The sequence below is a fragment of the Esox lucius genome, chromosome 5 (genome assembly GCF_011004845.1).
Source record: "Esox lucius isolate fEsoLuc1 chromosome 5, fEsoLuc1.pri, whole genome shotgun sequence".
NCBI classification, from domain to species: domain Eukaryota; kingdom Metazoa; phylum Chordata; class Actinopteri; order Esociformes; family Esocidae; genus Esox; species Esox lucius.
This window is the reverse complement of record NC_047573.1, coordinates 5,591,815-5,652,762: the sequence shown is the minus strand read 5'-3', so window position 1 is coordinate 5,652,762 and position 60,948 is coordinate 5,591,815. Positions and strand designations below refer to the sequence as shown.

At 40.5% G+C, this 60,948-nt stretch overlaps 2 protein-coding genes and 1 long non-coding RNA gene across 4 annotated transcripts; 2 read left to right on the top strand and 1 right to left on the bottom strand.

Moving 5' to 3' along the window:
* Positions 1–5,340: 5,340 nt before the first annotated feature.
* LOC105030740 (butyrophilin subfamily 2 member A2-like) lies at positions 5,341–30,410 on the top strand. Of its 2 annotated transcripts, XM_020046433.2 has the most exons (11): positions 5,341–5,434; positions 5,728–5,820; positions 10,846–10,950; positions 14,129–14,479; positions 14,589–14,870; positions 19,795–19,911; positions 20,057–20,089; positions 27,400–27,432; positions 27,558–27,575; positions 28,655–28,681; positions 29,460–30,410. In XM_020046433.2, the coding sequence occupies exons 2-11, from the start codon at positions 5,751–5,753 to the stop codon at positions 30,002–30,004; spliced, it is 1,581 nt and encodes a 526-aa protein (XP_019901992.2). In that variant the 5' UTR covers positions 5,341–5,434; positions 5,728–5,750; the 3' UTR covers positions 30,005–30,410. The 2 variants fall into 2 exon arrangements, with proteins under 2 accessions (XP_019901992.2, XP_010903100.2); XM_010904798.3 differs by lacking the exons at positions 5,341–5,434; positions 5,728–5,820 and adding an exon at positions 10,227–10,557.
* Positions 23,818–27,388, bottom strand: LOC117594540. Its single transcript, XR_004575790.1, has 3 exons — positions 24,989–27,388; positions 24,469–24,474; positions 23,818–23,827 (listed from the first exon to the last, which is right to left on the bottom strand). It is a non-coding gene; the product is annotated as an uncharacterized LOC117594540 (long non-coding RNA).
* Positions 30,411–44,505: 14,095 nt separating the features above from the next.
* LOC117594539 (butyrophilin subfamily 2 member A1-like) lies at positions 44,506–48,547 on the top strand. The gene is made up of 5 exons (XM_034292518.1): positions 44,506–44,931; positions 45,710–45,738; positions 45,834–45,926; positions 47,774–48,124; positions 48,255–48,547. Exons 3-5 carry the CDS (start codon positions 45,857–45,859, stop codon positions 48,542–48,544), a joined length of 711 nt encoding a protein of 236 aa, XP_034148409.1. The 5' UTR covers positions 44,506–44,931; positions 45,710–45,738; positions 45,834–45,856; the 3' UTR covers positions 48,545–48,547.
* The last annotated feature ends 12,401 nt before the right edge of the window (positions 48,548–60,948 follow it).

The following is a 60,948-nucleotide window of genomic DNA, read 5'->3' as shown; positions in this document are numbered from 1 at the left end:
CAGACCCTCAGACAGCAGCACAGCAAGGATACAATCTTGCCCATGCAAGAACAAGGGCCTGAATTGAGATGGCATTTGGCCTTCTCAAGTCACGATTTCAGTGTCTCCACCACCTGAGGGTCCCCCCAGACAGGGCCTGTGACATTACTGTAGCCTGCACGGTCCAACACAATATTGCCTGTCTGAGAAAGGAAAGGGATCCAGCAGTGACACCGGAGATTGAGTGGGACAATGCAGCTATATTCCCAGATGACATTAATGGCAGGCTGGTCAGAGACCAATACATTATTTCAGATGAGTGATTTCATTGTCTTGTCCTTCTCCAATAAAGGATTGTTTGTGTTACTCCTTAATTAGGCCTAATGTTTTATTTGATATTATAGTAGCTTACTTTGGTTTCATAACCTCAATTATCATCTCACCTCACTGAACTAATAACTTTGCATAGTGTAGTGTACATTCATCACACAGGGAACACCACAATGCTTTCAGTTTGGAGCTTGGGAGAGAGAAAGAAAAACACGATTAATACATTGTTTTAAAGATGAGCTTACAGTGTGGATTGAAGTCACTTATTTTTCTAATTTCTGGATTTTCCTGTGTTCTATTCTTGATTTCTATACCAGGTCCAGATCCTGGAGAGTCCTTTTACTTAAAGCAATCTGTGCATCTGCCAGCTCTATTTGCTTGTTCAGATGTCATGTATACAGAATTCTGTAAACCACCCATTGATTAGCACAGCAGGAATTGTGCATAATTCAGATTTCCATTAGCCCATACTTACTATGTTGCCAGGCTGGCTGTCATACTGTACTGTGTCTGGATCCTGTTATATACAGACCCTTCCATCACAGGCCTTCCTTGGTTCAAATCAAGGGCCATTCCACCCCCCCCCCCCCCCCACACACACACAACGAGATACAGCACTGAAACCGACACATAAAACAAGCATATTAAAAGCAATTAAAACAGTGTACAACTTTTCTAGAAAGTAGATATTTTTAAATCCTTACGCATTCAGTCGGTCCACTATTGTCTGCCAGGCTTTTTCTCTCTGTTTAATAACAGCCGCCGTATTTCCTTTTCTGCGTATTATATGCTTTACCTCCTCATAACTTTCCATAATTAGTTGCTGCTCCTCGGGTGAAAAATATGCCGCACGCGTCTTCTCCATCTCTGAATAAGTGAATCTGTGATCAATACCGTGGTCTATTTAAGAACGCCGTGGACGTGCACTTATCCCGACTATCTACACCTGGCTTGACATAACTTCACCTTCTCATCCTGGCTCGGCAAACGTGCAACCGAATAAGCCGCGATGAGCAGATCACGCTAAGTCAAGCTGCGCTTTTTCAGTTATCCTGGATTTCTTCATTCTACTTTTGTGCAACAGGCCCCTGGTGTGAACGATGATTGACGACATGTGACACAACAAGTCCGGGATGCGTTTGTGTGGTGATGGAAACTGAGAATGTACGGAACGGTTGCGCTGCTGCTCACCGTACCATGACAGTACCCCCCCCCCCCCCAAAGGCCCGGCCACCGGACCAACCCCTGCACAAGGGAAGGGGGGCGGGGCAGCACAGAACCCCCACGGGTATAAACCGCTGAGGGGGCAGAACAGCCGAGACTAATCAGGGTGGCTGAGCTGACGGGACAGGCCGGGGAGGGTCGATAGCCAGCGGGTGGTCAGGAGCCAGGAGAGCCGGCGGAGGCATGTAGAAGGCGCTGGCTGCTGCTTCTGGCAGGTAGGAGGAGCTGGCTGCCGCTTCTGGCAGCTCCTTGGTCCTGGTAATCACTCTTTACATGCCTCCACGAGTACATGCTCGATGCGCTCCCCGGTAAAGGGAGCTTCCCGCTCCAGGTGTCGGTAGTGTACCGTGCCAAGCATGCACTCGAGGAGGTGGCGATTCCACAGGTTGTCCTCCTCCTTTGTAGCCTGCTGGTTCCAGTTTTGGTGGATCATTCTGTAATGAGTGGTGGTGTTGCAGGAGCAAGGAACCAGGTTGCAGGCAGAGGTAGTCGGTATAGTTCTTTTTAATAACAAGAAACAAACACAGAGCACAACAAAACACACGAAAGCAAATGGCTGTCTAAATGGCGCTGCTGCTCACCGTACCATGACAGATTATATCTTTTCATGTGACACCACTGAGGAAATTACACTTAATTAAAATGTAAAGTAGAGAGTGTACAGCTTGTATAACAGTGTATATTTGCTGTTCCCCTAAAAATAACTCAACACACAGCCATTAATGTCTCAACCACTGGCAACAAAAGTGAGTACACCCATTAGTGAAAATGTCACACTCAAGCCAAGGCATTAAAAACTCCAAGAATCTATCCATCTGACATTGTCGCTGTCATAAGTGCCATGGTTGTCCTTTTCTTGTAAATACACTAATTTGTAAATGCAGCACTTTAGTTTTTTTCCCCATTTATCATGAGCTGAACTCAAATATCTAAGACTTTCTCTTGTACAAAAAAGGAGTTGCCTTTTATTGTGGCCAGCCTAAGGCACGCCTGTGCAATAATCATGCTGTCTAATCAGCATCTTGATATGGCACACCTGTGAGGTGGTTGGATTATCTCAGTGCTCACTGACACCGATTTAGACAGATCTTTGAACAATATTTGAGAGAAATAGACCTTTTGTGTACGTAGAGAAAGTCTTAGATCTTTGAGTTCAGCTCATGATAAATGGGGGCAAAAACAAAAGTCCTGCATTTATAATTTTGTTCAGTGTAATTCAGTTTCACACGGTTTCTTAATTGCACCCTACGAGTCTTGGTGATTTTATCCAGCAGGGAGAACATCCTTGGCTCGCTCGCTCCGCCGTAAAACACAAGGAGCTAAAGCCTCTCTAGGGGGCGGAGCTCCACGACATTTAACGATAGTTGCCGGGAATGTAACTTCAGTTATATGAGTGGAGCGGAGCCCCCCAGACCTGTTGCCCTGCCTTCCCCCGGGTTATGCAGAATAAACTCGGTGCGCGTTCTCTGGGCTCACGGGTCCTATATAGGGGCAGGCGTGCCCTGATTGGCTGTTAACTCATCATGCAAGATTTTTCAGTACGGCTGCTGACATGGCTAGGTTAAACCACTAGGAGCTAAAACTCATATAACCGGAGTTACTTTCCTGGTGACTACCATTTTTTGGACATCCTCAGAAAAGTAAAGTAAATTGAGAGCAGTGAGAAAATGAGTAACGGCCTCTAGGGTGACCAATCAGATTTCAGGGGTGGCATTTGCCACCCTCTGGACACGCCCCTGCAGTAGAACAACTGAGTGAGGAGGCAGTCAGGATGATCTGTGGGCTGGCTGAGCTGTCCTTCATGGAGGCTAAAGACTTAATGTTCCCTGTCACTCCAGCAGCTGGTTCTGGAACACTGCTAGTGTGTCACACACACACACTGATGGATGGACACTCACTGACCAACACTCACATAGATAGAGCTGTACAAGATTAAAGATTGAACATGAATGAATGAGCCCATGTGTTGATAATCAGGAATGGGTTGAAAAGGTTTTCAGGAATCTGCTGTTAGTCTTCTGTTCTGTTTGGACAGTAAAGTAGATGTTGTGTAATACACTGGCTGAGGTCTAAACAAAGAGTGAACCACATTCATCTTCCTAATTCCCCAGATATCTCAAATCAATATGCTGTTTTTAATTTATTACAAAGTTTTCAATTTTATCTTGAAAATGTATTTATTTTTACAGGAAATTATATTTAAGAGTATTTTTTCTTTGTATTTCCATAAGATGTCCATCATAACAATAAGTGGCTGACCCACCTGACTCTAATAATGAACTAATCAAACCTACCTGACCCACCTGACTCTAATAATGAACTAATCAATCCTACCTGACCCACCTGACTCTAATAATGAACTAATCAAACCTAGCGGACCCACCTGACTCTAATAATGAACTCATCAAACCGAACTGACCCACCTGACTCTAATAATGAACTATTCAAATCTAACTTACCCACCTGACTCTAATAATAAACTAATCAAACCTAGCTGACCTACCTGCTTCTAATAATGAACTAATCAAACCTAGCTGACCCACCTGACTCTAATAATGAACTAATCAAACCTAGCTGAACTGCCTGACTTTAATAATGAACTAATCAAACCAAGCGGACCCACCTGACTCTAATAATGAACTAATCAAACCTAATTGACCCACCTGACTCTAATAATGAACTAATCAAACCTAACTGACCCACCTGACTCTAATAATAAACTAATCAAACCTAGCTGACCCACCTGACTCTAATAATGAACTTTTCAAACCTAGCTGAACCACCTGACTCTAATAATGAACTAATCGTGGTCTCCAGTTTAGAATACAGCTAGTTTATTAAGTGTGAAAGCTGGGGCTGTTTGGGTTATATATAAAACAATCCAGACTCCAAAGATGTAGAAGACCATCCCAGGTGTTGAGTGGAGAAGAGAAGATAGAAGCTGGATGAGAAGTGGACAGTGAGTAGAGATGTGTAGTAGCCAGCTGCCTCATCTCTGACCCTGGAGGAGGGGGTCTTGGTGGGGGGACGTTCCATCCTGAGAGTTGGGGCTGAGTCCACTGCTGCTCCAGGTTGGGACAAAGGCTGTGGTGTGGGTTGTTCTGTCATGTTGTGAGTTGCACTTTACAATAAAGACTTTACAGTGACTTATTTCATCCATGTGCCCTATGATCTGATCTTATCGTAGGTTTAGCAGGCAATCGTTTGTTCTAATAGTAATCACCATTGGTGACCATGGCATGATAGCACAGATTTGTTAGAACTTAGTACAGTAGTTAAAAATAAGCTGAACTTTGGCCAGACAATACCCCAATAAAATAGATATATAAAACAATACAGGTTTACTGAGTGACGGATTCATAATATAATTACACTCACCAGCCACTTTATTACATTCACCTGCTTGTTAACGCAAATAGCCAAACAGCAAATGTGTCTGAAACTTAATGTAGAAAGCACACAGACATGGTCTTTTAAAGAATATTAAATATTCAACATATAGTGTATAAATACCACAATTCCTAGTAGCCTAACTAATAAAAAAATTAATCTATTTTAAGATATCTTTGGGTGCTATAACATTAGGTTTAAGGGATTTGGGAGTATATCATATTAATACATCTCCTAAAACACCCTCATATATTCTTTATGTGAAACTTTTTCAGGTGTTTAACTTTTAAACTATTAATGCTGTTTGAGGATTAAGGAAATCTATAGAGTTGTAAGACTGTGACCTTAGGACTCTGGGAATGTACTCTGTAGGCTGAGGTGTCATCTGTTAATTTCATTTTCATTCACAACATCTTTGTTAACCTTTATTTACCAACCGAAAGTCGGTCTGGATAAGAATGTCTGCTAAATGACTAAAATGTCAAATCCTCTCTGTCATGCTGTAAACTGGGTAAGAATATCTGAAGAAATCGATGTCTAAGTCATGTTGGCTGTTATTAAACTAAAGCCTGGATTCACAGAGCAGAGCTTGTTAATAGCATAGTTATGCCAATCATGAAGGGTTTGACATTCTGTGAAATGGTAAATGATATTTTGACAAGTGATCTCATAACTCTAAATTACTAGTTATACAATTTACTGCTTAAACGAAACAGAACAATTTTAAAAACTGCTGTTAGGAGGTTGTAGTCAGTTCTGTTTGTTGAGTGTTTTTGATCTCTATGATTTCTGTTTCTTTGTTAGACCAACTGTCTCCTTCAGGAATAATGGTGACTGGACCAGACAGTTTGTATGTGACTCTGCTGATTCTCCTCTACAGTTTAACATCTATGTCTGGTAACTACAGTCATTACTTCTGTGGGTGTATATTTTTTTTTCCAATAGTGGTCAAGTCAGAAAAAAGGTAAATAATTGGGACATTCGAAAAAATCTATTTTGTGGCTTAAGTTTTTGGTTTAAGTTTAGGCACAGCAAAATCAACATTTGAATTTAGGCTGGTGTAATTAATATCACCAAACTGTGAAAAATATACACTTACCTAAAGGATTATTAGGAACACCATACTAATACTGTTTTTGACCCCCTTTCGCCTTCAGAACTGCCTTAATTCTATGTGGCATTGATTCAACAAGGTGCTGAAAGAATTGTTTAGAAATGTTGGCCCATATTGATAGGATAGGATCTTGCAGTTGATGGAGATTTGTGGGATGCACATCCAGGGCACGAAGCTCCCGTTCCACCACATCCCAAAGATGCTCTACTGGGTTGAGATCTGGTGACTGTGGGGGCCATTTCAGTACAGTGAACTCATTGTCATGTTCAAGACACCAATTTGAAATGATTCAAGTGTGAAATGATCACCATGACATTATGATGAAGACCCTTGTTATGGAGACAGTATCATTAAAGAAAGAATCACCATGACATTATGATGAAGACCCTGGTTATGGAGACAGTATCATTAAAGGAAGAATCACCATGACATTATGATGAAGACCCTGGTTATGGAGACAGTATCATTAAAGGAAGAATCACAGTGACATTATGATGAAGACCCTGGTTATGGAGACAGTATCATTAAAGGAAGAATCACCATGACATTAATAATAATAATAATAATAATACATGGGATTTATATAGCGCTTTTCAATGACCCAAAGACGCTTTACAAAAACAAGCAAAACAAAGAACACTGAGAAATAAAATATACAACAACAAAGGGGCTATGGGAAGGCTTGTTTAAACAGAAATGGCTTAAGGCGGAGGCGGAAGGTGTTAAGAGAGTCAGAGTCAAGGATGGATTGTGGCAGTGAGTTCCAGAGCCGGGGAGCAACCCTGGAGAATGCCCTGTCACCAAAGCTCCGTAGCTTGGATCTGGGGATGATGAGGTGGCCTGCTGTACAAGAGCGGAGTGAGCGTGAAGGTTGATAGTGTTGAAGAAGGTCCGAGAGGTAGGGGGGAGCAAGTTTGTGGAGGGCTTTGTAAGTCAGGAGGAGTATTTTGTATTCAATGCGCTGTTTGACAGGGAGCCAGTGAAGCTCACAGAGGATGGGGGTGATGTGCTGCCAGGACATTGAATGAGTAAGAAGCCTCGCAGCAGAGTTTTGAACCATTTGGAGCTTATGGAGGTATGAGGAGTTGATGCCGGACAAGAGGGAGTTACAATAGTCAAGACGGGAGGAGATGAATGCATGAATCAGAGTTTCAGCTGCAGGTGGGGGGAGGGAGGATTCGAGTTTTGCAATGTTACGAAGATGAAAGAAAGATGATTTGGCAGTCTGTTTAATGTGTTGCTCGAAACAGAGGGTGGAGTCAAGGATGACCCCAAGGTTGCGAGCACAGGGGGAAGGAGAAACTACAGTGTTGTCAATGGTGAGAGAGAATGTGCCAGTTTTACTAAGGGTGGATTTGGTGCCAATGAGAAGAAGTTCTGTTTTTTCACTGTTGAGTTTGAGGAAGTTGTGATGCATCCATATTTTTATTTCAGAGAGACATGATTCAATATGGGCCAGAGGTGGGTTGGTGAGAGATTTGGTGCTGAGATAAATCTGTGTGTCATCAGCGTAGCAGTGGAAATTAAGGTTGAAGTGGCGGAGGATCTGACCAAGGGGGAGGATGTAAATAATGAAGAGTAAGGGACCCAGAACAGAGCCCTGGGGGACCCCCTGCGTGACTGTAGATATTTCAGATTTTTGGTGACTGAGGGAGATGTAATGGGTTCGTTTTGTGAGGTAGGTTTGCAGCCAGGAGAGTGCGGTTCCCTCAACACCCAGACCCCTGAGCCTGGTGAGGAGGATCTGGTGGCTCACGGTGTCAAATGCGGCACTCAGATCCAGGAGAATCAGGATGTTGAGGGAACCAGCATCAGCAGAGATGAGGAGGTCATTGACAACTTTGAGTAGTGCAGTCTCTGTGCTGTGGAGTGGGCGGAAACCAGACTGGAGGGGTTCAAACAGGTCATTGTGAAGCAGGTGTTGTTGAAGTTGAGAGGCAACCGTCCTTTCCAGGGTTTTGGCAAGGAAGGGGAGGTTGGATATCGGGCGGAAATTGTTCAGGATGAAGACCCTGGTTATGGAGACAGTATCATTAAGTTAGAAGTAAAGCTATGCCTTGCTAGGTAAGTTAGCTATTATCTAACTAGTTACCGTTAGCTAACTTCTTATCTAACGTTTTAAAGATTGTCAGCTAAGTAACGTTAGCCTGACTGTTAGTGACACACACACACACACACACAAAACGGGCACAAGCCAACGGATGCGTGTAAGTGCGTGGGATGATAGCTTTTGTTATAAAGTTGGGAGTTCCATCTAAGTCAAAAATATGTTGTCGTTTGCTGTGCAGTGCTGTTGACTGTACCTGGAGTAGCATACTTCACGAAGGAGCACAAGAATCATGGAAGAGTTGCAGTGAAGATTAATGTCAGGTTGGCTGACTGTATTTAATGCATGTTTAATTCCCGCTACAAAAAAATATATAATATATATCTGTTCAGAGGCTGTCATCTTCAACCTTATGCAAATACTCCTTTTTTTACCATACTGTTTATACTCCCCATCCTACTCTTTGAAAAATGTATGCTAGTTTACATTATGTACTGTATTTTATTGCCATACTTGCCGTATCTATAATACTACTACCAATGCTAGTTTACAGTACTTGTTCTAAACTGTTGCTATGTATAGTGTTATGTATAATATTGCTTTATTTTTGCTGTGTACACATTTTTCTCCTTAAATTCTCACTACGTACAGTGGGGAGAACAAGTATTTGATACATTGCTGATTTTGCAGGTTTTCCTACTTACAAAGCATGTAGAAGTCTGTCATTTTTATCAGAGGTACTCTTCAACTGTGAGTGACGGAATCTAAAACAAAAATCCAGAAAATCACATTGTATGATTTTTAAATAATTAATTTGCATTTTATTGCATGACATAAGTATTTGATCACCTACCAACCAGTAAGAATTCTGGCTCTCACAGACCTGTTAGTTTTTCTTTAAGAAGCACTCCTGTTCTCCACTCATTACGTTTATTAACTGCACCTGTTTGAACTCATTACCTGTATAAAAGACACCTGTCCACACACTCAATCAAACAGACTCCAACCTCTCCAAAATGGCCAAGACCAGAGAGCTGTGTAAGGACATCAGGCATAAAATTGTAGACCTGCACAAGGCTGGGAAGGGCTACAGAACAGTAAGCAAGCAGCTTGGTGAGAAGGCAACAACTGTTGGCCCAATTATTAGAAAATGGATGACCATCAAGATGACGGTCAATCTCCCTCGGTCTGGGGCTCCATGCAAGAGCTCACCTCGTGGGGCATCAATGATCATGAGGAAGGTGAGGGATCAGCCCAGAACTATACGGCAGGACCTGGTCAATGACCTGAAGAGAGCTGGGACCACAGTTTCAAAGAAAACCATTAGTAATACACTACGCCGTCATGGATTAAAATCCTGCAGCGCACGCAAGGTCTCCCTGCTCAAGCCAGCGCATGTCCAGGCCCGTCTGAAGTTTGCCAATGACCATCTGGATGATCAAGAGGAGGAATGGGAGAAGGTCATGTGGTCTGATGAATCATGACAAACTTGAATTCAGAGAATCTGTCTACTTCAACTCCATCAATGTGTATGGGGGCCTGACTCCACCCCGCCGCTTCCTGAAGTCCATGATCATCTTTTTAGTCTTGCAGATGTTGTGAGAGAGGTTGTTGTCCCGGCACCATGTAGCCAGGTTCCTAACCTCCTGTCTGTAAGCGGGCTCATCGTTGTTGTGTCCCCATTTCAATTCATTGTATCGTATTACAACATCTTAGGGATTAATGTAGTATCAAAATTATGTGTCTCTGTCTCATTCTGAGAAAGCTATTGAAATTTGGAATTTTCAAATACTTCCCTAAAATTGTGTTGGTGCTTAACCAAAGGCTGTGCAATGTGAGCCATCCCTCTGAACATTATTAGAGTGATTTGAAGTATCTAGGTCATGTGATCAAGGAGCTATTACAATTCTAAACTGTTTTAATACGTTCATAGCAAATATATCCATATCTATATCATCCATAAAGAAAGTTTCAATATATAAAGAGCAGCCCAATTTCCCTTTCTTCCTGAATAGTTTAACATTGGTTTGAGGTTTATAGGCGATGTAGTCAAATAGTTTTGATATTTGAAAATGTTGACGATGCAATTTGTTGACGTTCCCTTGCGACGTTCGTTGGTTATATGCAGACGGACTACAATATTACCATGAAGGTCTCCTGCTGTTTGGAAACTCCTATCTGAATCGAGAAAACGAGACCTGTGCAGTGTTGTCCAACCTTTTTCTTTCATAACGAGACTAACCCGAGATCTGTAGCTTCAACAGGTTGAGAGCTAGTGAGCTTTGAATGTCTGAATATCTGTCAAACATCGAACGTCAAACTATATTTACCACGGTTCGCTAGAGGGTCTGAATACTCGCTAAATATAGCGACAAGTCGATCGTTAACATGGCAACACTGTAAATCCCCTCTCACCGGCCGAATCAAAAGCAGTTTGCCAGGGGGAATAGATCCAAAAGGATCTATTTGTTGTGTAAGTATATAAAGACGATAACGTCCTGCCACTTTATGGTACGACAATCATTTTATATGAATCAAATACATTATGGCACTGAGGGGGTAAAATTGGCATGTCTCTAATACTGTTCTAATACAATGTAACAATATTTTTGTGCTGTAAAAAATAAACAAATTTGAATTTACATGTAATAAATGTGCCTAATGTCAGAGCAGAGTTCGATAATAGCATTAGGGCTATCATTATATATCATAAAAAGGTGAATACTCTCTGATTTGAATTACTGTACTTTTTGTATTTCAGTTTCTTTGTTAGGCAAACTGTCTCCTTCAGGAATAATGGTGACTGGACCAGATCATCTGTATGTGACTCTGCTGATTCTCCTCCACGGTTTAACCTCTGAGTCTGGTAACTACAGCCATTACTTTTCTGTGTATGAGAGGGTGTCCACATTTTCAAACTCCCAAACCGGGACCTTTGTGTAACTGCACATTTATCCACGTGCATATGTCTGGGCTTATGCACGCATGTTGGTCATCATGCGTGCTCGTGGTTGGTGGACCGGGGGCGCTTTGAGCTTTGTTGTACAGCATCCATATTAGGAACATTATCATTCCTCCCCAGAAACTCTGTTCTTCCTCCTACTCAGTCATCAGCCCTCCCCCGGTCAAACGTCACCCCTCCCTTGGTCAAGTATCCGCTCCCCCCTTGTCAAGCATCACCCCGTTTAAGCTTCAGTCCTCTCCTTGTCAATTGTCAGTCCTCTCCTTGTCAATTGTCAGTCCTCTCCTTGTCAATTGTCAGTCCTCTCCTTGTCAATTGTCAGCCCTCCCCTGGTCAATCGTCAGCCCTCCCCTTGTCAATCGTCAGTCATCCCCTTGACGTTTGACTTGGGGAGGGCTGATGACCGAGGAGGAGGAAGAACAGTTTCTGGGGAGGATTGATGATGTTCCTAATATGAAAGCTGTATTACAAAAAATTGCTGCTTTGCCACACAGTTCTATGGAGTTGTTTGTTCGGCTCTGACTCGTTTGTGGAAACATTACAGTAATATTATTTGCCTATTATTTTTTATTTTATTATTAACCCGGGACGTCTGGTCACTTTACTATAAGAGCGTGTGTTTGTACTCATAACATTTTGATGGATGCTACTTCCAACATTCCGACGTATTCATTTTCAGGCATAGTAAAGGTTAGGTAAAGGGACTCAAATGTGTTCATCTAAAGGGGGAGGGCAGGGTGCCCGTGTAGATGAAAGGTCTACCAACTTTATTTCAGCTGAAACGTCTATTCCTAGACCTGTACACCAATATCTAATCACATTTCCCAGCAAGCTGTTCCCCTGAACAAGCACCGGAACCGGTGTTCTAAATAGGAGTAAAAGGTTGTATCCTAGGACCACTAGATGGCTTCCTAAGGAACATAATGTCGCTCTATAACTAAAAACATAACAACATGGCACTCTACTTCATGACAGTTTTTCTCAGTTGCTTTGGTACATTTCTCAGATCACAAATGAAATTCTCAAAACTGCTTGTTCAACCTCCACATCATCTAATCACTTGGGCACATCATAAAAGCAAATTCTCAATTTTTTAACTAATTGCCAATGCTTTGATATATTCCTGCAATTGATTATGTACAATTGTCTGCTGTTTCCTACATTATCAATTGCTTATGTTTAAATGCAAAATGGTTATACCAGTGGTCATAATCTGTCAAGCATATTTTCTCTACATTTCCATTAGACATTTTTGTGTGTCCTGAATTGATGAATTTCTCTCAGGTGAATATTGACTTTCACTAATGAAGGGGAATGTGTGAAGCATTAGATCAACCAATGATCTACCAGTTCTCTAAAACAGCTCAGAGGTAAAGCATCTCATAAACCTTCAACTGGGAAGCATAGACAGAGCACCACACAGTGCTACAACTTCTGGCAATGAAAGAACCAGAAGGAAAGGAACAGGGTCACTAGCAGGAAAAAAGAAGAGGAACCAGGATGCGTGGTGGAACGGTAGGGAGGCAAAACAGACAAAGTGGTAGAAGAGGCCGAGGACAAAGGCAGGTTTAAGGTAAAATAAGGACCATTATTGTGGACCGTGTTTTCAATCCTGACCTTACAAAAAATTAAGAGACCACTGCACCTTTTTCTTTCCTTTCCAAAAAAGTTGAAAAGGAAAGATTTGTGTGACGAACAGAAGTTTGCAGTGGTCGCTTAATTCATTTTTAACCCTTCTGTTCCTCACTCAAAACTTTCCTTTTCGACTTTTTTGGAAAGGAAAGAAAAAGGTGCAGTGGTCACAGTGACATATTTTTTTTATAAAATCTTCCTCCATCTTGTGTTTTGCATTCGTGTATTTGTTTCAAGATGATTTGCCAAAGTTCAGGTAATTTGGGGTAATGTGAGTTTCCATCGCTCAAACACCATTAGGCAATGGTTTGTGACACACTATGGGGTGCTGATGGAATTCCCCCTCCCCATTCCTCAACCCAACTGAGTTCTACTCAGCATGGAGGTGAAAGGTCAATGATCGTCCGACACATAGTCCGATGACCCTGCTTGTTGCCTTGGATGCAGCATGTGAGGACATCACAGCAGACGCATGCAGACGCATGCAGACGCTGCATAAGACTTTCCAAAAGATTCTTTCTTGCTGCATTACAAAGGAGGATATCTGTTGTGATGTGGAAGGGTAAATGTGAATCCTGCCCAATCTCTTGCAATCAATACAGTAATCTGTAACTTTGTGCTGTTGATGTTGATATGTCATACATAAAACATGCAGCCTTGTGCATTTTCAATGATTGTACTCTGTGACCATAGTTTACATCAGAAAATACTTGGAGAGGACACTGTTATATTGACAACATGGCTAAGCATTTTGACTATTTTATTTGTGAACAATGACATACGGACTTGTCATTCTCATGGCACTGATTTGTTCAATGACATAAATATTTACATTTGAGAGATGAACTAAGGATTTTGAGCAAATTACAAGCTTTTGTAGGTAATCCATTGTGTGTTGCTGTTTGTACAAATTGTTTCGAGAAAAGCACTTACTGGTTTGCAAATGCTGAGGAAGATTCGAGAAATATACCAAAGCGACTTAAAAAAACTGTAATATATAAAATATTTTAATATCATTTTAATAGGCACTTAAAAGCTTCGGGTTAGGGTTAAAAAACAAAAAAGGTTAGGCCAGGTGTTATGTTGTTGATTAATCACTGTGTTCGACAAGAGCTGCCAAAAAGGGTTTCCTGGCAAATTGAAATATGTAAGAAAAAAATGATAATCATTTTCCAGAAGTAAATTCTAAAACCAATGAAAATTCATTACCTCAAAGTAGTGTTTGTGTTTCCAGTAGTTCCTCCAGTCCTTGGTGAGGTGTTACTACAGACTGTGTAACCTTTCAGAACATAGAATATCTGTTTCAATACCCTGATAAAGGTTTTTGTCTTGTTTTTGTTTTGTCTTTTGGCTTGGCGTTCCAAGCTCATAACTTTAGAAATTACTTTTGACTTGTCTGTCTTTAGTTGCTAATACAAATAACAACTTCATGTCTGTATTTTCTCTTCAGTGAAGTTTGAGGTTCTGGGTCCACTTGAACCCATTTTTGCGGTGGCTGGTGATAACATCATTCTGCCCTGTTACCTCAAACCCAACATAAGTGTTGAGGACATGACAGTGGACTGGCTGAACCTGGACTTCATAGATGATCGTGTCTATCGTTACCAAAATGGAAAAATCATACAAGAGGATCAGATTCCCTCCTACAGAGGAAGAACATCACTGTTTAAAGAGGAACTGTGGAGGGGAAACACTTCTTTAAAACTGACCAGGGTACAAGGCACTGATGAGGGACGTTACAAATGCTTTATTAAGTCAAAGGACTGGTATGATGATGTTAGTCTTCGAGTCCTGGTTAAAGGTGAGGTTCACTTGTACTAAATTACAGTGACTGTCACCTCTTGTATATTACTGCGTACAGTCTTAATCTGTCTCATCAGTTAACATCCCGTCTATCTGTGTGTCTGTAGCTGTAGGATCCAGGCCAGTGGTGTCCATTGAAGGACACAGAGAGGGAGGGATGGGTCTGGTGTGTCAATCTGAAGGCTGGCACCCTGAACCTGATCTGGTGTGGCTGGACATTAAAGGAGTCAGTCTCTCTGCTGGACCTCCTGAGACACACAGAGACTTAAAGGGATTCTACACAGTCAAACAACATGTCATTGTCCAGGAGACTGACACCAACCTCTTTACCTGCAGAGTCCAACAGAGACGAATCAATGAGGAGTTGGAGACAGAGGTTCACATCCCTAGTGAGTAATACAATATAATCAATGAGGAGGTGGAGACAGAGGTTCACATCCCTAGTGAGTAATACAATATAATCAATGAGGAGGTGGAGACAGAGGTTCACATCCCTAGTGAGTAACAATATAATCAATGAGGAGGTGGAGACAGAGGTTCACATCCCTAGTGAGTAATACAATATAATCAATGAGGAGGTGGAGACAGAGGTTCACATCCCTAGTGAGTAACACAATATAATCAATGAGGAGGTGGAGACAGAGGTTCACATCCCTAGTGATTCATACAATATAATCAATGAGGAGGTGGAGACAGAGGTTCACATCCCTAGTGAGTAATACAATATAATCAATGAGGAGGTGGAGACAGAGGTTCACATCCCTAGTGAGTAATACAATATTGTCAATGAGGAGGTGGAGACAGAGGTTCACATCCCTAGTGAGTAATACAATAGAATCAATGAGGAGGTGGAGACAGAGGTTCACATCCCTAGTGAGTAATACAATAGAATCAATGAGGAGGTGGAGACAGAGGTTCACATCCCTAGTGAGTAACACAATATAATCAATGAAATGATGGAGACAGATGTTCACATCCCTAGTGAGTAATACAATATAATCAATGAGGAGGTGGAGACAGAGGTTCACATCCCTAGTGAGTAATACAATAGAATCAATGAGGAGGTGGAGACAGAGGTTCACATCCCTAGTGAGTAACACAATATTGTCAATGAGGAGGTGGAGACAGAGGTTCACATCCCTAGTGAGTAATACAATAGAACCAATGAGGAGGTGGAGACAGAGGTTCACATCCCTAGTGAGTAACACAATATAATCAATGAAATGATGGAGACAGATGTTCACATCCCTAGTGAGTAATACAATATAATCAATGAGGAGGTGGAGACAGAGGTTCACATCCCTAGTGAGTAACACAATATTGTCAATGAGGAGGTGGAGACAGAGGTTCACATCCCTAGTGATTCATACAATATAATCAATGAGGAGGTGGAGACAGAGGTTCACATCCCTAGTGAGTAACTCAATATAATCAATGAAATGATGGAGACAGATGTTCACATCCCTAGTGAGTAATACAATATAATCAATGAGGAGGTGGAGACAGAGGTTCACATCCCTAGTGAGTAACACAATATAATCAATGAGGAGGTGGAGACAGAGGTTCACATCCCTAGTGATTCATACAATATAATCAATGAGGAGGTGGAGACAGAGGTTCACATCCCTAGTGAGTAATACAATATAATCAATGAGGAGGTGGAGACAGAGGTTCACATCCCTAGTGAGTAATACAATAGAATCAATGAGGAGGTGGAGACAGAGGTTCACATCCCTAGTGAGTAACACAATATAATCAATGAAATGATGGAGACAGATGTTCACATCCCTAGTGAGTAATACAATATAATCAATGAGGAGGTGGAGACAGAGGTTCACATCCCTAGTGAGTAACACAATATTGTCAATGAGGAGGTGGAGACAGAGGTTCACATCCCTAGTGATTCATACAATATAATCAATGAGGAGGTGGAGACAGAGGTTCACATCCCTAGTGAGTAACTCAATATAATCAATGAAATGATGGAGACAGATGTTCACATCCCTAGTGAGTAATACAATATAATCAATGAGGAGGTGGAGACAGAGGTTCACATCCCTAGTGAGTAACACAATATAATCAATGAGGAGGTGGAGACAGAGGTTCACATCCCTAGTGAGTAATACAATATAATCAATGAGGAGGTGGAGACAGAGGTTCACATCCCTAGTGAGTAACACAATATTGTCAATGAGGAGGTGGAGACAGAGGTTCACATCCCTAGTGAGTAATACAATAGAATCAATGAGGAGGTGGAGACAGAGGTTCACATCCCTAGTGAGTAATACAATAGAATCAATGAGGAGGTGGAGACAGAGGTTCACATCCCTAGTGAGTAACACAATATAATCAATGAAATGATGGAGGCAGATGTCCACATCCCTAGTGAGTAATACAATATAATCAATGAGGAGGTGGAGACAGAGGTTCACATCCCTAGTGAGTAATACAATATAATCAATGAGGAGGTGGAGACAGAGGTTCACATCCCTAGTGAGTAACACAATATTGTCAATGAGGAGGTGGAGACAGAGGTTCACATCCCCAGTGAGTAATACAATAGAATCAATGAGGAGGTGGAGACAGAGGTTCACATCCCTAGTGAGTAATACAATAGAATCAATGAGGAGGTGGAGACAGAGGTTCACATCCCTAGTGAGTAATACAATATAATCAGTGAGGAGGTGGAGACAGAGGTTCACATCCCTAGTGAGTAATACAATATAGTAATATAACAGTTTTTCTCAATTGCTTTGGCTCATTTTTTAAAACAGTCTTAACTTTCTCTAAACTGTAAGTACAATCATCACAACTGTTTCATGGAACATCACAACTCTATGGCATGTCTGCAAAATGTAGTAACTTACCCAAAACATATAATTCATGCTTCAAAACCTAGTTTTTTGGTCAGTAAGTTGGCCAATGCCAGCAAAATTAAGAGTTATTTTGTCATCGTGTGAGCCGTACTGGTCAAAAGGTTTAGATGTTTCTTCTCCATGGCAATCCACCCTGGAAATATATTTTATCCAAATATGGCTTTTTGTTCTACTTTTCTCTTTAGTACTCCTTGCTGTATTGTACAAGAATGTCAGTTTTCTCTACCTAAATGCTGTTGTGTATCACACTTTTTATATGACAATTTCATCAGTATGTAAAAGTCGACTGGGAAAAGTTGATACTGTACAATGCTGTAGTACACAGACAAAGGGTATAAACATTTGTATGTATTGAATACATTTATTTTTGTAACAATTTAACAATTTTGTAACAATTCACATTTGTGTGTCCATTTTTACATTTTTCTTACATGTGAAGTCATAGATAGTGAGTTGAAAATTCTTCATCCAATGACATCCATGAAAACAAAAAAAACTGCAACCCCAATGAAGAAACCTGTAGTTCTGTAAAAAAAACTATGAAAAATCCTGTAGTCATGTAAAAAAAACAATGAAAAAACCTGTAGTTCTTTAAAAAAACTATGAATTGCACCTCCTCACGGTAGGTAACACTACAAGTTCCCATCTTCTTGGTGGACTTCCTGTCTCTTGTTGGTCTGGGAAGAGATTTTCATCAACATCACATCTACACTAAAGGATTATTAGGAACACCTGTTCAATTTCTCATTAATGCAATTATCAAATCAACCAATCACATGGCAGTTTCTTCAATGCATTCAGGGGTGGGGTCCTGGTCAAGACAATCTCCTGAACTCCAAACTGAATGTCAGAATGGGAAAGCAATTTTGAGCGTGGCATGGTTGTTGGTGCCAGACGGGCCGGTCTGAGTATTTCACAATCTGCTCAGTTACTGGGATTTTCACACACAACCATTTCTAGGGTTTACAAAGAATAGTGTGAAAAGGGAAAAACATCCAGTATGCGGCAGTCCTGTGGGCGAAAATGCCTTGTTGATGCTAGAGGTCGAAAGAGAATGGGCCGACTGATTCAAGCTGATAGAAGAGCAACTTTGACTGAAATAACCACTCGTTACAACCGAGGTATGCAGCAAAGCATTTGTGAAGCCACAACACGCACAACCTTGAGGCGGGTGGGCTACAAAAGCAGAAGACCCCACCGGGTACCACTCATCTCTACTACAAATAGGAAAAAGAGGCTACAATTTGCACGAGCTCACCAAAATTGGACAGTTGAAGACTGGAAGAATGTTGCCTGGTCTGATGAGTCTCGATTTCTGTTGAGACATTCAGATGGTAGAGTCAGAATTTGGTGTAAACAGAATGAGAACATGGATCCATCATGCCTTGTTACCACTGTGCAGGCTGCTGGTGGTGGTGTAATGGTGTGGGGGATGTTTTCTTGGCACACTTTAGGCCCCTTAGTGCCAATTGGGCATCGTTTAAATGTCCATCCCTTTATGACCACCATGTACCCATCCTCTGATGGCTACTTCCAGCAGGATAATGCACCATGTCACATAGCTCGAATCATTTCAAATTGGTTTCTTGAACATGACAATGAGTTCACTGTACTGAAATGGCCCCCACAGTCACCAAATCTCAACCCAATAGAGCATCCTTCGTACCCTGGATGTGCATCCCACAAATCTCCATCAACTGCAAGATGCTATCCTATCAATATGGGCCAACATTTCTAAAGAATACTTTCAGCACCTTGTTGAATCAATGCCAAGTAGAATTAAGGCAGTTCTGAAGGCGAAAGGGGGTCAAGCACAGTATTAGTATGGTGTTCCTAATAATCCTTTAGGTGAGTGTATATCTATAATGTTTCCCTTTGTGATGCACCGAGGGAAAAATCTCTGGGAGATTCCTATTTAATTTCTGTGTCACCTGGCAGGTAATTTGCCAATTTAGCAGATATCAAACATTCCACGTCATTAATATTTATAGAATATATATGTATGTCTAAGAGATTTTGAAAATTGAATGGATCATTTTGCATGTGATGGCTCACATGATGTAAAAAATGTTAGAAGTTGTGAAGAGTATGACAATTTCACTGAGAATCAATTCATCAGTTTAATCAGCAAGCCATGTACATGTAGGTATTGTGCCTATTGTAGACAATTGTACTTACTCTTTTGCACATGTGCCAAAACACATGCAATTTGCTTGAATGAATAAGAAATTATAATCTGGTATGAGCAAGAAACTAATTGTTCAGAGATTTTAACTTATTGTTTTGAAAAAAATTGACGAATTGAGCCATAACTATTTGAGAAAAACTGTAAGGTGACATGAAACACTGGATGTATTTTGATGTCAGACACACTTCCACCGTTGTGTGTTATTAGTGTACATTTTGTTGTTTGATGTCTAATGATTTGTGTGTTTAGGTGAGTTGTTTGATCACACAACATCATGGGTAAGGTCCTTCATTGTGTCATTGTCTATCGGAGTCATCATTGTGATTGTGTTAGCTCTGGCTGTCTGCTGCATACATAAAAAGAAAGGTATGTTTAATTTATATAAATCAGTGTATGCAATGTCCCATTTCATAGGGTTTTTATTCTTTAGACACAGGAAGGTATATTACATCTGCAGCACATGTGATTAATGTGTTTACACTAATTGCAAATACATCTTTTTAATCTGCAGGCATGAAAATACATAATCTCGAACAACAGCTGGGTAAGTCTTTTTATTGTTCTTAACCCAGATTATACGCTACACTCTTAGAAATAAAGGGGCTAAGTAAAACCATCGTGTTCTTCAGCTTGTCCCCATAGGCGAACCCTTTTTGGTTCCTGTTAGAACCTTTTATAAAGTTATTCAGAGGGTTCTTCCAAGACCTCAACGTAAAAGGTTATACCTAGAACTGTCTGGGAAAGGTTCTACCTGGAACCCCTATGAGAGGTTTTACAGAGTTCCCTTCTATGGTGTGATGGTTTCACCTGGAACCCTCTCTGGGGGTTCTATCCAGAACCTTTTACCGTCTAAGACCACACATTTTAAGGTTGTGTGTCTCTGTAAAGCACTTTGTGACAACTGCTGTTGTAAAAAGGGCTTTATAAATACATTTGATTGATTGAGGGTGCTTACAAGAACCCACCCAATGGGTTATACCAAGAACCATTTTATTGTCCAAGGATTTCTTCTAGAACCCACCCAGGGTGTTCCACTGAGAACCCTTTTATATTCCCAGGATTTCATTGAGAACCTACTCTGGGGCTTTAAAAAATAAAACATTTTTAGGGTTTGTGACGGCCATTCCATCGATCAGAACTCTTTAATGAGGAAGTACAGAGACGAAATTCTCTTGGCACAATTTAACAGTTTTATTAATTATTTGCAAATAAGAGAGATGCGTCAAACACTTACAAACATAATTGTCCGAGGAGTCTCTGACTTAACACATGAACAGTTCGTATTTATCAGAGGAAAAGGGGTGTCGTAAGTTGCTGTCCTAACTCAACAGAGCACATTCCCTTTGTTCTATTACTACCTAGGCTTCACACAAGGGGTAAGCTATCCTCCCCCACATGGGTAACCTCTTCAACTCTAGGAGAAGGCTCACAGCATTTGGACAAACAACAGATAGAGACTGATGGGTTATATTGATTTACTGATTTTCGAGTAACCCTATAATCTGCTGATACCAGTCAATAATGACTAAACACCAGATCCCCCTCTCCTACATTCCTTTCCTTATCCAAACATGGGTACTCAGTACTTTAACTAGTAACTCATTCATACATGCATAGAACCAAGTATACATCAGTTCAATAATTTCCACAACAGGTTTCACCTGTAACCCTCTTGTCTTCTGAAGGCTGTACAAAGAACCATATTGTACGTCACAGATTAGGCAAAATTATTAGTAATGATAATGGTTTTATTTGCTAATCTTGGAACAATGGTGGATAAGGAAGGGACACTCTAAAATAAGCCAACAGAACATGAGAGGCTGTGTAGGTCCCAGGGGGTGCAGGTCAGAAGTGAGCATAGGACCAGTAAAATCAGCAACATGACAGGACACAAGCACATCTATTTAAATAATGTTTTCAGTAAAAAGAAACCCCTGTTTTATTACAGGTACAAAAAAAAAACTTTGCTTACTGTAACTTTAATCCATAACACATGAAATACACCACTTGAGGTAATGTGTGACCACTCTGAAAATTGAGAATAAAGGGAAACCACTCTTAATGTTTGTTTTCACTTCTGCTAGTTTCTCTGACAGAGAAGTTGTCTCTATGTGGGGCTCCTCTTCACAATCAACGTCTTTATTTCTCTGACCTTCAGTGTTTTCCTATTGTTTTGTGGTGCTGTGCTTCCAGGCTACATGTTTTGATGATATTTTTGTATATTCATTGGGGCATTAATTTTCACCTCATTCTAAGAAAACATTTCTCACTTTGTTGATAAAATTCAAGATGCTTTAGATATTTCTTCTGTGTTCTGGTTTTAATAGGACAACATGGACATTGATAATGCATTACACTATCTCTCCAGAAAATACTTTTGTGTAATCACCTATATACTTTTGTGTAATCAACCCACTTGAAATAAGATATAAGATTTACCTGGATTCTCTGAAGTTTCGCTGTCACTTGAATCCAGCGTGTAGTATTAATTCATACACAGATAGACAGGTGATCACACACTGGGCCCGTTGGAGAAATAAGCTTAAAGTAGACACGAGGTGTAGACACGAGGCGTAGACATGAGGCGTAGACACGAGGCGTAGACACGAGGCGTAGACACGAGGCGTAGACACGAGGCAGCTAGTGAAGTCGGAGGAGGTCCTTACCCTCTCACAGCAAATCGGATGACTTTGGCGATGAAGGACTAGGATGAACTAGGATTGGCGATGAAGTGGATGTTTTCCTACAGAAAGTGGAGCATGATCATCATGGTCCAAGGAGGTATTCTGCTATTCATTAGATTTGACAACAATTTTGACATATTTCACTAGGTTATATTTCACTAGACATATATTCAATGATATTCCACTAGGTTAGTAATACACCCAAAACAGTAAACATGCCTTATTCAATGGTCTCATGGCTCTTGTCATGAAGTTGCAAAGGTCATGCATTCACAAGTTGGACAATTTGTATCCCCATAATTCAACATATTTTGTAAGTCGGTAACCAATGTTGATCAACATCTAAAAATCTGATCCACTCGAACACGCGGTAGTAGTTTCAAATCCTCTATGTGCTAAGTAGTGTTAGCCAATAGAGGCCTTTTTGAGGCTTTCCAGCTCATTGCTTCGCTAAAAGGCTAATTTCTCTATGCCTCGTCTAGACAGCGCTCACTGAGGGCACCTACTGGTTGAAATCATTAATAGCAGGTCAAATATTGATTACCATGATGACGTTACATTGACTCAACAGAAGCTTCAGTCATCCACTTCAAGAACTCATGTCAGTCACATCACTCGCAATGCAAAGTCAATATAGTTCATATAAATATAACATATAACAAAAAATTCTTACAAAAGCTTGTTCACACTTAATTTGTGTGTTCTTATTTTTTCTTAAACTTTTGTTTTTATTTGCGTAAGTAGTAGGTAAATACTGAATGTAAATGTGCACGGTTAATCACTGAGTAAAGAAATAGAGATGATATATGTGTGTGCTTTTACATGTGTTTTGAACTGGAAACTGAGGGAAGAACAGTGCTTTTGTAACAGGGAATTATCTTATGGAGTTTTATTGAGGAACACACACATTTCTTCTCCAAACCCACTTGAGGGGCATGGTCCGGACTTAACACTGTAGTGGTGTTGGCAGACAGCCCGAGACACCTCCCCTGATACTTTGGCAACCAGACCAGCAATCCCCTCTCTGAGCAGAAAATCATGGGGTTATGTAGGCTCAACCAGGGGAGACCTAGCACGACGGGGTGCGTGGGGATGTCCAATAACAGAAGTAACCTGTTCTAAATGAGCGTTGTGGGTAAGCAGAGAGACGGGAACCATGGTGAACTGTATGAGCCCTGTCCCTATCGAGCGATTATCCAGGGCTCAGACTGGAATGGGGCCTTTGGTGAAATCAGCGGAATGCTGTAGCCAGTGTGCTGTTCAGAAAATTCCCTGCAGTCAATCAGAGCCAACGGGAGTGCGGGGCTAGGAGACAGGAAAAAACACTGGTTGAAGTGACAGAGAAGGAGCAGTGGTAGTGCTTTCTACCTGGGGTGGGGTAAGAGGAGCTCCAGGTTTGTCACCTCCCCTTCTGAACGTGAAATGGGGACAGGTTGGGGAGAAATGACCCCTCTCTCCACAATAGAGACAGAGACCCAGGCTCCTTTGTCTCGGGCACCCGTGTCACACCCACCTCCATAGGCTCTGACCATGGAGCAGGCCCTTCTTTTTCCATTCGCCCTGGCATGCTGTCAAATAACTTCTGGCCCACATTCTGACTGATGGCAGGCCATTCTTGCATAATCAGTGCTTGGAGTTTATCAGAATTTGTGGGTTTTTGTTTGTCCACCCGCCTCTTGAGGATTGACCAGGTCGGATTAAGGTCTGGGGAGTTTCCTGGCCATGGACCCAAATGTCAATATTTTGTTCCCGAGCCACTTAGTTATCACTTTTGCCTTAAGGCAAGGTGCTCCATCATGCTGGAAAAGGCATTGTTCGTCACCAAACTGTTCTATGATGGTTGGCAGAAGTCGCTCTCGGAGGATGTGTTGGTACCATTCTTTATTCATTGCTTTGTTCTTAGGCACAATTATGAGTGAGCCCACTCCCTTGGCTGAGAAGAAACCCCACACATGAATGGTGTCAGGATGCTTTACTGTTAACATGAAACAGGACTGATGGTAGCGCTCACCTTGTCTTCTCCAGACAAGCTTTTTTCCGCATGCCCCAAACAATCGAAAAGGGGATTCATCAGGAAAAATGACTTTACCCCAGTCCTCAGTAGTCCATTCCCAATACCTTTTGCAGAATATCAGTCTGTCGCTGATGTTTTTCCTTGAGAGAAGTTGCTTCTTTGCTGCCCTTCTTGACACCAGGCCATCCTCCAAAAGTCTTCGCCTCACTGTGTTTGCAGATGCACTCACACCTGCCTGCTGCCATTCCTGAGCTCTGCACTGGTGGTGCCCCAATCCTGCAGATGAATCTACTTTAGGAGACGATCCTGGCGCTTGCTGGACTTTCTTGGGTGCCCTGAAACCATCTTCACAACAATTGAACCTCACTCCTTGAAGTTCTTGATGATCCAATAAATGGTTAATTTAGGTGCAATCTTACTAGCAGCAATATCCTTGCCTGTGAAGCCCTTTTTTGTGCAAAGCAATGATGACGGCACGTGTTTCCTTGCAGGAAACCATGGTTAACAGAGGAAGTACAATGATTCTGAGCACCACCCTCCTTTTAAAGCTTCCTGTCTGTTATTCTACCTTAATCAGCATGACAGTGATCTCCAGCCTTGTCCTCATCAACACTCTCACCTGTGTTAACGAGAGAATCACAGACATGATGTCAGATGGTCCTCTTGTGGCAGGGCAGAAATGCAGTGGAAATGTTGTTTTGGGATTGAGTTCATTTCCATGGCAAAGAGGGAATTTGCAATTAACTGCAATTCATCTGATCACATTCTGATCACACTGCAATTCATCTTCATAACATTTCGGAGTTTATGCAAATTGCAGCAGACTTTGTGAAAATTAATATTTGTGTCATTCTCAAAACATTTGACCACGACCGTACATACTGATCAAGTCTCGGAAAGCCATAATTCCCAAATCTTATCAGGAAGTCTGGAGAATATTGTATTTCAAACCATTGAGTCCTTGCTCCTAGAGATAACATTTCTATAAGATGTTACATTTCAAGAGACCTCTCCCCACGCACATGTTGATGGCGTGGTAAATGTGGTGCAAGACTTGTGATAGCAACACTGGTGAAATCTTATAACTTCCCACGCATGGCTGACAGTCTGAAATGTTCAAAGTAAACAAGAAGAAATCAATGGGAAGTTGTTGCTATTGAGGATCAGGTTTGTGTTTATTGTTATCAAATGGAGAAGTTCCACGCACAACTGGGCTGTTTTGGGGGCAGAATTGGGCTTGGGCCAGTCGATTTACAGATAGGGTTGTGTAGAGGAAATAGCATTTGGGTGTTTTTGTGGAGTGCGCAGGATTTCAGCTGTGATTGTGATGTACAGTGTCAAAACAATCAGTCAGCCCTGTTCATGTTACAAACTCTCTCAGTTGCATACAGTACATATTTCCTTAGGTACTCACCACTTTTTAGGTACTCAGCCACGTTAAGTTCTGTGAGCATCTCATTGGAAAGGCAGTTGGCAAATCGTCGTGGTTAAATGGTGAGTTTATCTTTTTGGCTAGATTTGTCTAAGAGGCTATTACATCTACATCTATTGCTACTGTGACATACTTCCCCTTAGTACTGTGGATTTATGCGGGTGCCATGTTATCATGCGGGTGCCATGTTATCATGCGGGTGCCATGTTACCATGCGGGTGCCATGTTATCATACGGGTGCCATGTTATCATGCGGGTGCCATGTTATCATACGGGTGCCATGTTACCATGCGGGTGCCATGTTACCATGCGGGTGCCATGTTATCATGCGGGTGCCATGTTATCATCCGGGTGCCATGTTATCATACGGGTGCCATGTTATCATACGGGTGCCATGTTATCATACGGGTGCCATGTTACCATGCGGGTGCCATGTTATCATGCGGGTGCCATGTTATCATACGGGTGCCATGTTATCATGCGGGTGCCATGTTATCATACGGGTGCCATGTTACCATGCGGGTGCCATGTTATCATGCGGGTGCCATGTTATCATACGGGTGCCATGTTATCATACGGGTGCCATGTTATCATGCGGGTGCCATGTTATCATGCGGGTGCCATGTTACCATGCGGGTGCCATGTTATCATGCGGGTGCCATGTTATCATGCGGGTGCCATGTTACCATGTGGGTGCCATGTTATCATACGGGTGCCATGTTATCATGCGGGTGCCATGTTATCATGCGGGTGCCATGTTACCATGCGGATGCCATGTTACCATGCGGGTGCCATGTTAGCTATTGTTGCCACACTGACATTCCCGCAAATATCTTTGCATAGCCTACTCAATATAAGCAACTTGCATTTGACAAGCCCAGTATACAACACCAGTGCTCTAGTTATTCAAACAGGCGTGTCTTTATGCATTCAAGGCACATGTAGTCATTTATTTCAGCGTTCAAACACTGAAACGAACACAACTTTCTTTTACTAAATCCTGGGCATGACTGCTACAGTACCACTGGTGATGTGGGATGCACATCTGTACTCTTTACCTGACCTCAGAGCTTTGATCTTCAGCACCAACAAGTCGTCATCACAGAGATCAAAGTTAGCTAATGGGAAAATCAATCATATGAAAGTTGGATGGGTGGGCGATATATATAACTTGGAAATATTTGCTGGTGTTGTCAGCTACAATAGTTAGCTAATTAGCTTAGCTATCAGGTGGAAAGTCTGAGTAAACACACCGTTCACATATAAACGGCATGCCGCTGTTAAAATTGGAAGCGCTCCATTGCTCGCCATTAAAAAATACCCAACTGCAAAGCGTTTAGCTGGTCTGAACTGCTGTCTCCTTACCGATGAAGCTCACATCAGGGATTAGCATGTCTGCCCCCAGTCAAGCCAAAGGTACCAGCTAAACCACTCTGCAAATACTATGCTAGCTGTAATGTGATTGACCAAGACATCGAGATAAATAATCATGATAATATAACATGCATTTTTATGCTTACAGTGCGATTGTCATGTAGTTTATTTGCCAAAATCCCAATATGTTTTTGCAAGTAGGCCTAATGTTCTTATTTCGCTCACAGAAAATAAGTATTTCCCCAGCTTTGTTGCTGTATCCTATTACCTACAGTATCCATAAAAATAATTACATCTGTAAGTGACTTATGTGTATACTCTAATATTTTTTTATTTATTTAAATCTTCAGATGTTATAATAGGTGAACTCCAACAACAGCAGGGTAAGTAGTGGTTTAGTGTCTCTAAACCCAGATTAAACACTAATGATTTACTAAACAGACTACATCCACTAGTCTTCATGTTCATGTTGATCTCACTGTGTTCAATCTATTAAACATATTTACAGGTTACCTCATGAAGAAGGGTAAGTAGTATTATACACAGTTCATACATAAAGACACAAATACAAAGACCGTAAATGCAATTTTAATCCATCAGAACAGATGGACATAAAACAAACCAACAGAGGATAGTCCTCTTTGTGTGTTTTTTTTATTCAAAACCCAAATATCATAAACTGAGCATTGTCAAAATGAGGTTTGTAAATAACATAGCAGCAAAAGAAACTAAATGTGAAATGTCCCATACGTAATGCACGAATATTGTCCCCTGTTGACTTTAACCGTATGAAAATAACAGGTAGAAATGTCCTGAACTATGGGTGACTGAAACTGAAATATCCAAAAGAGGAGCTCAAAATGTAGACAGTGGGTTGCAGAAAACAGACGTCCATAAGTAGGTGGAAAACACATTTCCCGTCAACAAGGGCATGTATATAAACTCTGTGGACTCTACCTGATATTATTTTCTCACTATAAATGTTTTTACTAGCTACTACAATTAAGAAAACAGTTTTTTGGTTAAGTTTCATGATGTCATTTCATTACGTTTACTAACTGTACATTTTTAGGGGTTTCTGCTAAATTACTTAAATGTAAAAATGTCCCTCTTTAACAGATTGTACATTACCATAAATAACTGAATTGTGTCAAATAAGAATAGTTAAGTTGGTCTGGATTACAGATGTACACAGTAGTTTATATTATCATTAATCAGTATGAACTCAGTAGTTAAATAATATAATTAATTAGTGTGAACACAGTAGTTTATATTAGCCTATCATTAATCTGTATTAACACAGTAATTTATAACATCATTAATTAGTATGACTATGAACACAGCAGCTTATAATATAACTAATTAGTATGAACACAGTCATTTATAACATCAATAATTAGTATAACTATCAACAGTATGACCATGAACACAGTTGTTTATAATATCATTCATTAGTATGACTATGAAAATAGTAGTTTATAACATCTTTGATCTGTATGAACACAGTAGTTTATAAGAGCATTAATCAGTATGTTAAACAGTAGTTTATAATATTATTTATCAATATGATGCTCATAATAAAATGTTTATGCACTTCTATTTCAGATTTTGATGACATCAGAAGACATGCAGGTCTGTGTGTTTCTGGTCAGAAAACAGTGTGTTTCTGGTCAGAAAACAGTGTGTTTCTGGTCAGAAAACAGTGTGTTTCTGGTCAGAAAACAGTGTGTTTCTGTTCAGAAAACAGTGTGTTTCTGGTCAAAACTCATAAATATTGTACAAGACAGTATTAACCTGTCTTAACTTTCATTTATTTACCTAAATGTTGTACTTTGATCATATGTGTCTTTGACAGCTGTCAGCATCTATGTCAAATGTTAAGTAAATATAAATAATATATTAACATAAGAGGTGACCTGGATGTTCTGTTATCTCTACCTAAACCACTCATGAACCACTAATACTGGATGTTCTGTTATCTCTACCTAAACCACACATGAACCACTAATACTGGATGTTCTGTTATCTCTACCTAAACCACACATGAACCACTAATACTGGATGTTCTGTTATCTCTACCTCAACCACACATGAACCACTAATACTGGATGTTCTGTTATCTCTACCTAAACCACACATGAACCACTAATACTGGATGTTCTGTTATCTCTACCTAAACCACACATGAACCACTAATACCGGATGTTTCTGTTATCTCTACCTAAACCACACATGAACCACTAATACTGGATGTTCTGTTATCTCTACTTAAACCACACATGAACCACTAATACTGGAAGACTCATGTGTCAGAGTTCAACACAGTAAAATGTTGTCCTCCACTTGTATTTTCTCCACTGATGTTGATGTCATGATGTCATTGTATTTATCATAGTGTTTCTCTCCACAGTGGATGTGACTCTAGACCCTGATACTGCACATCCCTACCTGATCCTGACTGAGGACTGTACACATGTCTGCCATGGAGACACAAAACTGAACTTCCCTGACAACCCAGAGAGGTTTGATTCTTCTGGCTGTGTCCTGGGTAAGGAGGGCTTCTCCTCAGGGAGATTCTACTATGAGGTTCAAGTGAAGGAGAAGAATTGGTGGACTTTAGGAGTTGCCAGAGAGTCAGTCAACAGGAAGGGGGCGATTAAAGTGAGACCTGAGTATGGGTACTGGACAATGAGGCTGAGAGATGGAGTGTATGAGGCTCTCACTGACCCCTCTATCACCCTCTCCCTGAGAGAGAAGCCCCAGAAGGTGGGGGTGTTTGTGAATTATGAGAAGGGACAGGTCTCCTTCTTCAATGTGGAGGCCAGGTGTCATATCTACTCTTTCATTGGCTGTACCTTCAACAAGAAACTGTATCCTTTCTTCTGCCCTGGACTTAATTATGGTGTTAAAAACGCCACCCCACTGGCAATTTGTCCTGTAGATGTCAATGACTAGCCGTTGTAAATGCCACCTTCAGAAGTAGCATGCGCCACATTTACCACATTTGCAAGTGTTAAGACAATCATGTCGGAACAGGATCGAGTTCCTGTGTGGTGCGCACCCGTATCACTCCATTTTCCAGTGATGACCGATATAAGCCTGCGTGGTGCCTCGAAACTGCCAGTGTATATTCAAACACTTTTGAAATGATTATGCAAATTAAGATAAGTCTACTGTATCTTATGTTAGCCATATAATATGAGAGGGGCACAACTATCAAAGGGCTTCCCTGCGACAGCACCCTACCCTGGGCGAGATGGGGAGAGGATTTAAGGGGGAGCAGGTGTTGGGGAAGTTTCTGAAGCCTGATGCATTCTTACTGATTAAAGGACTTGAGTCCCATTGTTTAGATAGGTAGAGGAATGTGGGGGATCTGGTATTTGCATAGGGGGTATCATTGACTGGTATCAGCTGATGACATGGTTACTCTTTATCTCCTCATCTGTATAACTCATCAGGGCATCTATTGTCTGTTCGGGTTCGGTTGGAACTCTTAGAATTGAAGAAGTTATTTATGGGAGGAAGGAGAGCTGTCCTTTGTGTGAAGTTTAGGTTATAATGGTACAAAGGGAATGTGTCCTGTTGAGCTGGATTGTGCAGGATTTTGACACACCCCTCTTCTGTCCCATATATACTGTTGAAGGGCATGTATCGCGTCAGAGACTCCTCTGAGATTATGTATGTAAGCGTTCGACACGTCTCTCATATTTGCAAATATTAATAAAACTGTTATTAATAAAACTGTTAATTGTGCCCAGAGCATTTCATCTCTGTACTTTCTAAAAGAGTTCTGATCGATAGAATTACCGTCACACAGGGAAGACAGCAAGGCTCTTCAAGGAGGATGAATGCATGCCGGTGCTGACCATGTAGAGTAGAATATATTGTACTGTTTTTCTCTGAGGTGAGCTATTTGTTTATGTTCTTATGTGAACCAGGTCAAAGTCTCTGGTAGGAAATAAAGCACATATGTTCAGTGCCTTTTTTTTTACCTCAGTCGTTGTCCGTTCTCATCTTTTACTTCAGCTGTCCTGCTAATAGTGAGACCTGAAGTTAAAAGGCTAAGACTAGCTTTTTATTCTCTCTTGCAATTTAAACAAGCCTGTAAGTGTGTGTTAAATTACGTACAGATCTAAGAAGAGTAATTACGTTTATTCCATTTAAGCAATATATCACAATTGATAACAGTTACAGTGCATCAATTGTCCAATATATCCTCAATACTCTAAAACACAAATGTTATGTAGGGGTATCCATTAGTGATACATTCACAAATTAAGTTAAAGTGGTTCTCAGTTATACTAAAAACATTTTCATCTGAAGAACCCTTTTGGGAGGACAATGGGTTTTTGCTGAGACCAACGTAGGAATTTCACGACGGCCGTCGTTGCCCTTCTCTCTTGCCGTGTTGCTCCGAACGTACGCCCAACGGCCACCATGGCTTTGCTGACTCTTGAAAATACTCAAACTAGCCACTCTGGAAAATTGTGTGCGCGGCTATACCACAACAATTTGTGAAAGCGCTCTGAAAAGCAGTCTGCGTCTCAGGACATGCGTGTCTCGACTATCGGAAACATTTTTATTATTTCAAGATGCATTAATGCAATAAATATTTCTGACGATATGATGTAGTAAGAATGTGTTTTAGTGTTCATTCATCTGATCCGGACCTCTTTTGAGAAGAAATATGAATTTCCTATTGATGATTCTATTGCATTACTTTTATTTGATTCTAAACCACAGAATATAATTTAAGTATTAGTCAATAATGTCCCTTAATTTGTGTTCAGTGAGATTTCCTCTATATACACAACACATGCAAAGACTTAACAGCGTATGATTTTGGAAAAATTAATATTTAAATATATACTTAATTTATAGTAAATCTACTTAGCAGGCAGAATTGCCATACTTAGTTGACAAGTCTACTAAGTTTGAGTGAAGGCAGGTCCCCTCTATATGTGCACAACATAAAGATAATTTCTGCTGTAGCATTTTGGAAAAATGTAAAGGTATATTGCATCTCTATAGAGACGTTGGTGCTGTCACACGTAAAGCTACATTACAGCGTCAGTTCCCATAATTAGATAACAATTCCACTTAATTTGAGTGAAGGCAGGTCCCCTCTATGTGTTCACCACATATAGAGTAATGTTCCCGTTGCTTTTTGGAGAAATTCACATTGAAACGTATGATGCATCTCTATGGAGCTGGAATTCTGCTACACTTAAAGCCAGATTACCGGCTCAATTCCCATAAATAGTTCATGATTCTACTTGATTTGAGTTAAGTTACGTCCCCTCAATGTGTACACCACATTTTATGAGAAATTCCCATTTTACGCATGTCTATGCATCTCTATGGCAACTTGAATGCTGCTACATTTAAAGCTACAGTATACGCTCAAATCCCATAATTACTTAATCATTCCACTTGATTTCTGTTAAAGGTTTCCTTTATATGTACACAACATATTAAGCAATTGTACTGTAGCATTTTTGTGAAATTCACATTGAAATGTATAATGTGTCTCTATGGAGACGTGATTGCTGCTATATTTAAAGCCACAGTATACTCTCTAATCCCATAATTAGTTAATGAATACTGTACATATGTTTTAGGGTAAGGAAGGTTATATGTGCACCACATATAGAGCACTTTTACTGTAGAGGTTGGGAGATTCTTGCTTTTAAAGGTAAAGGGCATGACTGTGGAGACATGGAAAGGAGACCTTCCTTAACAGATATCAAATGGATTCAGATCTCAATAGAGATTCAGTATATCTTTGAATGTAAATTTCTCCAAAATGCTACAGTAAAATTGCTCAATATGTGATGTACGTGTATAGGAGTCCCTCAACAGTTAGACCGAGTATTTTTAAGTGTTGGCTAGGTTGACCGCAGTTGCAAAAATATGCCAATCTTATAGCCTATTCATATTGGACCTAGTCTTTTTCTAATAACTTCTCTCAGTTTTACTTATTAATGTAAACTAAAGTATTTCAGTTCTTATATTTCAATAATCTAGTTTGTATTTCAGTAAACCTTATATTTCGATAGCTTATCCATTTCAACTATAGACAATCCTCATGTCAGTCATCTAGGAGACTAGATCTATGCATTGGCGTTAAAATCAACTGGATCGCCCCAGTAGATCCCCCGGGAGCGACCTGCAAAGAAGCGCCGTTCTCAAAGCTTATTCATTTTGGAAATGTTTCTAATTACTCCTCTCGGTTTTTCGATAAATTATTCATGCCAACTATAGACAAGTCATCTCACCTATAGATTGGATGTATAATTTTCATTTTGTACATTTGTAGGGCATAATAAACAAATGAAAATACTATAGCCTGTGTTCTTAGAAATAATTGTTCTATGTAGCCTATTGTTCAATACAAACACAAAGATCATGACCTACTCTGAGACACTTTGCCAATATGGACAGATGGAAATGATGGGTCAGAAGAGCCAACACATTTCATTATTATAACGCTTGTGTGGAGAGGGGCAGAGTCAAAAGGTACCAGAGTGGAAAGTAGAGATTGGGAACGCCACCAATCATGTCACTGACTGACTGTTTTAAATTAAAAAAAACAACCCACTGGTCATCTGTCCTTTTAATTCCAAGGTATAAACAGTTGGCTAAACAATGACATATGAGAGAACATTCATATGAGATTTTAGATTTACAAAACACCTCATACTACATATTTCAAATTGTTTCTGTTGGCAGAATAATGTGTTATACATTTTAGTTCACAGTGATTTATAACAGTGTTTGTTGTGCATGTGTTCTGTTGTGTTTCTAACAGCAGCACAATACATTTTGTTTGTTGGTTTATAAATAATAATTTGTTTACAACTTTTCTTAAATAAACTATTTCTAAAATATTTTGTAAACTGTCAGACTTATTCTACTACTGTACAACACTGCTGTTCAATGTACAGTCTTTACAAAATCTTAATATATTTAGCTTTTCACTGAGTCAGAGCCAAAACATTATGACCACTCACAGGTGGAACGAATAACGTTTATCATCTAACAAGGGCACATGTCAAGGTCTGTGTGGATTACATGGTAAGTGAACAATGACTTCTCGTTGTCAACATGTTGGATGCAGGAGAAATGGGGGTAATGAAAGGAGCAACTTTGACAAGGGCCAAATTGTAATGGCAAGGAGACTGGGTCAGGTGCCAGATGCCACAGGACACCTTGAGGGGTCTTATAGAGTCCATGTTTTGATTCCAAAGTTTTGGCTCATCAGTGTATATAAATGTGTAATTATATAACTTCTCACAAGTAAATGTCCATCAGTCAGATAATCACTAATGAAGCTGTCTTTGTATCTAGCTGGAGAAACTGATCTGGGGTCTGTTTTGAAATGTTCTTACTAAATGGTAAATATGGGGGATCTGTAATTAGGGAAAACCTCATCCTCTGTACAATTATGAATGAAGGCATTGAGAACAGGTGAAATTAACTAATAAACATAAACCTCAAACACACAAAACATAAATAATATATAAAACAAATAATCAACAAACATGGTCACATGATCCGCTTTACCCACAAGCATTACCATGACATTATGATGAAGACCCTGGTTATGGAGACAGTATCATTAAAGAAAGAATCACCATGACATTATGATGAAGACCCTGGTTATGGAGACAGTATAATTAAAGAAAGAATCACCATGACATTATGATGAAGACCCTGGTTATGGAGACAGTATAATTAAAGAAAGAATCACCATGACATTATGATGAAGACCCTGGTTATGGAGACAGTATCATTAAAGGAAGAATCACAGTGACATTAGGATGAAGACCCTGGTTATGGAGACAGTATCATTAAGTTAGAAGTAAAGCTATGCCTTGCTATGTAAGTTAACTATTATCTAACTAATTACCGTTAGCTATCTTATCTAACGTTATAACGGTTATCAGCTAAGTAACGTTCGCCTGACTGTTAGTGACACACACACACACAAAACGGGCACAAGCCAACGGATGCGTGTAAGTGCGTGGGATGATAGCTTTTGTTATAAAGTTGAGGGTTCCATCTAAGCCAAAAATATGTCCAATTTGTTTTGTCGTTTGCTGTGCAGTGCTGTTGACTGTACCTGGAGTAGCATACTTCACAAAGGAGCGCAAGAATCATGGAAGAGTTGCAGCGAAGGTTAATGTCAGGTTGGCTGACTGTATTTAATGCATGTTTAATTCCCGCTACAAAAAACCATATAAAACCTGTTCAGAGGCTGTCATCTTCAACCTTATGCAAATACTCATTATTTTACCATACTGTTCATACTCCCCATCCTACTCTTTGATAAATGTATGCTAGTTTACATTATGTACTGTATTTTATTGACAAACTTATCTATTATACTACTACCAATATTGCTGTTAGTGTACAGTACTCTAAACTGTTGCTATGTATAGGGTTATGTATAATATTGCTTAATCTTCTTGCTATATTTTTGCTGTGTACACATTTTTCTCCTTAAATTCTCACTACGTACAGTGGGGAAAACAAGTATTTGATACACTGCCGATTTTGCAGGTTTTCCCACTTACAAAACATGTAGAAATCTGTAATTTTTATCATAGGTACTCTTCAACTGTGAGTGACGGAATCTAAAACAAAAATCCAGAAAATCACATTATATGATTTTTAAGTAATTAATTTGCATTTTATTGCATGACATAAGTACTTGATACATCAGAAAAGCAGAACTTAATATTTGGTACAGAAACCTTTGTTTGCAACTACAGAGATCATACGTTTCCTGTAGTTCTTGACCAGGTTTGCACACACTGCAGCAGGGATTTTGTGCCACTCCTCCATACAGACCTTCTCCAGATCCTTCAGGTTTCGGGGCTGTCGCTGGGCAATACAGACTTTCAGCTCCCTCCAAAGATTTTCTATTGGGTTCAGGTCTGGAGACTGGCTAGGCCACTCCAGGACCTTGAGAAGCTTCTTACGGAGCCACTCCTTAGTTGCCCTGGCTGTGTGTTTCGGGTCGTTGTCATGCTGGAAGACCCAGCCATGACCCATCTTCAATGCTCTTACTGAGGGAAGGAGGTTGTTGGCCAAGATCCCGTGATACATGGCCGCATCCACCCCCCCCTCAATACGGTGCAGTCGTCTTGTCTACTTTGCAGAAAAGCATCCCCAAAGAATGACGTTTTCACCTCCATGCTTCACGGTTGTGATGGTGTTCTTGGGGTTGTACTCATCCTTCTTCTTCCTCCAAACACGGCAAGTGCAGTTTAGACCAAAAAGCTCTTTCTGTCTCATCAGACCACATGACCTTCTCCCATTCCTCCTCTGGATCATCCAGATGGTCATTGGCAAACTTCAGACGGGCCTGGACATGCGCTGGCTTGAGCAGGGGGACCTTGCGTGTGCTGCAGGATTTTAATCCATGACGGCGTAGTGCAGGGGTGTCAAACCGGTTCCACGGAGGGCCGAGTGTCTGCAGGTCTTTGGGTTTTCCTTTAAATTGGTTCCCAGGTCAGACCTGAACAACCAGGTGGGGGTAGAAATTAACCAATTGGTGAACTAATTAATCAATCAGGTACAAGGTGAGAGCCAAAACCTGCAGACACTCGGCCCTCCGTGGAACCGGTTTGACACCTGTGGCGTAGTGTGTTAATAATGGTTTTCTTTGAGACTGTGGTCCCAGCTCTCTTCAGGTCATTGATCAGGTCCTGCCATGTAGTTATGGGCTGATCCCTCACCTTCCTCATGATCATTGATGCCCCACGAGGTGAGATCTTGCATGGAGCCCCAGACAGAGGGAGATTGACCGTCATCTTGAACTTCTTCCATTTTCTAATAATTGCGCCAACAGTTGTTGCCTTCTCACCAAGCTGCTTGCCTATTGTTCTGAAGCCCATCCCAGCCTTGTGCAGGTCTACAATTTTATCCCTGATGTCCTTACACAGCTCTCTGGACTAGGTCATTGTGGAGAGGTTGAAGTCTGTTTGATTGAGTGTGTGGACAGGTGTCTTTTATACAGGTAACGAGTTCAAACAGGTGCAGTTAATACAGGTAATCAGTGGAGAACAGGAGGGCTTCTTAAAGAAAAACTAACAGGTATGTGAGAGCCGGAATTCTTACTGGTTGGTAGGTGATCAAATACTTATGTCATGCAATCAAATGCAAATTAATTATTTAAAAATCATACAATGTGATTTTCTGGATTTTTGTTTTAGATTTCCGTCTCACAGTTGAAGAGTACCTATGATAAATATTACAGACTTCTACATGCTTTGTAAGTGGGAAAACCTGCAAAATCGGCAGTGTATCAAATACTTGTTCTCCCCACTGTACTGCAAGAAAACATGTCCAATAAAAATACAGTATTTGAATGTGAAAGTACAAAAACATAATACAATACAAAATAAACAAGGGCTAGAATGGCAGTAATATACATAACTATGACCTAGCAGCAATCAATAGTTATTGAATATCATATATACATAAGTGCAATAAGCTTATGAATGGTGGCATAACACTACAACTACAGTCAGAATTAAGAACATTCACACAGAGCTATAAATATATTAAGAGGATAATGCAATCACATACATACACATACACATACACATACACATATATATATATATATATAAAAAAGAAATACAGTACTGCAGCTTAGCAGCAATATTGGTTGTGCTGGAGATGTCATTCATATTCACGGCAGGTCCCTTGTACCGCCGCGACATCTCCCACCTGCACGGGCAGCTGCCCCTTTCTGGTACCTGGGGACCTGGTTCTGGACAGCCTCGTCAGTGGCATCCCAGTTGGAAGGATTCTTCCTTATGGCTCCTGTAATACAGTAATCAGATATTGTACTTAAATGGTCTTACATGATTTTGAGAATTGCATGACATTCAAGAAAAATGAAATGTTTCATGAAGACAACATGCTAACGCAACTATAGTCTTGTTTTTACCTGATTGTAGAGCCAGCTGTGCCCTCAGCTCAACCTTCTCTTCAGTCAGCCACTTGATCTTCTCCAAATGTTCTGAAAGTAAAGACAGACAGTAAATTATTCAGTGCTAAATATCTGGTTATTTTACAATCAGAACTCAAATTGCAGTGTCCGCCAAAATGTTTATTCTTACCTTCATGTGCAGAGCTAAAACTTCCCCCTGCCTCTGCATTCTTGCCCTTAATTGAAATTGACAAATAAAATTGGAAGCAACATGCTTTAATAAGTTAAGCATCTGGGTTAAGTGAATGAACCCACACTTACCTATGTAGCCATCCTCTACATGGTGGCATGGAGTACCTCTCTGGTGCCTTAGAGTACTGTGCTTGCTCCATCCTAAAAATAGACATAAAAGTTGGTGAACAGGTAAATATGGAGAAACCAAGTAAACATTGCAGCAATTATGAGATCAACATGTAATTCACATACCTGGCGTGGAACTGCTGCCACACAGTCATCCTGGTCCGGCAACAAAACTACAGAAAACGTCATCACCTGAAAGCAATGTTTAGAAAATAAGTTTTAAAAACCGGCAGCATAAGACAGACACAGGCTACCTAAGAACAATGTGGACACACAGACACCTCAGTAACGGAATTGCAACAGGTCCAGGTTTGGCTAGTCTATCTAAATTTACTACCAAAAGTAACGTTATCCACATGATGTGGATTACGTTACACATAGAAACACGATTTAGCTAACGTTACGTATCAGTTGATAAAAGTTACAAGTAGTAACTACATATTATAAAATTCGAACTTGTTGATACCCTAAGAAATAAGATTTAGTTAGCGAAGGATTTTACCCTACCTGTTTCAACTATGCGAAGAAGCACAAAACACCCGAACTTGTGGACACACGAAGAAACAAGGGTTACTGTAGGTATTTAATCTCAGGCCAACGCTGTTTTTTTTTCAAGCTCAGTTTCTATAACTTGTTTTCCCCCCAATGGTTTAGAACTTGCGTTCAGCTACCAGTGACTTTGACTAAATAATTCCAATGTTAATAGAATATTGGAAACAGTCATTGTTTAATACAAAACAGTCATTACGTTCTTACTCAGTAACCTGACAACACTTAACGCTAGTTATTTATAATAGAACAGAACTCACCATCGATGTAGGTGACTCTGCGTTCAACAATTTTCGGTCTGATGTCCAAAAAATCCTTGATCTTCGTTTGTTTCGGGAGTTCATCAAATTGTAGTAAAACAATTTGATAATCAACATGTTGTATTGTCCAATTCAGAGCATATAGCTTATACACTTTGAACTAGAGTTGACGAGAGAACCAAGTCGCTAAAATGAATGTTCCTTCTAGTTTTCACGGTACAACAGCGTGGAATCCAAATTGCTATTGTCTTGCCTTACACATGTGCAATTAGCTATAGCGCCATCTACGGACACAACGGTGTTCAAACACAGTAAAGAACTGTCCCCCATGAAGCATTAAAGTCGAGGCTATAGACGAGTAGTTGAGCCGGTACCATGCAGTGGAAAATGGCCATTAGTTTGGGAAAATATTATGGTAAGAAATGCCGAGATGTTTTTACTGTACATGTCTACACAAAGGTTCTTTACACAAGCAATAGTGCAATAGTCAAAGTCTATTTTATTTATAAACTACCAATGTTGACCAAAATTATGTACACTAAGATTTTACAATATTAAAATAAATCTAATAATCAGTACAAGAATAAAAGGGGTACAATAGCATCTCTTCTGGAAAAAATGGCAACACAAGCAGATACAGCAGACTAAAGCGCACGCTCTTTTCGGCTTCTAGCCGCCAGCTTGCAGTCGGGCCGCTGGTGGAAAGCCGCCTGAGATGCAAATTATCTTATGCAAATTGAGATCAAGAGAAAAGCGGTTAAAGCTGGTGGCCCGCTGGCTGGTGGCCCACTGGCGGCGGCGCGCCAGCGATTGCTCACTGGGATTGTGTATGGCCCGGGGGGCCTACAAATAGTAGCTATGTAAAACAATTTATCGGCCTGAATAACTTCAAAATAATGAAAATCAGTGATGTGTTTGAGAGTAAATTCATATTTACCCTCATAAATATTAGCAACACCCCCTCCTTTTCAGGATGCAGGAGGGATATGATCACTAGAATAGCCAGGAGGAGAGGCCTCATTTAAGGCAATTAATTCATCTGGCTTTAGCCACGTTTCACATTAACCAATAACATCTAGTTTATGATCAGAGATTAATTTATTTCTGCAACTGCCTTTGGAGCAAGGAATATAACATTTATGAGTCCCATTTTGTGATGTGAGGTGATACAGTCATTTTTATTTTTGACCGAGGTGGAGGAAGGCTTTATCTTAATAAGGTTGTTTTTGTTAGCACTACCTTGTTTAACTTTTCTCAGCCTGGAACGAGTCACAGTGGCAATAGTTAAAGCTGTACTAACTACTCTGGCTATGCTATCGACAGACTCCACTATGCTAGCAGGCTGGCTAACAGCGGCCTGACCTGCACCTGCACACATCTCATGTTAAGGCTATAGGAGTGAGACTCCTGTCAATGTTCCTAGATAAAAGAAGAGCACCACTCAGCTCCTGAGTGATCCGGCCTGGCCCTATTTCTGGGGGAGTCCCAAAAAGAGAGCCAGTTATCTACAAACTCCATTTTCAGCCAGCGATTGAGTTGCGCAAGTCTGCTGTAGAGCTCGTCACCACCCCTAGCTGGGAGGGGGCCAGAGACAATTACTCGATGCCGACACATCTTTCTAGCTAATTTACACGCTGATGCTATGTTCTGCTTCGTAACCTCTGACTGTTTCATCCTAACGTCGTTGGTGCCAACGTGAATAACAATATCTCTGTACTCTCTATACTTGCCAGGTTTAGACTTCGCTAGCACCAACCCCAGATTTGAGGCTATGTCGGTGGCTCTGCCCCCCAGTAAACAGTGTACAATCGCCGGCTGATTCTTCAGTCTAATACTGCGGGTAATGGAAACTAAAGTTTTTAGTTTTTCAAGGCCACCGGTAGAACATGCCTGCCGAAGATCATTCCCCTCCGAGCCTCTAACTCTGCTATCTTTACCTGGAGACGATAGTTCTGTGTTGTTGCTACAACAATTACAGTAATAAGGCATTTTAATGGTACTTAGCCTCGGGTGTTCAGGGGTGAGTAGTTCTGTAAATTATGTCCAAAAAGAGTCCCGGTGTAGTGAAGTTGGGTAAGAGGTCAACAGATGAAAAATATGGCTTTGGTAAACTCTTAAAGTAGAATTTTACCAAATAGTTTATATAGAGTAAATTCTAAAATGTTTGGCAGGTAGCCAGGTAAGTAACAGCAGGCAGCCCTCTTCTGTTAGCCCTTTGTGAGTCATTGCATCTTTTATGTCTGTACCTGCCACCAGTCTGTGGGTTTCCTGCCTGCCTGGTTTCCTGCCGTTTTCCTGTTTGTTGGATGGCCGTGATCTTCTGGCCCTTAGGCATTATATACAGACAAATTTCTGTAGTGGAAATCAGGAACACTTGTGAAAACCATTGTCTGTGGATATAGTACGTTGCTGCATCCACAAATGCAAGTTAAAACTCTACCATGCAAAGAAGAAACCATATATAAACAAGATCCAGAAACATTGTTGCCTTTTCTGGGCCCGAGCTCATTTAAGATGGACTGAGGTTTAGTAGAAAACTGTCCTATGGTCTGACCAATCAAAATGTGAAATTATTTTTGGGAATCATGGATGCCGTGTCCTCCGGACTAAAGAGGAGAGGGACTGTGTGGCTTGTAATCAGTGCACACTTCAAAAGCCAGCATCTGTTATGGTGTGCATTAGTGCACGTGGCATGGATGACTTGCACATTTAGGAAGGCTCCATAAAAGCTAAACAATAAAGGTTTTGGAGCAACATATGCTGCCATCCTTCCTTTTTCAGGGAAGGCCTTGCTTATTTCTGCAAGACAATGCCAAACCACATTCTACACCTATTACAGCAGAATGGCACCATAGTAAGAGTCCATGTGTTAAAATGGCCTGCCTGCAGTCCAGACCTGTCACCCACAAAAAACATTTATGAAACAAAAAATATGACCAAGGGGACCCAGAACTTTTGAACAGATTAAATTATATTTCAAGGACGAATGGGAAAATATTTCACTTTCAACACTACAGCAGTTGGTCTCCTCAGTTCCCAAACGCTTACAGAGTGTTGTTAAAAGAAGAGGTGATGCAACACAGTGGTAAACATGCCCTCGCAACTTTTTTGAAAAGTGTTGCTGGCATCAAATTCAAAAAGGGCATGTATTCTTTGAAAAAACAATACAATGTCTCAGTTTCAACATTTTGTTCATGTTGTCTTTGTTTTGTTTTCATTTAATATCATTGCATTCTATTTTTATTATCATTTTAGGCCTTGTCCCAACTTCATTGGAAATGGGGTTATAATACATTTCCTAAAATACCCTCTAGTATTTTTTATTTTTCAGGCAGTTTTCTTTAAAATGTTTAATGCTGTTTGAGCGGTGAATCAACAGGGTTGTAGAAGTGACATTAGGACTCTGTGAATGTAACGTGTTGGCTGAGGTCTTATCTGATAATTTCATTTTCACTCACCACACCTTCATCAAATTTTCTTCACTAACTTTAAGTCGCTCTGGATAAGAATATTTGCTAAATGGCTAAAATGTAAAATCTTCTCTGCCGCGCTGTAAACAGGGTAAGAATATCTGAACAAATGCGCTATGTTCAGTCTTGTTGGCTATTTTTAAACTAAAGCCTGAATTATATTTTGTCACGTTACTCAAATGTAAGAGTTATAAAAAAAATATCAGTGCCTTGTGAGCAACATTAAAGAAACAGTTACGGGTCACGAAAAATTTGAATTTTTAAAAATAAAACAGACCAACGTATTACTTCAAAACTGAGATACATTCAGTTTATTAATTGTTTAAGAAAATGTACCACTGAAAACATTGACAACAATTCAAATATGATCATATTTAAGAGAAATTTAGATAAAAGGTCGGTATTAAAACACTTCCAAGGGCAAAATTCAGACAATGCCAATGACAGAATATGGAATACATATTGCCTCATAGGTCATAAACTATTGAATATTCCATAGAGAAAGCCATGTAGGAAATGTCCAGGAGAATGTGTAGAGTAAGACAAACCTGTCTAATCATGGGGAACGGTGTGCTACATCTAGCAACACAATATTTCCACACTCTCTTTTTCCACAATGCAACTTAATGGATATGAAATACATACATACAGACTCATACAGAAAAAAATATTTTATACGCCGCAGTGAATGTATTGTAGGAAATGTTCAGGAGACTCTATTGAGTAAATATATGCAAAGAAATCAAGGGGCACTGTGTATTTGCAATTGTTGCTGGTGTTTTACTCCGTCTATACCGTTGGCCACAATGTAACTCAATGGATATGAAATACATATTGCCCTATAAAAAATAAAAATCTATATGCCGCAGTGAATGTATTGTATTGAAAGACTGTGGTGAACACATCTACATTAGAGAGACAGGGAAAGACTGTGGTGAACACATCTACACTAGAGAGACAGGGAAAGACTGTGGTGAACACATCTACACTAGAGAGACAGGGAAAGACAGTGGTGAACACATCTACACTAGAGAGACAGGGAAAGACAGTGGTGAACACATCTACATTAGAGAGACAGGGAAGGACAGTGGTGAACTAATCAAACTTAGCTGACCCACCTGATTCTAATAATGAACTAATCAAACCTAACTGAACCACCTGACTCTAATAATGAACTAATGAAATGTTGCTGACCCACCTGACTCTAATAATGAACTACACATGGTCTCAAGTTTAGAATACCATGGTTACCATGGTATGATAGCACAGGTGAAGTATCATAAGGAACTCAGTACAATAGTTGATGAGCTGAACTTTGGCCAGACAAGACCCTAGTAAAATAGATAGCTGATATATTAAACAATACAGGTTAAATGAGTGACTGATTCATAATATAATTACACTCACCAGCCACTTCATAAGACTCACCTGCTTGTTAACACAAAGAGCCAAAGAGTGAATCATGTGACTGAAACTCAACACACAGACATGGACTACCTTTTTAAAGAGTATCTAAATATATGAATACCATTATTCCAAAAAAACTAATATTATTAATATTGAAGTTTTTAAGATAATGTGGGAGCTATAAAATTGAGGTTACTGGATTTGGGATTATTTCATGTACAACCCTGTTTCCAGAAAAGTTGGGACGTTGTGTAAAATGTAAAGAAAGACAGAATGCAATGACCAATGCATGAGTGACTTGCACATCTGTGAAGGTACCATTAATACAGAAAAATATATACAGGCTTTGGAGCAACATGCTGCCATTTTAAAATCCTGTGTGAGGGGTAAGTAAACCAACAGGGTTGTAGAAGTGACCTTAGGACTCTGTGAATGTAGCATGTTGGCTGAGGTCTTATTTGTTCATTTCATTTTCACTCACCACACATTCATCAACCTTTCTTCACTAAGTGTAAGTCTCTCTGGATAAGAATGTCTGCTAAATGACTAAAATGTAAAATCTTCTCTGACGCTGTGAACTGGGCAAGAATATCTGAACAAATCTGTGTGTGTTTGTTAACAATTCTGAAACAAAAGCCTAAATGTTTTTTACTTTACGCAGTACTCAAAAGTATCAGTTATAGAAAAATCTGCCTAAACCAAAGATGTTTTTTAAAGATTACTGTTAGGAAGTTGTAGTTAGTCGGTTCTGTTGGTTAACATGTTGTTTATCTTCATCATGCCTGTTTCTTTGTTAGAACAACTGTCTCTTTCAGGAATAATGGTGTTTGGACCAAATAGTTTGTGTGTGACTGCTGATTCTTCTACACCGTTAAACCTCTGAATCTGGTAACTACAGTCATTACTTCTGTTTGCCTGTGTATTAGCTATGTGTGTGTGTGTGTGTGTGTGTGTGTGGAGGAGGGGTTGACTTTAGCAATGTTGTCAAAGATATCCCCAACAGTGGTCAAGTCAGAAAAAGGTGAATAAATGGGATAATTCCCATTCTTCATTTGGAAAAATATCTCTATTTTGGCTTAAGTTTTAAGGATAGGATAGGCACAGCAAAATCAGCACAATAACTGAAGTTTAATCAATATTTGAACTAAGACAGGTGTAGAAACTATCAACAAGGGATGAAAAATGTATATCATTGCTATATCCGTCGAGTGTTATCTGAAAATCCCATCACGTGACTTGAGTCTACTTACTACATATCACCAGTGTCACAGCCTCTGTTCAAACCATGCTGTTTATGTCTACTTAACCTTATGGGTAAACCATATGCAGTGCAACAAAACCACTTATGATCCACTAAGTTATTTACTTAATAATGAAATGCACCAAAACAATCTACCTCAATATCCCTGATAGCCTATATTATGAATATTGGTTAATATGTTTGCTTCATTAATTTTTACTTGTTCTGAAGTCATGAAGCTTCTGAGGAAATACAGTTGACACTTGAATAAGAATAAAATGACATAAAATAACTTGGTCAGGATGTTGAAATATCAAGTGAATTCCAGTTCACAGCCAGTGATTATGGGTGAGTCTGTACTCTTCTGTAGGAATAATTTGTGAATGTCTTTGTGGTTGGGGTCATATCTGTTATTTTCATTTTCAGTCCTACACTTTCTTCTTAATGGACATGCTGTAAGTAATGTATCATTGTGTCTATTACAATCAGTTATCAATAGATATACATTGTGTTTGTTTGTTCTGATCTGTATTATTTGATTCTTTGTAAGGTGAACTGTCTCCTTCAGGAATAATGGTGACTGGACCAGATAGTCTGTATGTGACTCTGCTGATTCTCCTCCACAGTTTAACGTCTGAGTCTGGTAACTACAGTCATTACTTCTCTCTCTCTGTGTGTGTGTGTGTGTGTGTGTGAGTGTGTTGGGGGAGGGGCAGGTTTTACTATATCAACAAGGATAAAACTGTCCCCAAACTGTGGTTATGTCAGAAAAGGTTACTAATTGGGTAATTTCTCAAATAAAGTTTAGACTATAGGTCAAAAGATTAAATTGGTGTTAGAAGTAAAGTTAGGGTTAGGAATTACAAGTAGGTTTAGGATTGTTTTTAGGGCAAATCGACGGTGGTGTCCCCAGTTAGAGAGCTTGGTTAAATGTGTGTGAGAACATTTAATTCAGGTAAGGTTCCCAGGTATGGATTTTTCTCCAGTTCTGTATTGGCTATGTACATAGCAGACCAGCCAACCAAGACAAGGTGCTAATATATCTCATGTCTCCATCCCCTCCTAACATACGTCCATGTTCATTTAACCACCTGCCCATGTCTGTTCTTGTGGGTGTGGTAGTGATGGAAAATGCATTTACATGCAATTAACATACTGTATGTTAATATATAAAATGACATACGTATGCTGCTGAACATTACACTCTAAAGAGCCGGAATCTGTGAGCATGTTTTCCATGCTTGAGTGACAGGACACCACAGAGTCATCTGGTGTTACTGGGGGAGGTTTCATTAGACCCACACTACTGAGTCACCTGGTGTTACTGGGGGAGATTTCATTAGACCCACACTACTGAGTCATCTGGTGTTACTGGGGGAGATTTCATTAGACCCACACTACTGAGTTGTCTGTTGTTACTGGGGGAGATTTCATTAGACCCACACTACTGAGTCATCTGGTGTTACTGGGGGAGATTTCATTAGACCCACACTACTGAGTCATCTGGTTTTACTGGGGGAGGTTTCATTAGACCCACACTACTGAGTCATCTGGTGTTACTGGGGGAGGTTTCATTAGACCCACACTACTGAGTTATCTGGTGTTACTGGGGGAAATTTTAATCTGTGGTTTATGGATGAAGAGGAAGTGGGTTTCTGGGTCCATATGTAGGTTGACTCCTGACAGACAAAACAGAGGTGGTTCAATCAATTAGCAGTTGTCACAAAGTGCTTTTACAGATCTGAAGTCTGAAACCCCAAAGACCAAGCAACAACAGAGGTGGTTCATTTGTCAGTGTGTAATGGTGGAGTTCTGCCTACTCTGGGTGAGGCTGACAGGAGCAGGTTAGGAGGAAACAGGTTGTTTGGATTGAACCAGCATGTTTGTCATTCTAACCACACTGTCACAGTCTCTCTAGTCTGGTGGTGAATGACTACTTACTGTATCTCCCCACTGTCACAGTCTCTCTAGTCTGGTGGTGAATGACTACTTACTGTATCTCACCACTGTCACAGTCTCTAGTCTGGTGGTGAATGACTACATACTGTATCTCACCACTGTCACAGTCTCTAGTCTGGTGGTGAATGACTACTTACTGTATCTCACCACTGTCACAGTCTCTCTAGTCTGGTGGTGAATGACTACTTACTGTATCTCACCACTGTCACAGTCTCTCTAGTCTGGTGGTGAATGATTACTTACTGTATCTCACCACTGTCACAGTCTCTCTAGTCTGGTGGTGAATGACTACTTACTGTATCTCACCACTGTCTCAGTCTCTCCAGTCTGGTGGTGAATGACTACTTACTGTATCTCACCACTGTCACAGTCTCTCTATTCTGGTGGTGAATGAATACTTACTGTATCTCACCACTGTCACAGTCTTTCTAGTCTGGTGGTGAGATACAGTATTACAACAAAGTTATATTTGATATTTTGTGGTGGTTTATGTACTTTCACATATTTTCCTTTTTTTTATTTCCTCTTTAGTGAAGTTTGAAGTTCTTGGTCCAACTGAGCCCATTGTTGCTGTGGCTGGTGATGACATCATTCTGCCCTGTTACCTCAAACCCAACATCAGTGTTGAGGACATGACTGTGGACTGGCTGAACCTGGACTTCATGGACGAACATGTCTATCGTTACCAAAATGGAAGAATCATACAAGAGGATCAGATTCACTCCTACAGAGGAAGAACATCACTGTTTATAGAGGAACTGTGGAGGGGAAACACATCTTTAAAACTGACCAGGGTACAAGGGAATGATGAGGGACGTTACAAATGCTTTATTAAGTCAAACAACTGGTATGATGATGTTAGTGTTCAAGTTCTTGTTAAAGGTGAGAAAAATGTTTTGTAAAAGTAATAATCTAACAAAATGTCAATGACATGCTCTAGTCTTTTGTATTACTGTATACAGTATGTGACTGTTGTCATCTGTTAACATCCAGTCTGTCTGTTTTTCTGTAGCTGTAGGATCCAGGCCAGTGGTGTCAATTGAAGGACACAGAGAGGGAGGGATTGGTTTGGTGTGTCAATCTGAAGGCTGGTACCCTGAACATGATCTGGTGTGGCTGGACAGTAAAGGAGTTAGTCTCTCTGCTGGACCTCCTGAGACACACAGAGACTTAAAGGGATTCTACACAATCAAACAACATGTCATTGTCCAGGAGACTGACACCAACCTCTTTACCTGTAGAGTCTTACAGATACAAATCAATGAGGAGGTGGAGACAGAGGTTCACATCCCTAGTGAGTAAAACAATATAATCAATGAGGAGGTGGAGACAGAGGTTCACATCCCTAGTGAGTAATACAATATAATCAATGAGGAGGTGGAGACAGAGGTTCACATCCCTAGTGAGTAACACATTATAATCAATGAGGAGGTGGAGACAGAGGTTCACATCCCTAGTGAGTAATACAATAGAATCAATGAGGAGGTGGAGACAGAGGTTCACATCCCTAGTGAGTAACACAATATAATCAATGAAATGATGGAGACAGAGGTTCACATCCCTAGTGAGTAATACAATATAATCAATGAGGAGGTGGAGACAGAGGTTCACATCCCTAGTGAGTAACATAATATAATCAATGAGGAGGTGGAGACAGAGGTTCACATCCTGTTGGAGCAATAATAAGTATATTGGTGTTCATTCATTTAATTGTAAAAACAAACAAGATTATTTGTATTATTTGTCTATTTCATTTCTAAATTGTTAAATTAAAATGTTGGACTTAAAATGTTGGACTAAGAAGAAAAGGATAACCTCTGTGAATCCTGCCAATGATACATCTATGGAGAAAACAGCCGGAGGGCCGTGAGTAAAATCAGCTGATCGAATATGAATAAATGAATGAAAGCGCTGCTGCGCTTTGAGTGTGTTGGATTGACATGCTGGATGAGATGTGAACTGCAAATAAATGATGAACACAGTATTAAATGACGGTTGAAGGATACCGGAGAATAATCAAGATCGGTGATGAAACAGATCACACTGACTGGTATGTACCCAGAATGACTAACCTGAATTATTTCATGAAAGAGGTTGAGACATGGAAAAGAGAACACATTGCACAATTAAATGTTGGACCACTGGACAATATTTTAAAATGTGTCACACAAATCAAGGAAGTCAAGAGCCTCTGCCTCTTCCTCAGTCTCCTCAGAGTTTAAGAAAGCCAAGGCGGAAAAGGCGGCTCTGCTGGCTTGCGCTGCTGCACTGAAAGATGCTGAAACAAGCACTACAACTGGAAGAAGTAAGGCTGAGAACTAAACTAGAGCAAATGGAGCTGGAAGGGGACATAGCAGCATCAACCGCCAAAATAAATGTCCTTCAAAACGAAGAAGAGGATTTGGATGGCAGATCTCAAGGAGATGCTATAAATGAATATTATGATGATCATAAACAAAGCATGGAAGCTACGGCTACTCGAAGAGGAATTTATGCAACTGGGTGTTAAACCAAAGACCCCACTTCAGAGAGCAGTTTTCAGCAACTTTCAGCCCACAGGAAGCTCTGACAGGCATGCAGAGCTCAGAGTGCACAACCACAGTGATCTGATCAATCAAGCAACGGATCACAGTGCTCATGAAGACATGAGTATGGTTATTCAAAGGCAAAGTGACATTGCTGAGCTTATTATTTCACAACAGAAACTGGCTCTACAACCTGCGAGGGAGATTGCAGTGTTTGATGGAAACCCACTGACATATCAGTCTTTCATCCATGCATTTGAACACTTGATTGAAGAAAAAACTAAAAACAATCAAGACAGACTCTTACATTGAACAATTTACCGCTGGTCTGCCAAGAGATCTGGTTTGCAGCTGTTTACATATGGAAGCAAATAGAGGCTATGTTGAAGCTAAAAGGCTCTTACAGGAACATTTTAGGAATAAAATGAAAATCTCTGGAGCTTACTTGGAAAAGGCCTTGAACTGGACAGCAATTAAGGCTGGATGGAAAAGCATTGTACACTTATGCAATGTATTTAAGAGGATGCTGTAATGTGATGCAGGATTTACAGTACATGGATGAACTTGATATACCATCAAACTTGAGGCGGATTGCATCTCAACTGCTGTACAAACTCCGGGAAAATGGCAAACAATAGCTTATGATACACAACAGAAAACTGGAAGAAGAGCCAAATTCCAACGCCTAGTGGAATTCATTGAAAAACAAGCTAAAATGCTTTTGGACCCATTGTTTGGAGACATTCAAGACCAAATATCTGCTAAAAAAGTTTTCCCTAAGAGCAGAACTACTGAACTAAAGGAGTCAAAAGGGTCAGAAATAGCAGCTTTGCGACTTCAGTGGCAGTGAATACTGACAGTACAGACTGCACTGTTAAACGACCTTCAATGCAACAACAGCGTCACGCTTTGCCCAGTCTTACTGTCTTATGTGGAATCTGCCAAGGGAAACATGCCATGACTGACTGCTCACAATTCAAAACCCAGCTACATGAAAAAAAAGGTTGATTTCTTGAGAAGTAACAGTTACTGCTTTGGTTGCCTACTGAAAGGACATTTAAGTAAAAATTGCAAAAGAAGAGTAACGTGTCAGGTTTGTCAAAAGAGACCTTTAACTGTGCTCCACATTCAAACTATGAACACCCCAAATCAATAAAATCTACTAAATGAGACAGGTGAAATGTCAATAAGTAGCGCTCTTGTTTCAGCTTGTGATGCAACTGGGGCTGGGAGGGACTGTGCACTTTCTATAGTTCCAGGCAGCACAGCAACCTTCTGTACAGAGAACCTTATGAACCAACTGAATGCTAAGGGACACAAAACAGAGATTATTTTGCGAACAATGGGACAAGAAAACCCCACAAAAACACATGATGTCACAGGGTTGGAAGTTGGACATTTGGAGGGTGGCACCTATTTGGACCTGCCAAAGGTTTACACCCAGAACCAGATACCTGTATCAAAAGAGAATATCGTAACCACTGCTGATCTGAAAGAATGTCCTCATCTCAGTGAGATCCATCTAAAAGAAATTGATGCTAATATGGAACTTCTTATTGGAACCGATGTCCAGAGAGCAATGGAACCTTGGCGTGTTATCAACAGCCAAAACAATGGACCATATGCAGTCAAAACCTTGTTAGGATGGGTGGTAAACGGACCACTTAAGACTTGCACCCAACATTCTGGACCCATTGCAGTGTCAGCCAACTTGATCTCTGTTGTTGAGCTGAACGATCTTCTCATCAAACTATATAACCAGGATTTCTCTGAAAACAAATATGATGAAAGAAAAGAGATGTCAATTGAGGACAAAAGGTTAATGGATATTGTGTCAAGTTCAATAACCCTGAAAGATGGTCCCTATAACTTACCCTTACCTTTTCGGGACAAAGAAATAGTTATGTCTGACAACTATAAAATGGCTGCACAACGTACACTTTTAACCTGATGAAGAAATTCAAGAATGATTCTGCCTTTGGTGCAGAATATAAAGACTTCATGGAGGATGTACTGAATAAAGGTTATTCAGAGAAGGTACCACGGGAGCAGCTTAACCGAGTAGATGGACATGTTTGGTATATACCACATCATGGTGTGTATATACCAAAAAGCTCAAGCTTAGAGTGGTGTTTGACTGTACCTCCTTTTACCGAGGTACATCCTTTAACAAAGAGCTCCTCCAAGGTCCTATCTTAACGAACCCCCTCATTCGAGTTTTACTAAGGTTTTCGCCAGGAACAAATCGCTGTCATGGCGGACGTCAAGGCAATGTTTTACCAAGTGCAGGTGGATGAAAATCGCAGGGACTTCTTAAAATTTTTGTGGTGGCCTAATGGTGATATCAGCCAACCTTTTGAGGTCTACAGAATGAAAGTCCACCTTTTTGGTGCCGTGTCATCTCAGAGCATCGCTAACTGCCCTGCGCCAAACTGCTGAAGACAACCATGATAAATATGACAAGTAGGTCATTAACACAATTAAATCTAACTTTTATGTTGATGATTGCCTCAAGTCTGTGGCAACAGTGGACCAGGCCAATAAGCTCTCAAAAGAGCTTGGAGATACCTGCAACCAGGAAGGTTTCACATTGACCAAGTGGATCAGTAACAATTGTGAAGTCATGGCAACTATTCCTGAGCATCACAAAGCCAAATAAGTAAAGGAACTGGATTTGGATAAAGAAAGGATGAAGGAAGAAACCCCAATTGAAAGGGCTCTTGGAATCCAATGGATCACTGACTGTGATACTTATGCCTTTAAAGGGGTTGTAAAGAGCCTGTTACAAGAAGAGGTATTCTCTCCACAGTCAGCTCAATTTACGATTGAGTAATACAATATAATCAATGAGGAGGTGGAGACAGTTGATATTTTAATGTTTTAGTATTTTAATGTTTTAGTGTGTATTAGTGTGTTACGGTGAGTTGTTTGATGTCTAATGATTTGTGTGTTTAGGTGAGTTGTTTGATTATACAACTCCATGGAGGCGGTCCTTCATTGTGTTATGTTTCTTGGGAGTCTTCACTGTGATTGGTTCAGCTCTGGCGTTCTACTGCACACATAAAAAGAAAGGTAATGGAGACAAGATTAATTTTTAATTGTTAATCATTTTAAGTAAACCTTTGATTTGCTTTGCAAAGCAGGACACAGTCGCACTTCATAGTGGTTAGTACACTACACCTGCAAGTGATGACAACTTTTAATTACCACTGGTACTATTTTAAAAAGTATTTAATAACTTAATAATGGTCACATTTGTTACACAGCTAATCTTACATTCAAAACTACTGATCTTTTAACAGGCAATTATTGATCCAAAGTTTAACACAACAGTATGCAATACTTCCAATTTAGAATAAAAAAACAGTGTTTACATTATTTCCATATTAGTCATAACTGTTACTGTACACCTGTCACGTCTTCGGGGGGCGGATAAAGGAGGAGCAGGAGAATGGCGTGATAGATTAGTTTTTTAATGTTATAACGAGAACTCAAAAATGCATTCGAACCGAAGCGTACACTGCTCTTATTTCACACAGACAATAACACACAAAGACAGGGGGAGCAGAGGGAACATATATACTGGGGGGAAATGATGAGGATGAGGAACAGGTGCGCTAAACAGGACACAGGTGACAAGCATGATGAGATGGGCGATGGTGTCAGAAGGCCGGTGACGTCGAACGCCGGAGCCCGTCCGCTGCAGGGGGAGGTGAAGCAGCAGAGGGCGCAGTTGTTACAACACCACATATCAAAATGTACTGAAAATCTATAGTCTTGCATCATTGATGTTTTGCAACATGTTTTCTGTATGTTTATTTCGAATCAAATATAGCTAATGCTATTAGAGCAGTTAAAGAAATGGGGTCTTTTACCTTCCAGCTCCATGCTGAATATCTCAATAGGGTTAATTAAAGGAGTGTATGGGGCGAAGGGTCAGGAATCAGGGATCAGTAAGAAACCATTCCTGAATCATCTTGGCATAGTGGATCCTAACACTGGCTTTACCTTGAGAGACTGGTTCAATTTTATGGAAATATATAACATGGACAGCATTGTTGGACCCAAACAGACGCCTAGCGTATGTAATGTATTGCAGTGTTTCTCAATTGCTTTGGCTCCTTTTTAAAATAAAATTCTTAATATTCTCTAAACTGTAAGTACAATCATCACAACTGTTTCATGGGACATCACAAATCTGTGCCTTGTCTATAAAATGTAATAACTCACCCAAAACATGCTTCAAAACCTAGGTTTTGTGTCAGTAAATTGGCCAGTGCCACCAAAATCTTGTGAGCTGTACTGGTCAAAATGTTTAGATGTTTTTTTCGTCATGGCAGCCAACCCTGGAAATGTTTGTTACATAAGAATTTCACCATTTTGTTTTACTTTTTTGTTGACACTGATTCCATACTTTACTATATAAGAATGTCAGTTTTGTATAGCTGAATGCTATGTGTATCACACAACGCTTTTTAGATACCAGTTTCAACAGTAGGTAAACGTACAATACAGTATACTGGGAAAAGTCAATTCAGTACAACAGTGTAGCACACAGAAACAGGATATGCACATTTGTTTGTATACAGTACATTTAGAAATGTGTTACATGTAAACAGAAAATTCACATTTGCATGTACATTTTTACATATTTCTTACATATGTCATAAGTCATAGATAGCGAGCTAAAAATTGGCCATGAAATGACATCCATGAAATAGAAACTGCCACAAAAATGAAAATATCTGCAGTAGTTTTCTAATGAACAATGCATTTTACCTCGTCAGGATATGTAACACTACAATTTCCCATTTTCTTGGAGACATCCTGTTGCTCTTGTTGGTCTAGCTATAGATTTTCATCAACATCACATCTGATGTTTTCCCTTGTGATGCACCAGGGGAAAAATCGTGCAATTCCTATTTCATTACTGTGTCACCTGGCAGCTAATTTAGCAGTTTAGCAGACATCACAGACATTCCATGTCGTAGATATTTATGGACTATACATGTATATCTGACAGATTTTGATTATTGAATGGATAATTTTACATGTGGCTCACATGATGAAAACATTTTTAGAAGTTGTGAAGGGTATGACAATTTCACTGAGAATCAACTCATCAGTTTAAATCAGCAAGACATATATATGTAGGTATTGTGCCTATTGTAGAAAATTGTACTTACTCTTTAGCACACCTGCCAAAACACATGCAATTTGCATAAACGATTAAGAAATTCTAATCTGAACTAATTGTTTAGAGATTTTATCGTATTGTTTTTTAATTTTTTTATTCTCAGTTGAGAATTGAGCCAAAGCGATTAAGAAAAACTGTCACAGTTGTGGAAAACGATCACCTACTTGTGAAAATATTTCTATTGTTATGTGGGTAGAGTAGGGTGACCCCATTTTCAAACCCCTAAAACGGGGCCCTTAAGTGTACCACATCTTCATGCATGTGCACATGTATGTGCTTATGCACATGTTGGTTATCGTGCGTGTTTGTGGTTGGTGGAGCAGGGAAGCTGGCCCTGTTTGTTACTGTTTTCACTATCCTGTTTGTTTTTCCACTTTCTTGAGCTTTGATGAGAATAGTTGTTTTTCAAAGCAGTTATACGCAGTTGTTTGTTTGGCTCCGACTTGTATGTGGAAACATTACATTAAATCCTGACTGGTTGGGAGAGGAGATTGATCGTCCTGTTGGTTTTTATGTCAGACGGTTCAAGTGTTATTTTTTTAAGAGAGAAGCTTCCCTGGTTCGCTGGGACAAAGCCAGTGCTCAGTAAAGGGTTGATGAGGAAGATAGGGAATAGGTGAAATTCTCCTGAGATGGTCTGGAGAAGGGAAGAGGGGATGGGGTTGAGAGGGCATGATGTTGGGTGGACAGCCATCACTAGCTGCCAGATATCGTCTGCTTAGAGCAGGTAAAAAGGTGGTTGTAATGCTTAGTCAAGTTTGGTGTGTGAGTAACCAGTGGGAATGCAAGGCTGAGTAAATATGTTACGGATATTGTCAACCTTCCCCTGTAATATGGGAGAACATAGTCAGATGAAGAGGAAAGCAGTCTTCTTGGTAAATCCATGTCTCTGTCAGGGCCAGAAGGTCATGACTCTGCAGGGCAGCACAGGCAGAGATGAATTCAGCCTTTTTACCAGCAGACAGTTCCAAACAGTCAGATAGCAGGTAATCCACTTTGGTTGTCTGAACTGGGAACACACATTTAGAAAGGTTGCACCCATGGGATTGGGTGGGACTGTAGAAATATTCAGGAGACAAGATGAGAGGGATGGAAAAGAGACACATAGCACAATACAAACAGCATTTTATTTTATACATGAGAAAACGGATAGACCCCCAATATTTTCGACTGTTGTATCTTATGGTCTTACATTACTGTAATAACCCCACTTGACTTCTGAGTTAAGTAGATCACCCAAGCACCAATGCAGTGTTTTTGTGTCCTTTATCCAGATTACACACATGACTGTGAGGATTTACTGGTTGACATGTTTATGATGTTCTCATTGTCTTCCATCTGCTCTGTACATTACAGGTGACCTCCGGAAAGAGAAGGGTTAGTCGTTTCCTATTATGTACACACAGACAGACAGTGAGGGAAAAAAATATTTTATCCCCAGTTGGTTTAATACGTTTGCCCACTGACAAAGCAATTATCAGTCTATAATGTTAATGGTAGGTTTATTTGAACAGTAAGAGACAGAATAACGACAAATAAATCCAGAAAAACATGTCAAATATTTTTACAATGTATTTGCATTTTAATGAGTGAAATAAGTATTTGATCCCCTCTCAATCTGAAAGATTTCTGTCTCCCAGGTGTCTTTTGAGGTAACGAGCTGAGATTAGGAGCACACTCTTAAAGGGAGTGCTCCTAATCTCAGTTTGTTACCTGTATAAAAGACACCTGTCCACAGAAGCAATTAATCAATCAGATTCCAAACTCTCCAACGTGGCCCAGACCAAAGAGCTGTCCAAGGATGTCAGGTACAAGATTGTAGACCTACACAAGGCTGGAATGGGCTACAAGACCATTGCCAAGCAGCTTTGTGAGAAGGTGACAACATTTGGTGCGATTATTCACAAATGGAGAAAACACAAAAGAGCTGTCAATCTCCCTCGGTCTGGGTCTCCTTGCAAGATCTCACCTCATGGAGTTGCAATGATCATGAGAATGGTGAGGAATCAGCCAAGAACTACATGGGAGGATCTTGTCAATGATCTCAAGGCAGCTGGGACCATAGTCACCAAGAAAACAATTGGTAACACACTGCGCCGTGAAGGACTGAAATCTTGCAACACCAGCTGAAGTTTGCCAATGAACATCTGAATGATTCAGAGGAGAACTGGGTAAAAGTGTTGTGGTCAGATGAGACCAAACTCAAGCTCTTTGGCATCAACTCAACTCGCCGTATTTGGAGCAAGAGGAATGCTGCCTATGACCCCAAGAACACCATACCCATCGTAAAATATGGAGGTGGAAACATTATGCTTTGGGGGTGTTTTTCTGCTAAGGGGACAGGACAACTTCACCACATCAAAGGGACAATGGATGGGGGCCATGTACCGTCAAATCCTGGGTGAGAACCTCCTCAGGCTAGGCATTGAAAATGGGTCGTGGATGGGTATTCCAGCATGACAATGACCCAAAACACACGGCCAAGGCAACAATGTGGCTCAAGTAGAAAGCACATTAAGGTCCTGGAGTGGCCTAGCCAGTCTCCAGACCTTAATCCCAAAGAAAATCTGTGAATGGAGTTGAAGGTTTGAGTTGCCAAATGTCAGCCTTGAAACCTTAATGACTTGGAGAAGATCTGCAAAGCGGAGTGGGCCAAAATCCTTCCTGAGATGTGGGCAAACAAGGGTTTTGCCACCAAGTACTAAATCATGTTTTGTAGAGGCTTCAAATACTTATTTTACTCATCAAAATGCAAATCAATTCATAACATTTCCCGACACATCTTTCTGGATTTTTTTGGGGGGTATTCTTGTGTCTCACTGTTCAAATAAACCTACAATTAAAACGATAAACTGATAATTTCTTTGTCAATGTGTAAGCGTACAAAATCAGCAGGGGATCAAATAATTTCTTCCCGCACTGTACATACATGTCTCTAACCCAGATTACACACTAATGTAATGATTTACTAAATGATGACTGTAATGATGACTGTAATGATTTACTAAACAGACTGCATCTACTGGTTGACATGTTTATGATGTTCTCACTGTTTTCCATTTACTCTACACACTTGTTCAGATGTGATAATAAGTCAACTCAACCAACAGCTGGGTAAGTAGTGTTTTAATGTCTCTAACCCAGATTACACACTAATGAATGTAATAATTTACTAAACAGACTACATCTCCTGGTTGACATGTTCATGATGTTCTCACTGTCTTCTATCTACTCTACATTACAGATGACCTCAGGAAGGAGAACGGTGAGTATTGTCCTACTGTTACGATAGTTGAATAGTTAGTCTGGCACTTGTTACATTTCAGAGAAAAATAACAGACAGGATGATCCACTTCACTTTGATTCGCCTGCAGCAGAACAGCACCAGCACGTCTGGCACTAGCATCTACCTCTAGTTTAAAAGGTTGCTCAATGTTCAGAGCAGCAAGAACAGGTGTACTACATAGGAGTGCTTTGGCTGTGTTGAAAGCAGCTTGACAATCTGTAGACAATACAAATGTTCTTGCAGGACTGAGCAAATTCGTTATCGGAATGACTACCACAGAGAAGTTCTTTCAGATGGTAGTAGCCAACCATACCTAAAAAACGGCGTAGCTCTCGTCTGGTGGTAGGCACGGTGAAGGTAGTTATAGCTGAGACCTTGGCATCAACAGGGCGCACCTGACCCTGGCCAACCTGTTTGCCAAGATAAGTAACAGTGGCTTTCCCAAACTCACACTTTGCCAAGTTCAGGGTAAGAGAAGCAGCTGCTAGACGTTCACACACTCTCCTTAGCATATGAAAATGATCTGTCCACTCAGTTAAATCACAAGATCATCAATGTAGGCACTACAATTAGGAACTAACACTGTTAACACTGTTAACTAGCCGTTGGAAGGTGGCTGGTGCGTTTCGCATCCAAAAAGCCATGAAAGAATATTGTAGGAAGTGGTCTGGGGTGTCGGAGGCACCAGCCAGTAACCTTTTAGTAGATCTAGCTTGCACCAATAGTGTCAATACAGTCGTCTAGTCTAGGTAACGGGAACGAGTCAGGCACTGTGACAGCATTGACCTTTCCATAGTTCGTACATAATCTGGACGTGCCATCAGGTTTAGGAACCAGGATGCACGAAGGACTCCAAGGACTTGAAATTTGCATAGCCAGCTAATTTAACTCGTCATTCATTATCTTCCATTTGGAAGGGTAGAGACAATATGCGTGTTGCTTGATAGAGGCAGCGTTTCCAACATGAATGTCATGATCTAACACATTTGTGCGTGTATGAACATCACTAAAAAGACAATGAAAGCTGAGTAATAGCCTCACAATGTCATCTGCCTGTCCGTATGTTAAATTACCCTAATGAGACGGAAGAGACAGCAGCATTTCTGAATTGGGCAATCTAGCGCACTGCTGCAGAGTATTGCGCAACTCCAAATAATCTTCGCCAGCATCATTAACATGCCAGCCCACTGCCAGCCGTCTGCTGGCTTCTCTTGACTGTCTATCTCGATGATGAGTCTGGTATGTCTTTAACAAAGGATTGGCATTTTCTATCAGGGGTTTGTATCACATAATCAGTTTTTCATAGTTTCTTTTAATTGCATCAAGACCAGAGAAACGCTCCTGGTACAGGCAACAACATAACTGGGTCACCTGGCTGCAGAGAACGAGAAACAGGCTGTTTATCATAATGCTGTTTTATATGTCTCTGTGAGGAAGACAGCGGTGCCTTTGCTAGAGCACAGGCACCATGTAGGCGCTCACAAAAGCAACTAACATAGTCTAACACTATCTTTTGCACACAATTCGTGTGATTAAAAACTGATCCTTAAGGTTTTCATAGATCCTCTGGCTGTGTCCGAACACCTGTTCAGCCGGGCTGAACCTTGGGGATTCCTGTACAGTCTCACGGACAGCAAACAAAATTAGAGGAACCACCATAGGTAACCCAAATGTTGAAAATAATTAAATCAAGGCTTCACCCACAACAGGAGGAGTAATGCTACGCAGAGGAATGGCCTCCAGATATCTTGTGGCCACACACACCATCAACAGAAACTGAATACCAGATTTTGTTTGCGGTAATGGTCCAACACAATGTTCAAATGGTTCACCTATGACCGGTATGGGACAAAGAGGAGCAGGAGGAATAACCAGCTTACCAGAGGTAGCACACAAGCTATCCTCTTGGTCAAAATCTCTGGACAGAATAGTGGTCGACAAATCTATCACGTCACCCATTTGTCATGCCTGAGCAAGTGTGACAGCACTCTGTGCCAGTGCCTCTGAAAGAGACTGGCTCTTTTTGTCCAAGAACTCCAGTATGGTATCATCTTTCCTCCAGCAAAATTGTTTCCCATTATAAATGACATACCTGTCACTGGCAACATAGGACATACTACAACTCTGAACAATCCACTGATTAGCTCAGAATGTACATTCACAAAGTGCAATGGCACTGGGATGATTCCCATTTCAATTCCCTGGACTAACACGCCATATCCACTGTATGTATTGTCAGAGAAGGGCCACACATCAGATAGGATGAACGACCGGGCAGCACCAATATCTCTAAGGATTCTAACCGGACGCTGAGATGCATTGTTACCTGATAGAGAAACAAACCCCTCAGAAATGAACGGTTCATAACTGCGATCTGGGACTAGGACATTCAGACCACATTTACTATGAGGCACCTCCTTTGTTTCTGACCTAACAACCATACAAATTAGCCCAACACACGTTGGTGGTTTGGCGTTCAGAGGTGTTTCTTGTTTGCGTTTTAGCAGGAAGCAATCATTAACCATGTGTCCTGGCTTATGGTAATAAAAACTGTGACGTACGTCTTTCGGGTGAGCTTGATGTACTGTTGGTTGACTAGGGCTAGGAGTTGCCAGCTCCGCAGCCATACTCTCTGTACGAGCCGAGAATACGCTTGTGCGTCAACACAAACTTATCTGCCAATACAGACGCTTTTGAC

Bases quoted from the DNA above. Each gene is read 5' to 3' on its own strand.
- LOC105030740 (XM_020046433.2), top strand. From the start codon at position 5,751: ATGGTGACTGGACCAGACAGTTTGTATGTGACTCTGCTGATTCTCCTC. The intron at 10,951-14,128 runs GTAACTACAGCC...TTTTCTCTTCAG, and splicing joins CGGTTTAACCTCTGAGTCTG to TGAAGTTTGAGGTTCTGGGT. The intron at 14,480-14,588 runs GTGAGGTTCACT...GTGTGTCTGTAG, and splicing joins TCTTCGAGTCCTGGTTAAAG to CTGTAGGATCCAGGCCAGTG.
- LOC117594539 (XM_034292518.1), top strand. From the start codon at position 45,857: ATGGTGACTGGACCAGATAGTCTGTATGTGACTCTGCTGATTCTCCTC. The intron at 45,927-47,773 runs GTAACTACAGTC...TTTCCTCTTTAG, and splicing joins CAGTTTAACGTCTGAGTCTG to TGAAGTTTGAAGTTCTTGGT. The intron at 48,125-48,254 runs GTGAGAAAAATG...GTTTTTCTGTAG, and splicing joins TGTTCAAGTTCTTGTTAAAG to CTGTAGGATCCAGGCCAGTG.